Here is a 72089-nt window from a genome sequence, read left to right on the forward strand (position 1 = left end):
AAGGATGTCAGTCACATGTTCGTTAACATAAGACAGCACGAAAATGTCATGGAAAGACAATTAAAAGCACAATGCACGTGCAAGTTGTGACAATTGTCTGCGCACTGACAATGACTGTAATGGTCAAACGTCAGTCAACATTTTGACATAAGGTTGTCGATTTATTGGAAGTGGGAAGGTGCGGAGATTGAATACTGCCAATCGCAACATCGCATTAGGACGTCTTGAAGATGGAGAGTCTGCAGTTGCTCGTCATTTCAACGTACACCAGAGCTACACACCTCGTTACTGGTACCGGTGTACCCACCACAATCCAAACCCAAGATCGTCCTAGAAGTGGTAGACCAAGAGTCACCACCCCTTCACAAGATCGCTACATGCGGTCTTTTACTACGTCATCGACATGCTACTGCCACCGAGACTGCAGGAAATGTGCCTGGTTTGAGGAGGGTACCTATCCAAACAATCAGGAATCGTGTGCTAGAGGTAGAAATGAGACCCAGAAGACCGGTGTTTGTTCCTGCATTGAGACGTTTGCATCGACGACAGGATGCGATGGAGCAACACCGTACCCCCATGGTCTCTGAGAAACCGGCGGCGGGTTTGGTTCAGTGATGAATCACGATTCTTTTCTCCTACCGACGTCGAGATGTCCACCGACGTCGAAATAAACGTTTTTGCACCGTCGACAGATTCGATGGCGGGCGGAAGTGTAAAGGCGAAGGGGACCATATCCTACGTGCGGTGTTCTGATTTGGTGGTGGTTCAGGGGTATCTCACAGCAAATCCGTACATCGACCAAATTCTTCAACGTCACCTTCTTCCGATTATCAGCCGATGGAGGGAGTTGTTTCAACATGACAAAGCTGCACCATACACAGCTCGTGTCACTATTGACCTCCTTCATAATTCAAACGTCGATGTCTTAAATTGTTTGATAGGCATTACTTAGAAGTTGACGGATGACAAGGGAGACACAATTATATGGATAACAACTTCTTTAATACTGTAAAAAGCGACGTTTCGGTATAGATCAATTGAGGGACATAGTACAGAATATATATAGTCGGGGATTAACAGTAACAACAATTGCATACATGAGTGGGATAACATAGGTAGGTGTTGACAACAAAGGGATAATACTGTCACAACACGGTGGACAGAGAACACATAGGTTGAAGCCAATTAAACAGGATAAGTGATTATTGCTTGATGAGTTCATGGTAGGCGAATGGGATGAAATAACCTTGATCTCTGTTGATTGATGGCTTGTGGAGGTGAATGTGGACAGCTTCAGTTAGTTTTCTTTTAGTGAAATCATGGAGGTTGTTGGAGAGGATTTGGAAGTCGTCAAAGTTGATGTTGTGATAAGGACATTTGCTTATATGGTCCGAGATGGCTGATTTACTGTCGGGTTTAATGGTGGAGGTTGTGTGCTCTTTCATTCTGGTATTGATTGGGCGGGATGTTTCACCTGTGTAAGATTGTTCACAGTTGCAGTCAATTTTGTAAACTACACCTTTAGGCTCTTGGGGTTAGATTGTGTTCCTGCCGTTGGCTCTCGGCAGGGTCTTGAGGGAGTTGGAGCTGGTGAAGTGGGTGTCGATGTTGGCATGCTGTTAGAGGAGACGGATGATGATGTGGGAGGCTTTTCCTATGAACGGGAGGGCGATGCGGAAGGGCGCTGATTCGTGTTTAAGGGTTTGGGTGTGGGATGGGGTACAGAGGTGATGACTTTGTCGACGAGATTAGGTGGATAATTGTTGAGGTGTGTGAAGATTTGGCGGAGGTGTTCGATCTCAGGTTTCAGGGTTAGCAGAAGAAAAGTTGATGGCTCGTTTGGTTAGGGGGGACATATGCCAGTCTTGGTTCTAAGGGGATGGTTGGAGTTGAAGTGGATATACTGGTCGGTGTGGGTGGGCTTCCGGTAGACACTGGTTTGGATTCTGTTTGTTGGGCTTCTGGAGACGAGGACATCTAGGAAGGGTAGTTGGTTGTCCTTTTCTATTTCGATGGTGAACTGTACTCGGGGGTGTTGTTGGTTAAGATGTTGTAGTAGCAGGGTTGGGATTTTGTCTTGTTTTAGGGGGACAAAAGTGTCGTCAACTTTCCTGTACCAGCAAATAGGTTGGATGGGTGATGTGGTGAGGGCTTGCTGTTCGAAGTAGGTCATGTATATTTCAGTAAGGAAAGGAGAGAGTGGGGATCCCATGGGTAGGCCGTGTATTTGTTGGTAGTACTCGTCGCCCCAGGTGGAGTAGGTAGAGGAGATACAGGCGGTAAAGTGAGGGCGATGATAGATTCAGTGAATAGGCTGGTTTCAAGAGGAGTTTCAGTGATGCGACGGCGGAGAATTTGCAGAGTGTCTTCTAAGGGTACGTTGGTGAAGAGGTCTACTACATCGTAACTGATGATTTGATCTGGATCGGTGATGTTCTTGAGTTTGGAGCAGAAGTCTGTGGAGTAAGAGATGAAGGAGTCGGCTGTTTTTCCTAAGGGGGCAAGGATTCTGGTTAGGTGTTAGGCCGTTTTGAAGAAGACAGTATCTCGGGAACACACAAGTAGACGGTAGAGGGTTCTTGTGGATTTTGATGGTGGCTCTGGTGGTTGGGGGTGATTGACGGAGAGTTGGTGGTGAAGAACTTGCCTGATTTCAAAGTTGTCTTTTAGTTGTTTGAGGAGGGTTTTATGTAGGTGAAGGAGTTTGGCGGTTGGGTCCTTCTTGATCTTGGAGTAGGTGATGGGGTCTTGGAGGATGTTGTTCAGTAGCTCATGGAAGTGGTCAGTGTCCATGATGAGTGTGGCTTTGCGCTTGTCAGCAGGGGCAATGTTGATGGTATTGTCATCTCGGAGTTTAATGGCTTTAGATACAGCTCTGGTGAGTTTAGGGGTTTGCGATTTGGTTTTAGCAAGAATGTCACAGATCTGGTGACGCAGATAGTCAACCTTACCTCTTGGTGCAAGTTGCTGAAGCCCTTTCTCGATGTTGGAGATGAAGTCATCGTGGTTCCATAGTGGTCTGGTGGGGATGTACTTCAGGCCTCTGGACAAGACGTTGGTCTGTTCTGTGGTGAGTTGCTTTTTGCTGAGGTCGACAACGGTCTTACAGTGGTGCTGTTTTATGTTAAGGCGACTTGTGGTGCTGAAACTTGTTGATGTGGTTGGCCTTTGTCTTCGTGTGCAGTTTGTTGTTGGCCTTGGTCTGGGCAGTACGCAGTGAGGAGAAGGTGTCGGGTTGGAGCGTAGTGTTGAGCTGGTTGATGTGGTCAGAGATGTCTTTGAGGGAGATGGCCTTAATTTTGTGATGATGGCGGATTCGTTCAACGATGAGGCATTGGGAGGCGGTGCGAAGGATGGCTCTGGCAGCAGGGGAGTTGATGGGGGATCTGATCCTGAGGCCTTTTGGGAAATATACCTGTGCTATGTTTTCAAAGTAATACATAGTGTCTGTATATAATGTAAACTAATTACATTAAAATGTTGGAGATTTTAGTGTCGAATCAAACAACAATGAACTGTAGACCTATATGCACCTGATACAATTTACTCTCCTACCAATGAGTCTAAATATACAGTTAGAATTAAGATAAGCGCCGCTCCTTCTATATTATCATATATTCCGAACTTCCATGCACCTTTTGTTAATAGCTACTCACGAAATTGACCTCAATTTGACAAATGTCTAAGATACCACCGATATGTGATGAAGACATAGGAATGTACGACTCCAGGTGGTCATGATCATGTGTTTATTAATCACCATCATATAATGATGATAGCAGTATGCGTATCCTACCACACTAGTGGCACCCGTCACAAAGTCAATTTCTCACCTGAACAAGGTGAGGTGAGGTGAAATGGGGTTTAACGCCGCGTCCAAGATTATTGCACATATATAGCGACGTGTATGCATGCATGCGTGTGTGTGTGTGTGTGTGTGTGTGCGTGTGTGTGTGCGTGGCTGCTTGTACTAGTCCGGACTGATGCCGATTTATAGTGCTAGCCCACTGAGATACCATGCCGCAGTTTAACATGAATACCACACTCAGACACAGTATACTGACTCTTAGCCAACCAGTCTTTGTTTAAGCCCTTAATGCTGATTTATAGGGAGAGCTAACTGAGATACAATGCTGCAGTTTAACATGAATACCCCATTCAGACAAAGTATACCGACACCGAGCCGACCAGTCCTTGTTTTAGCCCCTTAATGCCGAGCGCCAGACAGGGTAACAACAAGTGGGTAACAACAAGTACCATCTTTTAACGTCTTTTGGTATGACGCGGCCGGGAATCGAACCCCGAACCTTCCGCTCTCCGGGCGGACGCTCTACCACTAGACCACGGAGGCGGTATTCACCTGAACAAACACGGGAACATATGATGTTCCCAAATAGGGAATGGCATCAGACATCATTTATGTCACACACACATTTATCGCCATGCATATGTCTAGTATGAAATGGTTTGAAAACGTTACAGTGAGTGAGTGTGAGTGAGTTGGGTTTAACACCGCTTTTAACAGTATTACAGTTGTATCACGGATTGTCAGCTTAATGTGGGAGGAACGCCCGAAGTGATGCAGGTCTCAGACGTTTACCATTTCGGTGAAATCCACGAGCACATAATCGGGGCGAACCGGGATTCGAACCCACAATCAATGGCACCCAAGGGACGCAACTCTACACAGCAAATTGCGGCGCCTTAGACGACTTGGCCACCCGTGCCCCCGAAAACGTTACAGAGACCTTTAATGTTATAGCAGTGACTTTTCAGTCTTTGAGAGTCAAGAGATGCTCCATGAAATTGTTTTTCAGAAATATCATGCTTGCTTGTACCTCAGACCGCCTCCGTGATTAAGTGGTAGAGCGTCCGCCTGGAGAGCGGAAGGTCCGGGGTTCGATCCCCAGACGAGTCATACCAAAGGACGTTAAAAGATGGTACTTGTTGTTACCCTGTCTGGCGCTCTGCCTTAAGGGGCTAAAACAAGGACTGGTCGGCTCGGAGTCAGTATACTGTGTCTGAGTGGGGTATTCATGTTAAACTGCGGCATTGTATCTCAGTGAGCTTGCACTTTTAATCGACACACACTCACACCCCATTTCACCGCACGGCACCCGATTGTACCTCAAAAGTTGTGCAATGTAGACACCAAAGGCTGGAGCTTCTAGAAAATTGCTCCACATAAAGGGGAAATTAATTATTGGAAGCTTTATGCATAGATCTAACCATGTAACAGATATTGCGGTTTAACTGGTCTCTTTTATTTCTTGTTCAGTTGGAAGGCAATTGACAATTCGATCGTTAAACATTGATAAACCTGAAACGTCAGTTAACCGTCTTGGCCAAACTTCCTTATTTTGATTTTGCCATTTCGAGAAACAATTCTGACTCGGATGACTATAGCAAAGGATTTGCAAGGAGGGGGGTACAGTTGGTGCCCATTGAGATGACTTCCTGTATGTCCTGCCCCAAAATGTCACTTGAGTGCTATCAGTGAGAAAGTGTAGCATTTCACATTTTGCTTTCTAACTAAACTTCAGATGACATTTGCTTTGATGTTTGTCAAATGGCCCTGGGCCCCGTTCCTCAAAGCGATCTTAGCGCTAAAGTGATCGTGAGTCCCATACTTCAACATAGGGTTACGATCATTGTAGCGCTAAGATCGCTTTGAGGAACGGGGCCCTGAGTCTTTGAATATAGAGATGTAACTATATCTTTGGTCACAGTGCTCAGTGACAAATACCCCATGGATCAAGGAATGAAGTTTTCCCTTAAGTTTGTTGTGTGGGATAGTGGTGTACAAAGTTGAAAGATCAAATGTTTTGACCGTGTTTGTTTCTGAGGTTGCAAAACTTGAAGGTTTCGAGAATAGTTGTTCCCTTGTTTGCTCAGGTGAATAAGTGACTTGCCTTTGCGTGTGTTTATGATGGGTACGCCTGGTGGGGCAGAATAGGCTCACCTTTTCCATAACATCTGGTTTAATCTCTATTTGATACTCTATTTGATGGTCATGATGTAGTCGGAATCGTACAATCGACTTTGCTTTTAGCAGAGATTTCTTATGAATTTGGAAAGTATCTAGTCGCTTATATTTCCATTTGTCTCAAATATTTTCTGTGAATAGAGAGAAAGTCCTTCCTCCATTGTTTTATCGGGAGTAAAAGGATCATGGTTAATCTTTGAGACAGGGATTTGGTGGTACACTTGCTTGATACAGCAATGTTTCTATCTTTATGGAGCTTTGGAATCCAGTACAGGAAAGGAATGGACATGTCTTCAGTTTTTAGAGTCAAGCCCAAAGTTGATAGTTTCAATGCTTTCTCCAAATGGTCTCATATCACAAGACGCAAAGAAACAGAGGGAGCAATTAATGTCGTAGTCAAATATGTATTGCCATGGAATAGTTAAATGTAAATGTACACTTAAATTAGATAATCAATTCCAGTTTTTGTATTTCAGTATATGTATATGCCACTCTGTAAACAAAGGCAATTGTGTTTCGTCAGAGAATGAATACAGGGTGCGATGTTACTTTACGGTATAAGGTCTCCGATAGTGTGAAATGGCGTCTTAAACATTGGTTATATTAAGAATGATGAAGAGAAAGGTTAGCGCTGTGTGCTTCCGTACAGTGTAATATATTTGGAATAAAAAAAAATACTATTATTCTAGCCAAACCACACTCGGCTCATACTCTCCCAAAACATGTGGCATTTACTTAAGACACATTAGGATATGCTGTAAAATTGCCGACACGGCATATCCCACTTGTTAAGTAGTAAAGGTCAGGAAGCGACTTCGCCTGTGGGTTAATCAGCCCAATACAACATCAGACCAGTCTGGTTTGGATGAGATAGGTTCCTGCAAGCAGCACGCCGACACCACGCTGTTCCCATGACAAGCAATCTATGTGTCCTTAATACCGCCCTTGTCTCCGGATTTTGACCCGGCACTTTTGATTAAGTTGCATAAAATTTATCGCACAAGTTTGTAAGCCAGATTTCGAAAGTTTTTTTTGCCTCTGAGGTCTAGTGGATAGAGCGTCTGCCGGGAGAGTGGAAGTTCTGAGGTTAGATCCCTGGCCGCGTCATAGTTGGCGCTCCGAATTAAGGGGATAAAACATGGCTTGGTACGCTCGGTGTCAAGTCCAATGTGTCTTCAGCGGGGCATTCATGTTAAAACTGCGGCATGGTAACTAGCACTATAAAACCGGCTTTAGTCCACACACACACACACACACACACACACACACACACACACTACACTATCGTAGCGTTGCATCTGAATCATCTAATCACAATGAAATTTCAAATCATGCATGAACAGCACATGTTGAACGTGCACACAGAAGCCAACGTGTGCGGCGATAGGGAAACTCACAATCACCGATGCATTTGAGTGAGTGAGTGAGTATGGTTTTACGCCGCTTTTAGCAATATTCCAGCAATATCACGGCGGGGTACACCAGAAATGGGCTTCACACAATGTACCCATGTCGGGATTCGAACCCGGGTCTTCGGCGTGACAAGCGAACGCTTGAACCACTAGGCTACCCGACCGCCCCCCGATGCATTTGAGCTTAGAAAACGTGCCTCCCAGACAGTCTCAATGAAAAGACAAAATGGCGAAATGGGGACGGCATTATCCCAAGCTGCCAGAATGTTTGGGAAATCAGAAAAATTCGGTAAAGTACGGTAAAATCGGTGGGGATGCAATGAGACCTTGCCTCGGCAATCCTAAAAAACGACACCTAGAAAAGATTGTAATTAATTGCACAACGCAATAAATTCAAATTTACTCCTGTTATCAACAGAGAATTCCGTATATGCATCCCGCCTGAAAGTAAGGCGTTCTGTGAACGGTGCTCGTGAAGATCCGGGTTATTTTAGGTCTTCAAAAACCCATGCTTGTCGTTAGAGGCGACTGACGGGATCGGGTGTTCAGGCTCGCTGACTTGGTTGATGAATGTCATCGTATCCCAGTTGCGTCGTTGTCAATCCTGGGATGTTGGGTTTGTCTGGTCCAGACTCGATTATTAGCTCACCGGGTCCGAAGGACCAACGAGAGCTTATGCCATACCGTGGCGTCCGCCGTCCGTCCGTCCGTCGTCCGTACGTCCACAATTTATACAAACGACTTCTTCTTCTGAACTACTAATTAGAAATTAACCTATTTGGTTGGAAGCATCCCTAGGTGGTGGGGATTCAAAATTGTACAAATGGTGGGGCTGACCCCCCAAGGGGCTGAGGGGCGGGGTCAAATAGGGGTAATTTGGCTATCTTGCTTCGAACGACTTCTTCTCTGGAACTAAGAGATAGATATCGACCATATTTGGTTGGCAGCATTCTCCAGTGGAGAGGATTCTAACCAAGGGGCTGAGGGGCGGGGCCAAATAGTGGTGATTTGACTATAGTACTTTAAACGACTTCTTCTCTGGAACTAAGAGATAGATATCGACCATATTTGGTTGGAAGCATTCTCCAATGGTTGGGATTCAAATTGGATAAAATGGAGCGGCTGAACCCAATCCCCAACCCCGGGGACTGAGGGACGGGGCTAAAAGGGTAATTTGGCAATATTGCTTTAAACAACTTTTTCTCTGGAACTAAGAGATGGACATCAACCATATTTGGTTGGAAGTATTCTCAGGTGGTGGGAATTCACAATTGCACAAATGGATGGGCTGACCTCCCCAGGAGCTGAGGGGCGGAGCCAAAAAGAGTTTATAACTTGGACAGTGGACACAGTTAAGATCCCCACCGTATAACCATATGTACAATTGCTGAGTATAATGAGAGGAATGCATATATGCTACCAGGACTGGCACTTCTGTTCATCTGGCACTCCCAAAGGAGTTAGAGCCTTGACTATAACACGCAAACTGATATTATCCCCACCCTATTATTAACAGATACATTGTATACATTTGTTTGTTATGAAGAGAATAATACATTTATGCCAATAGGTATCGCCCTGGGAACCAGCATTGCCTCTGGATCATAACATGGAAACGGTTCAGATCTTTATGCTACATTTGTATGTAGAGAAATACACGTTCGTGCTGTCAGATTTGCCATCCACCTATTTTAAATGCTGACAGAGTCAAAATTACGAAATATTTGCAGTATTATATACATGTACAATGCAAATGTATATTTTGTCATGATTGCGTAAATATCCAGGTGAGCAATACAGGCCCTATGGGCCTCTTGTTTACAGACTGCTTGTCTATTGCTGTGTGCGGCGTTAAACAACAAATAAACAAACTGTTTACGACCAAAATTACTTCACTTACACACCAACCCAACCTCATTTCCTCAATATTGTATGACTATTATATAATTTAAAAGCACATACAAAAATTTGCCTGTCTCTTCGAAGCCGTACGCCGAGGGGCCTCACACCACAAAACAATGTTACGAATACCGTATCCCATCCCTAAAACTAAATTCTTAGTACGGTGTATGGTTTGAGGCCCATTTGAAGAACAGATAGAATAGGTCTTCCGTTACCCATGCTTGTCGTAAGAGGCGACGAAAGGGATCGGGTGGTCAGGCTCGATGACTTGGTTGATGTCATCGTTTCCCATTCGCGTAGATCGATGCTCATGATGTCAATCGCTGGACTGTCTGGTCCAGACTTGACTATTTACAGACAGCTGTCATGCAGCTGGAATATTGCTGAGTGCAGCGTCAAACAACAAACAAACATGTAAAGTGTATGAAAAGGGTGCATGAAATGTTGCATATGGTTCCGATTGTCGAGATTATTGTGATAGTTATAAACCACTGAAAATAAGTTAAAGAACACACGATTCTTTCACATTACCACAGTTAATCTGTAATGGTAGGACAGCATTAACTCAAAAGCCGTTCAAAACCGACTTTAAATTGACTGAAATATCTTAACATGGCCTACATATAGCCCTGCGTCTCTACTAGGCATCTTTTGTTATATGTCCATGGACGTGTTGTTCACGAAAGTCCGACATGTTGTGTGTCCTACCTCGACCTTGACCTTCACGTCCATCTCAACGAAACATGCTTATGTCAAACACAGCATGTGCAATTTAACATGTTTAAATGTTTTGGCAGTGACACCGCTGGAAAGGTTATCATTGCGACCTGAAGACAGATAACACACCTGCGTGTATTCCCACAGTCGACATTCTGGTGACGTAGAGGTACCAATCCTTGTCCAGTCAGTGTTCCCACAAGGTATCTGCCATGTTGAAGTTAGCCGTGCTCTCTGTTCTCACTGCTTATGCTGCCGCCCAACTCCTTCCAGGTAATCAACAAGGGTTCTTAGAAACATTAATAATATACATAATTGCATCCAAGAGTTTATATGTTGCCCAAGGAGTATTTATACGTTCGAACTTAAAGGGAGACTCATGCAAATTAGCCGTCCTAGCAAGTGTGTTTATTTTGAAAACATCGCTTTGTTTGACTACGCACTCAAGTCTCATGATGAATATCAACATAATAGTGATGGCGACTGTCCTCATCACATAGAGAGAGACCCGTGAAGATCCGGGTAAGAACAGGTCTTCAGCAGCCCATGCGTGCTGTAAAAGGCAACTGTGCTTGTCGGAAGAGGCGGCTAACGGGATCGGGTGGTCAGGCTCGCTTACTTGGTTGATGCATGTCATCGTATCTTAATTGCGTGAATCGATGCTCATGATGTCAATCACTGGATTGTCTGGTCCTCACTAGATTATTTACAGACCGCCGTCATATAGCTGGAATATTGCTGAGTGAGGCGTGAAACCACAAACAAACTAATAACGGTGAGTTGATGTGTAAACAAAAGTACAGCGTGTTGGGGTATTCAGGTAGCCGAGTCGTCTAAAATGGTGTATATATGATACACATTCTCGCGATCTCGACCTTTTGACCTTTCTCGACCAAAGGTCGAGATGGCGAGAATGTCCCTCAAAGTATTCCATACATAAAACAGTACTTGTTAGATTCTCATCTGTGTCCCCTATACCATACATCACCCCGCCTCATGCTGGGCTCAAGTACCTTCAGACCAAAACAGATCGCCATGCGTTTTCATTTTTTTTCTTCTATACATCCATCTTCCCGAGGCAAGAGAGTTAACTGACTACAAAAGTCCAGTTTCCACCCTTGCCGAACAAGGCTGGAATAACTGGGCTCGATCGTAGCGCCACCAGTGGCTATTACCAATTATGTCCCTTCTAAGCCTCTCCTATGGACCAATCAGATTCCACCTCTCGTATCACTTGCAATTGTGTCACACAAAATGGTGGCGCCCAGTCAGGACGATCTGATCGATAATCGAGATCTAAATTGTGATAAAACGGGTCTTACATCGCGAAATGCATCAAATCACGTCAGCACCTTGATTAAAAACATGAAAAGATTGTACATGTTTTGCAAATCCTTCAATTGACCGAAATCTGCACGACAGTTTACGAACCGGATTTCGATTTCGGTGCGCGATTTTAATTGGACTATGCATAGACTCGTTAGTCCAGCCAAAATGTAACTCCATAATACCAGCCTAGTTCGGGAAGGGTGGAAACTGGACTTTTATATCCAGTTAACTCTCTTGCCTCGGGAAGATGCTATACATCATGATTCATGTGAATCACATCCGTCGACATTTAATATACACAGATGTCTTGAATCGTTTGTTTAAAATGATGGCCACTGTATATCTATCGTCAACATAGGCGGCGGCTGCCCGGCGTCGGAGTTCAAGTGCGACAACCACGACTGTATTGAGGTAGACTGGGTCTGTGACTCGGAGAAGGATTGCCGGGACGGCTCTGACGAGAAGAACTGCGGTATGGTTATGTTTCTATTCAATTATTTTTAAAACAAACAAAAATAAAATGAATTTCTTTTCGTCCTTACATTAAATTTTGCTTCTTTGATGTTTAACGCCACACCCAGCAATATTGCAGCTGTATTAAGGCGGCCTGTTAAGTCTGGAGTCTGGACCAGACAATCAAGTGACTGACAGGAGCAACGGTCCACGCCGATGGGTACCATGTACCAATCAACCAAGTCACTAATCCCGACGGGAACTAATATTTATACTAATAATAACAGTGGAACCTTGCCTGGACTCAAACCTAGCAAAAAATGGTTAATTATATTTCCAGGTGGGTGAGGCCGGTTCTAATGCACGAAAAAGACTGACTCCGTTTCATAAAGTCGTTTTAGCGTTAAGACTGGCATACATTTTTATAATAGTATGGGCAATAAAACTGAAATGTGCCCACGGGTCCTGATGTACTTAGTTATGGTAGCGCAACTATCCCTGAGTTACGTCAGTCGAAGAGTTACCCACAATGCACCAAGTGTCGGAGTGAAGACAGAAACGAGTGAGTGAGGGAGTGAGATCGGTTTAACACCGTTTTGATCAATATTTCAGTTGATCACGGCGTGCCAGCTTGATTTTTAAGAAAGGCCGGAAGTGATGCAGGTCTTATACGTTTACCACTTTGGTGAAACCCATGAACACGGGTATTGTGTTGACACCTAAAACTGATTGTGAGGAACCGGGATTCGAACCAACAATCATAGGTTTCAATAGAAAAGGAGGGTTCACAGTCCAAATTTTTCAGATAAGGTCACATCCTATGGAACCGTTACCACAGTTTTAGCAAACGTCGAACGGCCAATGAGCCATGTCTTTTGAAAATCGGCCTCCCACTCCTGCCTCGGGGCTCGGAGCACACATGAATCTTTATACTACCATACATTGACTAAGGCCAATCGAAAGGATAAGTTACCTCTATGCATCTGAGCCTAGGGCATCGTTTCACTTACTATTTAATGAAATAAGATCTTAGTGCTCGCTAACGCTGAACAAAGATCTCAGGACATCACATTTCCGGTCAGAACGACCTTTCATCCGACCAATCGGGAATGTGTTTTCTAATCATGCAACCTCGAAATGGTTAACACGGGGTATTCCGAACGATAGTTACGGTCTGTACGTATAATTCCGTCAAAAATCATCATATATATCTCTCTTCAATGGGATAAACATTTGAGTGAGTTAAAATTTAACGTCGCATCGGCATTATTTCAGCCATATAGCGACGATAAACATTTGAAACGGAGAAAGACTTTCCATAGACCGTGGAAGAACTGTTATGCAATATCAGCTATCTGTTAGACATTCCAAAATTTTCCTGTGTTCAGCTTACATAATTTGAATCGATTTTGTTTCAAACGCACTTTGAAATGGCAGTTGTCAGTTTGAAACCAGTGCCGTAAAGCTCGAGAAAGCTGCTTTCTGATTGGGTAATGTCGATTTCTTGTCAGTTATTTTATTGGTCGGTCAAAGTTCGCGAATGGTCGCTCTGACGTGATCCATAATGGCATGTCCTCAGATCTTAGTTAAGCGATACTGAGAACTAAGACCTGATTTTAGCGAGAACTAAGATCTGATTTTATTAGATTGTTTCATTAAGTGATGTTAGCGCTACGAGTAGCCTACATTGAAAAGGACACATTCCCCACCAATTCCACTTTCACCCCCCTCTTAAACCGACCAGCCTATACTCATCCCTCAGCTGTTAAAGTAATAGACTGGAAGCTGCCTTTAATACTAGCGGGTTCCCTTGCAGAATGGGTGCATGTTAACACAAACATAACTTTATTTTAGGGACTACATGTTAATCTAGAAGTGGGGCTAAAATTTTCTTTTAATCGGCGTGTTAAGTTGAAAGCGTTTTTGGCACCTCCTGCACACCGTACCTATGACTGCATGGCGCTGTCTGTTCATCATGAAATTGAGGTCCCATAGGGATACCCAATCATGGAGTACCGATATACTTCAATCTTTAATTGTTGGATCATTTTTTTATTTCATCTATACTTTATCCTTAGCAAACTTTCAGTTGATGCAAATATGTATATGTGCAAACAGTGTGAAATATATCCGAGTCCTTATCAAAGATTTGGTCGAAAAGAGTATTTTCTACTATTAGTATAAACTTTGTAACACATTTCAGTTCCACATAAAGACCACGTGATCAAAAGTATAAATGGCTAACAAAGTAGCTTCCTGTGTTGAAGCACTGTCATACAATCGCAGCCATATATTAGACATTCCGGAATGTTCGTTTGTTCAGTTTTCAAAATTTTAATCGAGAACTTTGTCGACATATTTTTCAAGCGTAGCCTGGAATGGAAGTCGCCAGGTTGAAACGAGTGCCGTAAAGCTCGAGAAAGCTGCTTTCTCATTGGCTGATATCGACTTCTTGTTATTCGTTTCAGTGGTCGGTCAAAGTTCGCGAAAGGTCGTTCTGACGTGACCCGTAAGGGGATGTCCTCAGATCTTGTTTTGCGGCAGAGAGAACTCAGATCTGATTTTAATGAGATTGGTATAACCTTGAAGAAAAATAGATGAAGCTTTGAGTTTATCATGCCAAGACAGAGCAAACATCTAAAAGTTTACATAAACATCCTCGTATTCCCCACAACCTTGGAGGGGCACGGGTGGCCAAGTCGTCAAAAGCGCCGCGATTCGCTGTGCAGAGTTGCGTCCCTTGGGCACGCCAGAAACCTCTGATCGTTGGTTCGAATCCCGGTTCGCCCCGATTATGTTTCCAGGTTTGTCAGCACCATACCCGTGCTCGTGGGTTTCGCCGAAGTAGTAAAGGTCTGAGACCTGCATCACTTCGGTCTTTCCTCCCACATTAAGCTGACACGCCGTGATATAACTGGAACAATGTTAAAAGCGGCGTTAAACCAAAACTCACTCAAACACTCACTCACAACCTTGGATATACAAACAAACGAAGAACTGATAAATTCTTTAAATTTAAAAAACCCAAACATCCCTGATATTTGAAGCCCATTTGATTTCACCCATATTATCTTAACCTTATAATAATAAACAACACTGTTGTGGGTAACGATGAAGACTAATTTTACAAACAATGAACAAATGTCTCACCTGTCTCTCCAATTACATAAAATGTCAAAATCATTTACACCCAACATTCAGAACTATACAAAGGAATACGAGATATGTGACCATCAAACAATGTAGATGCGGTCTTATATATACAGTAAACTAAGTTAAAGGGACCGCTAATTATAGTTCGTTAACCGTTGTTCGTTATGAGCATATATGCAACGTATATACAGGAAATGGCGGGGACCAAAATGTTTGTTGTATCCTTCAGTTCGTTATAAGCGTGTTCGTTATGAACGTAGTTTACTGTATATCTATTTGTCCTAAACAAATTATTTATTTGCTTGAAATACACGTGTCTAAAATGCCACTGACCAATTTAACCGTGAAAAAAAATATTCGAAGATATTTATAGTGAGTGAATGAGTTGGGTTTAACGCCGCTTTTAACAGTATTCCAGTTATATCGCGGTGCGTCAATATTATGTGGGAGCAAAGCCCGAAGTGATGCAGGTCTCAGACGTTTACCACTTCGGTGAACCCCACGAGCACGGGTATGGTACTGACAAACCTAGAAACATAATTGGGGCGAACACAATCATAGATTTCTGGCGTGCCCAAGGGACGCACCTCTGCAAAGCGAATCGCGGAGCCTAAGACGACTGGGCCCCCCGTGCCCCCCAAAGATATTTATAATATGTAGGGAATTCTATCATTCTTTTACAACTAAACATTTTTCATTATGACGAATACTAACCTCCCATTTAGAAAACAATAAGTCTGGTCTATCTAAATTATATGAATACCCCTCTTGTCACAAAATGTTTCCTAGACATAAAGCTGTTTCTGTAGAAGGGAAACAGTATCAGAGAACATAACAACATCATCAGCAAACAGCAATAACATGATATTCTTAAAATGTTGGCTTACCATGATTTTACCACCTTACAACCAATTTACTGTTGGTAAATCAGTATAAGTTGAAAAAAACTCACAAAAAGCGTTTGAGACAAGTAGGAAAACTCTACTGGCTTACCAGTTGTACATTCATTATTATGAATTGACTGTTGCAGGCAACGATTGCTCCGGAAAGAACCAGTTCAAGTGCGCCAACGGGAAATGCATCCCCCGTGTCTACCACTGCGACAAGGACGACGACTGCGGCGACAACAGTGACGAGAATGAGTGTGGTATGGGAAGTCGTGTTTGTTTATTTGCTTGTTTGTTGTTTAACACCTCACTCAGCAATATTCCAGTTAGATGACGGCGGTCTGTAAATGATCGAGTCTGGGCCAGACAATCCAGTGATTGACATCATGAGCATCGATCTGCGCAATTGGGATCGATGACATGCATCAACCAAGTCAGCGAGCCTGACCACCCGATCCCGTTATTCGTCTCTTACGACCAGCATGGGTTGCTTAAGAACAATTCGATCCCGGATCTTCATTGTTTAAGACAGTTTCACACGGGCAACATTAGCTTGTAAGTACGGGTGGGAAAACTAAATGTTGTCAACTTTTCAGCAGACGTAAATATTATACAAATCACGCATTGTCTGTTCTGGTCGGAGATACGTTTGATACTCGTCAAAGTGGAGTTATATAACACTCAAGTGTGCCCCAAATATTGCAGATGTGTGCGCGGCTGATCAGTTCCGTTGCTCCAACGGCAAATGCATCAACGCAGTTTGGAGATGCGACTGGGACGACGACTGCAGTGACCACTCCGATGAGAACATGTGTGGAAGTGAGTGTCGTGGTTAATGCGTTAATGTTTATATTGCTTATGAGAGAGAGAGAGAGAGAGAGAGAGAGAGAGAGAGAGAGAGAGAGAGAGAGAGACTTTTACGAAGGTGATGGGATGAGTTCTATACACGCAGCAGTGTCACAATCAGTACCTGCATTATTTATCACCCATCATTGAAGCCTCAAGGTGCAAGGTCTCATCATCATACTTATTGTTATTAATATCAACGTGGTGATGAATATCAATACCATTGTGCTAATATTATGTAATGTTATATTATATACTGAGCCAAATTAAAAACTTAATAATTCAGCGTTAATTCAGTAATAACATCAACAGTTTAAATCATAAGTCCCAAGCACGAGAATCTGATGGCACACAAGTTCAGTAGCGTGTATGGCCACCATGTGCGTTGACAACTGCCACACAACGCCCCCTCATGGACCTTGTGATGCTTGTGAACACATGATTGGGAAGACGATGCCATTGTTGCTGCAAAATGGTGCCAAGATCTTGCAAATTCTGTGGTTGGTTCTGGAGAGTGTGCAGACTTCCGCCAAGAGCATCCCAGACGTGTTCGATGGGATTGAGGTCGGGAGACCTTGACAGCCAGTCCATGACGTTGACTCCCGCATTCTGAAGGAAATTCCTTGTCAAAATTGCTGTGTAGGGTCTGGCATTGTCGTGTTGGAAGATCAAACCGGGTCCATGTGCTGCCATAAAAGGCAGAAGTTCTGGTGCCAGTACCTGGTCGCGGTAAGCAGCAGCGTTGAGGTTGCCACGAATGACAAGAAGCCTGGAACGTGCATTGCCACAGAAAGCAGCCCACACCATGACACTTCCGCCTCGAAATCTGTCAACTTCCTGTACACAACACTGGGCGTAACGTTCATGACGGCGCCTCCACATCCTCGCCCTACTATCAGCAAATCGAAGAATAATTCGGGATTCATCACTGAAGACGTCTTGATTCCAATTCCTCTGAGTCCATCGTAAGTGTCGCTGTGCCCACAATTGACGTTGACGTATGTGTAATTGAGTCAGAATCGGTCCGCAGTATGGCCGTCGTGCTTGAAGGTGAGCAGTTCTCAGACGGTTTCGAACAGTTTGCGCACTCAGTCTACCCCTAAACAGTTCATTTCTAAGTTGTTTTAGTCGTCAAAAATCGGTTACGGAGGTGACGTAAGACAATCTGACGATCCTCTGCATGCGACGTCACACGTGGTCGACCTGGCCGAGGGCGATCAGCGGTGGTAGACGCGTCTGTAAATCATAAACAGTCCATCGACTTCAACCCATCGTCCTTGCGACTTCAGCTACGGACGTTCCCGTCTGCAACATGCCGATGGCACGTTCACGTTGCACATTTGAGAGGCGTGGCATGACAAATGGCCGCAAAGACTTTTGTTTTCTTGTGTTTTTGTTTTTTTTAATGACTGCTAACAACACGTGCTGAAAACACGTGCGGTATTATGGCCACGTGACCAGTTGCACGTGAAAAACCACTTTTGCCACTATAGTGCTGTGCACATGGTTTTGATCAATTCACCTGCACAAAAACGGGTGTTATCTGAAAACAATACGTGGCCATTACTGTTTAAATACACAATAATGGCCCACAATGATAACTGGTCAAAATGTTAAAATTTTAGGATTGTGAAGTTTTTAATTTGGTTCAGTATATATTGAGCTTTGAAGTGAGAAATGAGGTTTAAATATTATCTTACACTTTTCAAAAAAAGAAACGCACTGGTAGTATGTTGATCATTGAACCTGACTACACAAAAAAAAAGGTATATACATTGAATATATGTTATTGGAAAATGTTGGTGGCCTGATATTCGACAAACGGTGCGTCAAAACGTAGCCATTGTCAAGACAATGAGAGAGAGAGAGAGCACTTGTTCAAAAATGCCATGGAGGAAAACAGTAAAGCAAAATGCACGTGCAAGTTATAGCATTCGTAACTCATGGTAGTGGGTATGAAAGGGCATAAGCCAATAATTTGTCATTCAATTGTCAACATTTTTCATGTTCGAATATGCCGAGACTTAGCGCTGCCGATCGGGACATCGCAATAAGACGTATCCAAAGAGGGGAATCTTAGTCGTCTGTTGCATGCCACTTCAACGTCCACCACAGCACCATTTGCCGCCTTTGTGACCGATGCACACAGTCACTTCCATGCCACAGCTACGGAGACTGCAGGAGATCCCTGGTTTGAGGAGGACATCGGACCAGACTGTCAGGAACCATCTTCGCGAGGCTGGAATCCGACCCAGAAGACCAGTTATTGTCCCTGTTTTGCTACAGATCCATCGACAGCGACGCTTGCGCTGGTGCCGTACCTTACAGCCTTGGAATTTGAAAAACAGGAGACGATGAATCACGATTTCTTTTCACCGGCAAGATGGAAGACAGCGTGTTTATCGTCGTCGAAATGAGCGTTTCGCCCCACATTGTGTACATGAATTCGACAAATTCGGTGGCGGTAGTATCATAGTGTGGGGGGCCATATCTTACACCACGAGATCTGACTTGGTTGCGGTTCAGGGACATTTGACAGCAAATCGCTACATGAATCAAATTCTCCAACCTCACCTTCTTCCAATCCTTGACCGCCAGAGGGAGCTGTTTCAACAGGACAACGCTCCACCGTACACAGTTCGTGTAACGGTAGACTATCTTCATAATGCCAACATCAACGCTTTGCCCTGGCCGTCGATATCTCCAGATCTCAACCCAATCGAAGACCTCTTGGATGAACTCGATCAACGTGTACGTCAACGTCAGAACACGCCGCAGACACTCCCACAACTGGCAAACGCGTTACAAGCAGAATGGCGCAGAATTCCGCAGGACAGAATTCGTACACTTATCCAGTCAGTGCCGAAGAGATGCAGAGTCATGATTGCTACCCGCGGTGTTCACACGAGAAACTGAGTTCAGCGAAACCTTGTGACCTTATGTGACACGACAATGAACATTTTGCAATGCCTTTGTACAACGACAATATGTGACTATCGAGCTCCAAAATTTCATATTTGTATCTATGATATCAAATTAAATATATCGACTTTATTAGGTACAATAACTTTACTAAAAATCTACCTGTGCGTTTCTTTTTTTGAAGAGTGTACTTATTGATATCAATATCAACGTGGTGATGAGTATGTATTGTATTGTATTGTATTGTATTGTATTGTATTCAGCCACCTGCCTTGCCGCTCAATTCCGTTGTAACAACACACAGTGTATAGATGCCCGATGGATTTGCGATGGTTCCAAGGATTGCAAAGATGGTTCTGACGAGGTCGGCTGTGTCGGTAAGAGTGACAGGGGTACTTCGAGGATACCTCATGTTTAACCTGGAGATAGCAACAGGTGTAAAGCATTGCTTACATACTGAAATGCTTACGATGGTTACATTGGTTTGGCTAGGCCATTATTTTCTTGTCTTAAAGATGTGCCTGGCTTATATATAAGCTGTTTAAATGGAAATATGGTTGTCGTTTCGTTCGTGTTTTTATGATAATTGTTTCTTTCACGTCAAATTAACTATGACAACGCTTTACAAGTGCGGATCCAGCATTTTTACGAGGGATGGGTAAAAAAAATCAAAATCCCCTCCCAGTACGTTTTACAGCCAACAACATACTATATTTAGTATAAAACAATGTGGGGGTGGTGGTGTCTGGACGCCCTGGATCACCTCTGGATCCGCCTTTGCCTTTTCTTTTAATTTTGACTTCTATTTTGTCCGCCCAACTCGGCGTTAAATCAACTCACGTGCTCGCATACCCAGGTCACTGCACGTCCACACAGATCCAGTGCAAGAACAACCTGTGCGTCCCAAGGAAGTGGATGTGTGACGGCGACGATGACTGCGGTGACATCACCGACGAAACACACTGTCGTAAGTTGTCTCCTTGTATTTGTTTCTCGTTTTGGGGGCATCCTTTGAACATTCCTTGGTAAACTGGCTTATCGAAACTGTTCACATTTGAAGTAAACACATTTCAATTTCAAAACTGACAGCTCGGTCAAACATAAGTTCCTTCAGGGATATGCACACGGGTATAAACGTTACGGGGCACAAAATATACTAGCCACATTAAGAAACTGTGCATGGAGAAAATATAGATATAAGGGCACGCCGTCCATATATGAAATATAGTTTTGAACACAGCAATTATTGGATACATTCAAACGTTCATGCACGTGCCATGCGATATGACGTCATTGATGGGGGCCTATGGACGTGCAATGTGTTACTGCACGTGCATCCTGTGCAGCTGTACACAGCATGTGCAACTCAAAATTCGCTGTCACTTTGGAAAGCATGATCTGTGGTCATTCAAAAATTCAAAACTTCTCAGGCGCAGACACAAGCATATCACAAGCAAATCATGCCAAGATTGACAGCTGCACAGCGTCATGAAGCCATTGGAATGATCCGAGCGGGAATAAGGCAACAACAGGTGGCAACACATTTCCAATGCCATCGTAACACGATATCGGCATTGGTGAGGCGTTATCAGAACACAAATGACGTTGCCGACCACCCACGTTCAGGACGTCCCCGAGTAACGACGGGATTCGACCACGACGCCCTGCCATACGTCCCATCCTGACACACCGTCATCGAGTCATCCGTCTAAGATGGTGTCGAAATCATGTTCGCCAACCTCGAATATGGTGGAGAAATGTTGTCTTTACAGATGATTCGAGGTTCAACATTTCCCACAGTGACGGGCGCCAACGTATCTACCGGCGTTTGGGAGAACGTTATGCACGCAACTGTATTGTGGAGAGGAATCGTTTTGGAGGTGGCTCTGTGATGATTTGGGGTGGGATAACAGCACGGCACCAAACCCCTTTGGTGGTTGTTCAGGGCAATCTCACCGGTGTTGGCTACAGAGATCAGATTCTGAGGCCTGTGGTCATACCTTTCCTGCAACGTCATGGCCCGGGATTGACAATTCAACAGGACAACGCTTGTCCTCACACGGCTAGGGTCGCAATGGATTTCCTTCACCATAACAATGTCATGTTACTGCCATGGCCTCCAATTTCTCCAGATCTCTCCCCAATAGAGCATGTGTGGGATGAAATGGAACGCCGTCTGCGTCGTCTTCCGCATCCTCCAGATAACGTCCGTGACTTGGCACAGGATTTGAGGAGGATATGGCAGGCCATTCCCCAGGCGTTCCATGCCCATTTGGTGGACTCCATGCGTCGCCGATGCACTGCTGTGATTCACGCACAGGGTGGTCATACCCGTTATTGACTTTGTGACTCTGTCGTATGACCCCCTACTCCATTTTGATCTTCTGACGTCATCGTAACAGATGTTGTTCAGGTCCCGTTGACATTTTCTTATGGTCCGATCATTCAGCTGCTACAGCGTCTGCATCATTTTGTTCTTGCTGTGTTATATTTCAATCCAGAATATATTTTCTCCGTGCACAGTTTCTTTATGTGGCTAGTATACTTTTTTTAACTTTACAAATGAATGTCGGATTCTGAAAGGCTAAGCCCCACTCTATTATTTTCAATGTACCCCGCTAACAATTAAAGGTACATCTTCCCGAGGCAAGGGAGTTAACTGAGTATAAAAGTCAAGTTTTCACCCTTGCCGAACTTGTCTGGAATGTCAGGGCTCGATTGTAGCGCCACCAGTGGCTATTACGAGTTATTTCTCATTACTCGTGCGTACTCTGAAACACTTTTTTCTTGTGTTCGTTCTGCGTCGGACTCCATTAACACGAGATCAGTGGATCGAAGCGTGTCTGCACGATATTCTTGACTGCTCGTGTCTCAGCCAATATGTCCGGAAATGAATTTCACTGAACACAAGAACTAAGAACTGAAACACGCCTCTAGTCCCCCAGAAAAGCACAGTCCTAGAGCAAGTGTGAGTCAGGTGGTGCGAACAACGCTTTACATGTCTGCGCACTGAAGTGGAATGATTGAATTCTATCTTGAAATAACTTGTTAGCTAAATTACATCCTCTCACTGCATGAGTTCCTCACAGGGCACGTCTAGACCTTAACTGGACAGGGGCACTTGGCTATGGAGCCGCCAATCTCTCAGAACTCAACACATCACGATGATATACGGAGAATAAATGTATACATCTGTAGTTAGGAAGAACATTTTGTCACGGAGAAGTGAGGTGAAACTGGGTTTACCGGCGCTTTCATTATGTAGCGACATGTATGCATGTGTGTGTTAAGGTGCTTGTTCTATTCCGGGCTTATGCCAGTTTTATAGTGCTGCTAGCCCATGCCGCAGTTCAACATGGACACTTCGCTGAAACACCATCGTCCTAAGGAAAGGGTTGGTTTGGTTGGTTTGTTGTTTAACGCCGCACTCTTCATTATTCCAGCTATATGACGGCAGTCTGTAAATAATCGAGGCTGGACTAGACAATCCAGTGATTAATATCATGAGCATCAATCCACGCGATTGGGATTGATGACATGCATCAACCAAGTCAGCGAGCCTGACCACCCGATCCCGCTAGTCGCCTTTTACGACAAGCCTAGTCACCTTTTACGGCAAGCATGGGTTGCTGAAGACCTATTCTACCCCGGAATCTTCACGGGTCCTAAGACAAGGGAGTTAACTGACCATAAAAGTCCTGTTTCCACCCTTGCCAACCTGGACTGGAGTTATATTTTGGCAGAACTAACGAGTCTATGCAAAGTCCAATCAAAATCGCGTAAAGAAGTAGACATCCGGTTCGCCAACTACCGTACAGATTTCGGTCGATTGCAGGATTTGTAAAGCATGTGTACCGCCCAACTCGGCCTCAACAGATATTTTCCAAATCCTTTCCTGTTTTGAGTCGAGATGCTCACGAATTTGACGTCCCGTTTTATAACAATATAGTGAGTGAGTGAGTGAGTACGGTTTTACGCCGCTTTTAGCAATATTCCAGCAATATCACGGCGGGGGACACCAGAAATGGGCTTCACACATTGTACCCATGTCGAGAATCGAACTCGGGTCTTCGGCGTGACGAACGAACGCTTTAACCACTAGGCTACCCGACCGCCCCTATAACAATATAGATCTTGGTTATCGATTTGATAGTCTTGACTGAGGATATGAGAGGCGGAATCTGATTGGTCAATAGGAGGGACATTGAAGGGACATAACCCGTAATAGCCACTGGTGGCGCTACGATCGAGCCCAGAAATTCAAGCCGAATGTGGCAAGTGTGGAAATTTGACTTTTACGGTAAGTTAACTCCCTTGCCTCGGGAAGATGGTCAGACATATTATATTGACCCCGATCCGACCGGTCGTTGCATTTCATACCCTTATGTTGAGCGCCATGCAGGGTAACAGCAAGTAACGTCTTGTGTTATGACGCTAAAGAAATCGAACCACCGACCTTCCGCTGTTTGCGCAGATGCTCCTTCCACTATAACTCCATTTTGTTACGAAGTACTTCAGCTAGTTTCAACGTTGCATCAATCAACATTTGATCAGGGTTTCGTGATGACCTCATGATCAAGCTCATGCACGCTCTCGTGATCTTTACAACAACAAAACAATGTACAATTTGTCTCGGGACAAAATAAGCATTAAGATATCAAAGCAACGGTGATTTAAGTTTACCGAGATGTCTGATGTGTTTGTTTCTAGTGAATCAGTGAAATCTGTGTTTCTTTTTATACCTTTAAAAACAGCGGCGTAAAACCCAATTCAATCACGAGCTACAATATGTTATACCTATAATACGTATGTGTTAATGAAATAGGTATGTCTTATCTAATAACCGTCGTTGCCACAGTTACTGGCACATTTGCCTTTTGGCACAATATGTACGTTTTGTCTAATAGCCTTTGTTGCCATAGCAACCGGTAGATAACGCCCCTGGCACAATTTGTACGTTTTGTCTAATAGCCTTTATTGCCATAGCTAACAGAACACTTGCCCCTGACACTGTACGTATGTCTTATATAATGACCTTTGTTACCATAGCAACCGGTAGATAACGCCCCTGGCACAATTTGTACGTTTTGTCTAATAGCCTTTGTTGCCATAGCTAACAGAACACTTGCCCCTGACACTGTATGTATGTCTTATATAATGACCTTTGTTACCATAGCAACCGGAAGATAACGCCCCTGGCACAATATGTACGTTTTGTCTAATAACCTTTGTTGCCATAGCTAACAGAACACTTGCCCCTGATACTATATGTATGTCTTATATAATAACCTTTGTTTCCATAGCAACCGGAAGATAACGCCCCTGGCACAAAATGTACGTTTTGTCCAATAACCTTTGTTGCCATAGCTAACAGAACACTTGCCCCTGATACTATATGTATGTCTTATCTGATAACCTTTGTTACCATAGCTACCGGTACAATTCCACCTGGCACCTGTATTGACATGTTGGTTGGGCGTGGCTGCGACCTGATGAACACTACCCACAGTCCCATCTGCCTCGACCAGGAGGACGGACAGAAGTTCTGCAGGAAGTACTGTGGCATGTGTACCTAAACGCGGAATAAACAAACATTAATGATGATTTTGTCTTGTTAATTAAAGTTGGTTGGTTGCTTGGTTGATTTATTGTTTTACGCCGCACTCAACAATATTCCAGCTATAGGATGGAGGTCTGAAAATAATCGAGTCGGGACCAGGAAACCCAGTAACTGACGCCATGAGCTCCTCCACGCTGTCGATATACGAGTGAGTGAGTGAGTATGGTTTTACGCCGCTTTTAGCAATATTCCAGCAATATTACGGCGGGGGACACCGGAAATGGGCTTCACACATTGTACCCATGTCGGGAATCGAACCCGGGTCTTCGGCGTGACGAGCTAACGCTTTAACCACAAGGCTACCCGACCGCCCCTTCGATAACTTGAAATGAACAAAGTCATCAAGCCTGATCATCTTTCCAATTAGACGCCTTTGTGATAAGCACAGGCTTGTTAGGGACCAATATTCTTACCCAGACGGGTGCGGCGGGGTAGCCTAGTGGTTATAGCGTTCGCTCGTCACGTCGAAGACCCGGGTTCGATTCTCCACATGGGTACAATGTGTGAAGCCCATTTCGGCTTACCCCGCCGTGGCAATGCTGGAATATTGCTAAAAGCGGCGAAAAACCACACACTCACTCAATCACTCTTATCCGGACTCTGCATGGCTGGTTATTGAAGAATACATATTCTCCTGGTAGTTCTTGTGTGGTTGTGCTTTGTATATTTTGTTGTTTGATATTGTTTAACGCCGCACTCAGCAATATTCCAGCTGTATGACGGCGGTCTGTAAATAATCGGGTCTGAACCAGACAATCCAGTGAGTGACATCATGAGCATCGCTCCACGCAATTAGGATCGATGACATGCATCAACCAAGTCAGCGAGCCTGACCACCCGATTCCGTTTGTCGCCTCTTACAAGCATACTCGCCTTTTACGGCAAGCATGGGTTGCTGACGACCTATTAGTTATGCAGTATTCTCATCTTAATATATATCGCATGCGGTGTACCCGTCTTCATCTTCTTAAATCATAATCCAGTACACCGCTCTATATTCAATGGTGAAATACTACAGCTGTCTCCAAATATAAAATCGAAATTTCGAAAAAAAAAAAAACTGCTTTCAGTATAACCAACCACACCATGGTTTTCAGGTGAAGGTCATGACAATCGTGCAACAGCTACGTGATAAATAGAATGCTTGTTTTTTTCTTCTTCTAAAATAACATTTATTCGTCATCTCGTGAGCTGCAACGTTGACTTTGTAGATCGCTCAATTGCTCCACTGACATTTTAACGAATCTCGTCATCTTTTTCCAACAATGCGCCCCATTTGTAATTTTTCCACAGAAAACAGGGGCCTTTTTTATTGTCCCCAACCCCTACCATCTGAAAATCAAATGCTTGTTCCCTAAGAGCTTAGGATTGTCGGGTGGACGAATATGCATTCACACTTCCGTAAGTTCTTTTCCCGAGATTATGGAATACAATAAAAAGAGAGAAAAGGACTGGGAAGATTGTCTGATATTTTTCACTCGAGATTGATTGAGAAAAGAAACAAGGACACTGTCTGCTGTTATCTTTTAATGAGGTTAAAGTCGGAGTTGTTACGCAAACAGCACAAGAGCACGGCGTGCACGTGCAATTTGTATCTATGTCAGACAGCGGTCCGTACATGTGACGTGTGCATTTCAGAACAGCGGAGCTCGAGCGTTATAAGTTCCCCACGTTCAGGTGAGCTTTTTAATCAATCGTTTACACAACACTGTTATACATAGTGACATGTTCTTAAGTACACACACAACTAGATGATAATGCATATAAACTATATGCAACACATATCACTAGTACTGTCAGTGTCAGTGAATGTACACCAACACGTGCAGATCCGGGGCAGAATAGGTCACGCTGGCCGTAAAACGCGACTAACGGGATCGGGTTGCCAGGCTCGCTGGCGTCGTTGATGCATGTCATCGTATCCCAATTGTGTGTATCCATGTTGATTATGTCAGTCACTGTATCGTCAGGTCCTCACTCGATTATTTTACAGACCGCCGTCATATAGCTGGAATATTGCTGAGTGCGTCGTTAAACATGTTGTTAAACAACAAACAAACAAACAAACAACAGAATGTCCACTAAAAATACTTTAGTCATTGCAGATTGTTAATTTTAAACAGGTTACAAAATAGTAAACTGCCATACAGGAGGGTGCCACACCCACCTCTCATGGCATTCCGCAAACCACTTAAATTAGCTTGGCAGTCTGGGCCAGACAATCTAATATGAAACGCAATTGGGATAGTGCATCAACCAGGTCATCAAACCTGACCACCAGATCCCGTTAGTCCTCTTATGACAAATAATGGTTGCTGGAGACCAATTCTAAACCGTATCGTCAATTTAATAACTCTTAGTTGTAGGATATGCAAGTAAATGTTTATTGATTTGGCACTCTTTGCATGTTTTGGGTTGAAAAATAAATTTCAACATTGAAATATTGACACCCACTTACAAGATAAACATTTCTTGGCATCCAGCCTACTGCACTGCAGCATCCGGAATACCGCTAAACAGGGCTCTATCCCCTGTACCAAAAGGGGGTTGGCACCCTCATCTATAGCTGGAATATTGCTGTGTGCAGCGTTAAACAACAAACAAACAAACAATCAATCAAACAAAACACGCCCTGATCTAGACCTGGTTCTAGTTACTACCCCAGGTCCCAATGTACCTCCGTGGTATTGCAGGTCAGAATGGGTCCCCTGTACAAGACTAGTTTGATGTCAACGCCGGCTTGTGAGCATCGATTGTGTGACCTGGGGAGTGCCAAGACCCCCCCGCTCCCTGAGTGCTGAATATCACCTATTTTTTCATTTGCTCTTCTCTGAATCTCAACACTACTTCAAAACACATGTCAGAATTCATTCTACAAAGGCAAAATGTTGACCACAGATGAAAACTGATTGATCACGTTACTAGCTCATAGAAGAGTGCAATTTGAAGTAAGATTACTGAAAAAAAAATATGTAAAGGAATCTTTTTTCATGCATCATTATTTTTGTAAATGTTGAATCTGCATACCAAATAAAAAATTTTTTGAGTCCCGTGTACAAGTCCCAAAACACTCCCGAATCCTGTGTACCAAAAGAGGTTATGCAAACTCACCAGGATCGGGTGTTCAGGCTCTCTGACTTGGTTGGTGCATGTCATCGTTTCACAATTGAGATCGATGCTCATGATGTCTGTTATTGGATTGTCTACTCCATACTCTGTTATTTACAGACCACCATTGTATAGCTGGAATATAGCTGAGTGTGGTGTTAGACAACAAACAAACACAAAAACACTTGCTCGCAATGTGACCAAAAAACAGCCCGTCACCTGACAAAACTCAAGATTTTAAGTACTGATATATTTTAGGAGTGCTTCACTCACTAGGCTCTGGGATTTCTTTCCCTTTGATTAGATATGAGACACAACCTCAACCTCGGAGACAGCTTCATCCACTTTTTTTATCAGTGTTAAAAATACATATTTCCTTATTGATGTTGTGAAAGAATGATCAAGATTAATCATCAATTATAATCAAAGTATAAAATTCATATTTTAGCTTTTACAAAAAGAAAATCAAATAAGATCTATTTATAAAAAGAAAGATATTTTACTCAAGAGAACGGGGCTTCATGCAACGGATGTGATTTATTTCCTTGATGTTGGGGATGATCCTGCCTATTGACAGCTTGTTTTGAATCTCTACTTTTTGAAAGTTTGGTCAATTGAAAATATTTTTCAGGAAAGTTAAACAATCAAAATGAATGAATATGTTACTGAAGGAATAGAAATATGAGACTCGCCAGGTGACCTTATGGGTGCTAGAAATCAATTGTGCTGTGATGTCACAAACAAAGATGTTGGGATATCAACTTCCTTATGTAAAAATGACCATGTTCATTCGTAATGTAATAAAAACGTTATTTTAATACATTTCAGCATACATGTCTTGTGTTTCTGATTATTCAGACATCATTTCTAAAAACTGCAATTATTCAAAGATAGTCTGTATCTCTGTAATAAATATGAACAATATTTTTGTGTTCCTAAGATACTCTAGTCAAATGAGAAGTCAAAATGTGATTTTTCACCCATTAGGGCCCTTACCTCATGTGGTTTTTTGATGGATCCTCTTAATAAAGTGAATTTTTATTTTGCTGTGTGCATCATTTGGCATAGTAAACCTAGAATAATCTGTGCAAAGAAGAGAGAAGTATTCTTTTCTAGGTAAGAGGAAGATACTCACTGATACCAAATGCACAAGCAAAGGACGGCCAGCACGTTATCAGTTCCAGGGCAATCATGGCTGTAAACTTTTACATCAGAACGAGGCTCCGTCGTCTGTGGACCTCATGGGGTTAATATAAATGTAGTAAAAATAACAACCTCACAACACCAAAATGTGAATTTTCATCACATAAAACTCAACCTTATCATCAGTATCAATAACAATTATGGAACGGACACCCCTGTGGGATTCTGGGTTAATTTTCTTCTCTGGTGAATAAGATCACTGGTAGGAAGGTGTCCGTGAGGTGAGATGAAATGAGGTTCAGCGTAACGTTCATGATTACTGCACTTGTAGGGCGAAGTGTGTGCACGTGTGTGTGTGACTGCTTGTACAAGTCCGAACTAATGCTGACTTCATAGTGCTAGACAACTGAGATACCCTGCGGCAGTTTATCATGGATACCCCACTCGGACACAGTATTCTGACACGTCCTTGTTTTATCCCCTTAGTCCTGAGCACCAGGCAGGGTAACAAGATCATCTTTTAATGTTTTGGTATGACCTGGCTGGGGATTGAAGCACCAACCTTCTGCTCTCCGGGCAGCGCTCTATCCTCTAGACCACGGAGGCAATCAGATGGGGAAGAAGATACCCTGAAGCCAAAATTCCCACCCCAAAAGATGAGTTCCCCGCATCCTTTTCTAATGGATCGGGTGGACTGACTTGATGATTTGGTAGATTGTGTGTTATCGTATCACGATGATGAGGATGATGCTCATGATATCAATCACATGTTTTCTGTGTCTTGGAAATCAGGGAGTTCAGGGTGCCGTTGTACAAAGCGATCTTAGCACTAAGGTAACTCCCATGCCTTAACATAGACTTATGACAGTCGTAGAGCTAAGGTTGTTTTGTACAACGGCACCAAAATGCCAAAAATTACTCCATACTGTTCTATTGTTGTGGATATTTATACATCCTGTTGTTTCTGAGCACAGTGGAAATTTCAAACTTTTTGATTCGAGGTTTTAAGGGAACGAAACTGAATCATTTTAGAAAGCTCACATCTGATTGGCTCAAAAACCAATGCATTCTTCATTTAGATTGGGCAGACAAAGTTTGCTCACATGAATTCGTATGCAGGTATCGTTCATGCAGAGGTAATGCATCAGAATGAAAGATTGTATTTTAATAAGATTGCGCTGCCATAATGTTTCTGGAATAACGCTCCGGTCAGCCTCAAATCCCACAAACTAATAATCCAATAAATTGAGAGGTCACAATCGTTGTTGAATATGAAAGTATTCCAATGGCGGAGATGGGAACATTCTTGATATGTAATTAGGCTTATCATTAACTGCTAGTATGTAATACATCATACAAGTTTGATTTATAGGCACAAATTAGCCTTTTAATAACTTGAATCAAACATGCCAGGGATGTCAGTTTGCCCCAAACTTGACACATCCCAGGATGCACTCAAGCCCAGTTTCAAAGCAAAGGCTGGTTCATTTCATCTTTTTAAAAAATAAAATTGAATAAGTATTTTCATCAGTAGAAATGGCACTAAATGGTGTTTTGGCAGCAAGGATTAAAAGATTCAGAAAAGTAAAAAAAATTTTTTTTTAAATTTGAAAACATCAAATGTGATAACTTTGTCACCTGCATGACAGCTGTATACATTTAAAACACTCCTTGCGCTTTAGCCGTCATGGATTGTCCAGGCTGGTGTTTTGTTTTGACTTGACTTGACATGCAATGAGGTTTTCCTAATTGATCTAAAAGCTTTTGTGAAATAAAATGTGCGAGTTTGAATTCATTCTTGACTGGATTGTTTGATCTTTTTCAAACTTGACACAAAATTTAAAAAATAATCCACTTTGAGAAAAAGAAAGTATTTTGAAAATCAAAGATTTTGGACATGAAAATACATTGATTACTGTCAAAACAAAATGAAAGCCGCTCTTGTTCCATCTTTGTTACTTTAAACTGTTCGGGGTAATTAGATTTTCCATTGCCCGTAGGGGAACAGATATTAACCAACAGTTTCAGGTAGTTTAATTAATGTCATGTTTCCATCAGGTTTTTTTACATTTGAATTTGCCCGAACCAAATGACTTGTGACAAAAATTAAAAAAAGAAATTTTAGTATATATAACCATGGGTTTTTTGTTTTTAAAAAGTTGTTGGTTATATATAGATAGAGAAACAAATATAAAGTGTCGTAGATTTCTTTCACGATCAACTTGGAAATTCTTTTTCATTTTTTGAAATACGCTTACAGACTCTCCGTGAAGAAAATGATTTTTATGTAACATTTGTGATGGGCAGATTTGTAAAGCAAGTACAGGTACTTAAGTAGACCTGCCTAATTTCACATTTGAATTTTTGTTTTTGTCTGCAGCCTCCTGATCTGTTGATATGTTAAAGAAGAATAGTTTCCCCAGTTCTTGTAAGGGAATTCTTTGATTGGTAAAATAGGAAGGCCTTAACTTTCTTGATACATTTTTTATTTTTTTTATTTTTCATGATATTTCAGGGCTTCTTGCTGCCCCTATATATACCACTTGGTAAAGAGTTGTGTACCTTGGGCATGGGTTCGAGTCCTATTTCATCCTGATTATGTTTCTAGGTTTGTCAGCACCATACCCATGATGGTTGGTTTGACCAAAGTGGTATTTAAATGCGTGAGACCTGCATCACTACAGGCTTTCCTCTCAATATGTGAAGCCCATTTCTGGTGTCCCCCGCTGTGATAATGCTGGAATATTACTATAAGCGTGCAGAGTTGCGTCCCTTGGGCACGCCAGAAACCTATGATTGTGGGTTCGAATCCCGGTTTGCCCCAATTATATTTCTAGGCTTGTCAGCACTTTTTCATGCTCGTGGGTTTCACCAAAGTGGTAAACGTCTGAGACCTGCATCACTTTGAGCTTTCCTCCCATATTAAGATGACACATCGCAATATAACTGGAATATTGTTAAAAGCGGCGTTAAACCCAACTCATTCACGCACTCATGTGATAAGTCATCACTCTGTCCTTGCAACCATCTGGAGAATCATACAGTGTCCTTATGACCCATGAAGATCTTGGTTAGAATTGATATTTAGCAATTTTACCTATGCATGTTGTAAAAGGGACTAACAGGATCGGGTTGTCAGACTCAGTGACTCGGTTGATGCATGTCATCGTTTCCCAATAGCGTAGATCGATGCTCATGATGGCAATCCCTGGATTGTCTGGTCCATACTCAATTACTTACCGACTGCTGTCCTATAGCTGGAATGTTGTTGAGTGTGGTGTTATACAAGAAAGAAACGAACAAAACAATGTTCATGTACAAACTTTACAGCAGGTATCCGTGCTATCTTAGATGTGTCAATATTATATCAATCTCACAGTAACTATTACCGGAAGATAGTTGGAAGTTTGGAAAGCATGAAAAACAACAACAGATGGTGTCTAACATTTTTCCAGGTGTATACTTTAGAAGAAAGGATTTCACAAAACTGTAAAAAAACTGTTTGTAACTCCTTGTTTCTGGAGGCTTCGGGTGATCCTGTGTGACACAGAATAAAGAAGTCTGTGGCAGTTATTTTAAAAAATCAGCACAACATGTTAATTTTATTTTTTAGAACGATGCATTCACATTACAATGAAATTCATTATTACAAAACACAAAGAACAGTTGCCAGACTTTCAACAATTGGTTTAAAATTTCAAAACAAAAGTGATGAACCTCTAAATCTTAATTTTTCATCAGCAATTTGTGAAAGATTCAGGTGCAGAAACATATCATTCATTCATTAATCTAATTCCACTTTTTTAATTTTCCGAAACATACACTTTTAACTGAATTTATTGCATTCGAAGTGTCAATACAAATTGATGCATTCATTACCGAGCAGGTGTCATTGGGACAAATCCGGTTTTACGGCCTTTGTGTGTGTAGGGAAATTTGGAGCCTTTTGCAAAAAGTTGACAAGATTGCCCCAAATTGTGTTAACTCTTCTTTGTTAATCACTCGTTACAAAAAAGTCAGCTGCTGTTTCCCCCGTCAATGCAATCTGTTTGACAGGAAATTCATTTTCCCTCTCCTTTCTGCTGTTAGACTCTAGGAATGTGACTGGTTTGTTAATGAAAGAATTTTCACCACTTGAATGGTTGGCTTTGTATGTAGGCTACACTGATGTGTAAGTCAAGTAATGTGATCGGGCTGTTCCTCAAAGAGTTCTGAGGCTTCCTTCTGTGTCCCCCTCCTTGTCGGTAGGATAATTGGTTTACGCGGTTCACACATACTTTATCAATCTTTATTTGATCTCATCCAGTACCGATGTTTTCTTGAAATGTTTTTTTCTTATGACAATGATAAGAAGAACTTTACATGGAAGCAGCGGTGATTTTTTTTGCACAACTTTGAATGCCCTTTCCGCTATTAGGGGTGTGGGAGTAGAATTGAGTGAGTGAGTATGATTTTACAGCACTTTTAGCAATATTCCAGCAATATCACAGCGGGGGACACCAGAAATAGGCTTCACACATTGTACCTGGGCCTTCGGCGAGCTGAACATACCTCACTACCTCGAGTAGAATGGAAATGGAAGGACCAGATTTGTTAAGTACAGTGGATTTCAGTGAAAACTGGACGTTTTCTCGTCCCCTCAGTTACTTGATAAATTATCATTACTCAAACTGACCTACATCTCTCTAATTCAGACTTTTATACACTTCAGACTTTGGACTAAAATTACGGTCCCAACAACCAATCTACCATTAAAAAGAAGCTGTCTAAATCGGACAAGACTGGACCAGTCCGGACTGGACGTTCCCTCGCATTGTCCGCTAATACAATGCTAATCCTGGATGTAATTCTGCATGTAATCCTATTGATCTTAACACTTTGTTGTCCACTTAGTTAATTAGAATTTACTCACCTGTTAATGAGAAACTCAGCTTCAGTAGGTCTACTCAGTGTCATGAGCATGTCAGTAAATAACGGTAAACACAGCTTGTCATTATCGAATTGCTTTTCGGTACTTCACCTTGAAATTGTGACTGAGGACACGACTTTGAATACAAGTTTTAGAAACATAAGTCAAGCAGTCCGTTCTCAATGACTTTTTCAAGAAAAGAATGTTTTAATATGTATTTAATACCAGCCCATGGCAATGTTTGATGTACAATGTATGAACAAAGATGTATGATCTTTGCTTTTCATTTTGTCTTCAGTCCAACTTTTTGTACTCTGTGTATTCCAGACCTCACCGTAAACCAGACTTTTTTACAGGTCCAAACCGAGTCCGAATTGACAGAATCAGCTGTATTGATTATATTGATACACATGGTATTCATTATTTATTTCCCAGTGGGGATTCCAGTGTAGAACAGGTTTCAAGTACCCCATGCTTGTCTCACTGTGGGGATTCCAGAGAAGAACAGGTTTCCAGTACCCACGCTTGTCTCCCTGTGGGGATTCCAGAGAAGAACAGGTTTCCAGTACCCACGCTTGTCTCCCTGTGGGGATTCCAGGGAAAAACAGGTTTCCAGTACCCCATGTTTGTCTCCCTGTGGGTTTTCCAGTACCCAATGTTTGTCTCCCTATGGGGTTTCCAAGGTAGAAAAGGTTTCCAGTACCCAGGCTTGCCTCACTGTGGGGATTCCAGGGTAGAACAGGTTTCCAGTACCCCATGCATGTCTCCCTGGGGGGTTTCCAAGGTAGAACAGGTTTCCAGTACCCCATGCTTGTCTCCCTGTGGAGATCCCAGACCCTCCAGAACCCCACGGTTGTGTCCCTCTGGAGATTCCATGCCCCCAGTACCCCAACCTTGTCTTTCTGTGGAGATTCCAGGCTCCCAGTACCCCAACCTTGTCTCCCTCTGGAGATTCCAGGCCCCAGTACCCCAACCTTGTCTCCCTCTGGAGATTCCAGGCCTCCAGTACCCCAACCTTGTCTCCCTCTGGAGATTCCAGGCCCCAGTACCCCAACCTTGTCTCCCTCTGGAGATTCAAGGCCTCCAGTACCCCAACCTTGTCTCCCTCTGGAGATTCCAGGCCCCAGTACCCCACGCTTGTCTCCCTCTGGAGATTCCAGGCCCCAGTACCCCAACCTTGTCTCCCTCTGGAGATTCAAGGCCTCCAGTACCCCATGCTTGTCTCCCTCTGGAGATTCCAGGCCCCAGTACCCCATGCTTGTCTCCCTCTGGAGATTCCAGGCCCCAGTACCCCACGCTTGTCTCCCTGTGGAGATTCCATGCTCCCAGTACCCCACGCTTGTCTCCCTCTAGAAATTCCAGGCTTGTACTGTTTAAATTAGCTTTGGTACATAGTCGAAGCATATCATTGCTTCATCCTGCTGGGATGTGGTTGTTGTGATAACAGCTGCACCTATGCCTTTCTCAAACAACAAAAATGGCCAATCCCAACCACACACTCACTCCAAATTTCATATCACATTATTCATTAAAAAAGCACAATCTACAACAAAAATAGAATTTTTCCGTAACCTTTATTCCTCCCCTTTGTGATATGAAACTGAATTATTACACCTGACAGTGAATTATTAAGTCCTACAGTTTTCTGTTGACAGTGTTTCATCAGGATTTTACCAACAGCATTTTTTATCTGGGAGATCTCAATTACACTGACATTGATTTTAGTTACATTTGTCAGGTGTTGTTGCAGGGAATCAGCATCTTCACCGATTCCCCCAGTAGCCCAATACCAGAACATGGCCAGAGCATCATCCTTGTGTTTGTTATGTGACATTCTGCCATCATGGTTACACTATTTAATTCATGTCAAGGCTGTGTTTGTTATCTTCTGTTGATCCATTCCTCCTCAAGGATTGTGCTGATAATTGAGGCATTCTGTGTTCACTTTGGGTTTGTTTGTTTGTTTGTTGTTTAATGCCACACTCAGCAATATTCCAGCTATATGACAGCGGTCAGAAGATAACCAAGTCTGGACCAAACATTCCAATGATTGACATCATGAGCATCAATCCAAACGGTAAACGATGACACACTTCAAACAAGTCAGCAAGCCTGACCACCCAATCCCATTAGTCGCCTCTTACGACAAGCATAGTCACCTTTTATGACTATTCTATTCTAACCTGTTCACATTGGGCATATATTGAAACATGGCAAAGGAGAATGGTGTTTTGTACTACCGTATCCCTTTGATTTGTGGTACTTATATATATTTTTTAAAATAAATTACAGTGAAACTTATCATTGAACATAGTGGGGCACAGGTGGAGCATGGGTGGTCCAGTCATCTGAGGCACTGCAATCAGCTGTGCAGAGTTGCTTCCCTTAGATATGCCAGAAAGCTGTGATCGTGTGCTCAAATCCGTGTTTGCCTTGTTTACTGTTTCTAGGTTTACTGAACACATTCTTGAGGGTTTCACCGAAGTGAGAAATGTCTAAAACCTGCATCGCCCTGGGCCTTCCTCCCAAATCAAACTGAAATACTGATCAAAGCCGTATTCAATACTACTCACTGTTGATCATAGTGCTGATAAATTTACATGGTGGTTTTGTACCTTTCAGTTTCGCTAACCCAAAGTTTTACAAATGTGGAATTAAGTTTAATGTTTGAGTCATTTTTTATTATTATTATTTTTTATAGTTGGCAGGTAATAGTTGTTTCTGTTACTTGTTCCATGTGTTTTTGCCGTAATATAGTTGTTGTGCAGTGGAAGGCGACGTTCACGTGTCTACCTTTCGTCTTTATTGACTCCACTTGAAATTATACAATTAAAGGGGAACTAAACATGATTCTCATCCTATGACATATGGGGAACTAAACGTGATTCTCATCCTATGACATATGGGGAACTAAACATGTTTCTCATCCTATGACATATGGGGAACTAAACGTGATTCTCTTTTTATGACAAGTATGGGGAAACAAACGTGATTCTTTTTTCATGACATGTATGGGGAACTAAACGTGATTCTCTTTCTATGACATATGGGGAACTAAACGTGATTCTCGTTCTATGACATATGGGGAACTAAACGTGATTCTCTTTCTATGACATGGGGAACAAAACGTGATTCTCATCCTATGACATATGGGGAACTAAACGTGATTCTCTTTTTATGACAAGTTTGGGGAAATAAACGTCATTCTCTTTTCATGACATGTATGGGGAACTAAACATGATTCTCTTCTTATGAAAATAAAGAAACTATGGAAGGTCCATGACCACGAATGTAGGAATGAATGAATAACTATAGGAGCAAGTACGTTTCTAAGGACCACGAACATAGGTCCATCCAGTTTCTATAAAGACCATGAATATTGGCCCAACGACAACTAGTTTAAGAAAGACCACGATTGTGAAGATCAATTCTCATGATATCAATCGCTAGATTGTCTGGTCGAGACTCGATTATTTACAGACCTCCGTCATATAGCTGGAATATTGCTGAGTGTGGTGTTAAAAAACAAAACAAACAAACAAACAATACTCCCAGGACGCAGGGTTGAAGGATAGCCCAGTTGTTAAGCATTTGTTTGTAATGCCGAATGCCTGGTTTGGATTCCTCACATAGGTAATATGGGATATTAGTTTACCTTTGGCCTGGTCCTATGGTCATGTCTGATCTAGATCTAAACATCGTAATTAATGTCATGTGTCCAACTAAGGTATTGTCTCCATGTCAGTATACCCGTGAAGATCCGGGGTAGAATAGGTCTTCAGCAACCTAACTTGCCTTAAAAGGCGACTATGCTTGTTGTTAGAGGCGACTAACGGGATCGAGTGGTCAGGCCTGCTGACTTGGTTGATGTATGTCATCGATCCCAATTGCGTGGGTCGATGCTCATGATGTCAATCACTGGATTGTCTGGTCCAGACTCGATTATTTACAGACCGCTGTCATATAGCAGGAATATTGCTGAGTGCGGTGTTAAACAACAAACCAACCAACCATGTCAGTAGTGTAATAATTGACTGCTATATTGATGTACATCCTAAAGTAAAGGGCATATTTGATATACTTGAATAAAACATGTTAAGACTACCACTCACTCACTCACTTACTGAGGCCATAATAATAACATCCCTGCTTCTTCTTTGTCATCTCATGACAGCCAATTGTCATCACTTGCATCTTGCCAAATAGCAGTTGTGGAATGAAAGGTAATTTAGAGAAATTCACAATTAAAACCATGAAATGCCATATGCCTTTGTGTTAGAACAGTGGGATGTTTGATTTTTTTCATGTTTTTTTCACCTGTATACTCTGGTGAATCAGCATATGAAAACCTCACATTTCTTTTTCGTCATGTGTCATTGTGACAATTGTTATCAATAAGAAGGCCAAAATGTTGTTTTGTTTGTAAAAACTGTGTGCCACAAGCCTTTGATGTTAATATTTTACCATGTAATGGACATGTCCATTGGAGCTGTAACACAACGTGAGTCAAGCCACATGCCACATGGCAATCCAAATATTGAACACTCTGCTACATATATGTCTCTGTTGCATTGTTATCAAAGAAAATAAGACAATAAAAACCATCTTTTCAGGAAATCTATTAAAAAAACCACACAGGCATCCTTTGTAGATACTAGAAGAGGAATTACTTCCCCTTTTGTAACGATTTTCGCCTGTTTTTGACAGTCTATCTGTATGCATGGGCGTGTGCACAGACACACAAATTAAATCCCAACCTCTTCTGACAGCAATTGATGTGAGGTTTGACAGCTTTGATGATCTATCCCTACGATTGGAATTCATTTTCCCACCCTAGATGCGGAGTTGTAACAGTGTTCGGAGAAAATGTTCTGCATACAATGACCATTCTTACCTCCTCAACGAAGACTTGAACCGAGCCTTTGCTTCTTCAAGGAGGAGAATTAATCTGCACTGGAACATTCAGGTGTTTGTTAGGTGTGTGATTGGAATGGGAAAATGTCACTTTTTGAGTAAATTTAATTCTGAATTTTGACATTCATTTGAAAGGAAAATTGATGGAAGAAATCTGGAAATTTTGTATGATGGTGTTGATGAGACATCTGCATGGGCCAGAACCTGTCAGTTTTCATCAGATGTTTTTGAGTGACGGCTGTCGTATGTAGTTGTACATTTTATTCAGTAGGTGCAGGAGACACTGAATGTTACCACTAATTAGACTGATGGTTTCAGTTTGCAGACAGAAGAAACTGATTGTAGCAGACTCCCATGGACAAATTGTAGTTATTGCTGAAAGACATTGACATTTTGTCAGTAAATTATTACATTTATTTCGTAGTACAAGCATGCTTGACCTTATTGTGACAATCTAACATTTGATAAGACCAATAAAACTGGCAAATGTTGTTACATCGAAACTGTGTGGGAAGATGCCAGGTTATGGTGATGAAAAAGATGTTTTATGAAGTTGAAGATTATTTACAATGTAGCTGTTTCATGTGACTTAACTAAAGGCATTTAAATGAACGTTTAGGTTGACAGAACACCCCAAACTCTCTCACTCAATGACACAGCCATAATAAAATAGCCACTCTCTCACCCTCTCCTTAACTCACCAACCCCTGACTCACCTACCCATCCACTCACTCATGCATGCACAAGGCTTCTCAATCACCCACCCCTGACTCACCAACCCTCTCACTCACCCACTCCTTCACTCACCAACCCCCCACACTCACCCACAGCTTCACCCACCTACCCCTTCACTAATCTACTGCCTCTCTCACCCACTGCCTAACTCACCGACCCCTCACTCACCCTCTCCTTCACCCTCTCCTTCACTCACCAAACCCCTCACTCACCAACTCACCCACTCACCCACTCCTTCACCACCAACCCTCTCACTCACCAAACCCCTCACTCACCCACTCCCTCACTCACCCACTCCCTCACTCACCCACTCCTTCACCACCAACCCCCTCACTCACCAAACCCCTCACTCACCCACTCCCTCACTCATCCACTCCTTCACCACCAACCCCCTCACTCACCAAACCCCTCACTCACCCTCTCCCTCACTCACCCACTCCTTCACCACCAAACCCCTCACTCACCCACTCCTTTACCACCAACCTCCTCACTCATCAACCTCCTCACTCACCACCCCCTCACTCACCCATCCCATCACTCACCAACTTCTTCACCACCAACCTCCTCACTCACCAACCTCCTCACTCACCACCCCTCCACTCACCTATCCCCTCACTCACCAACTCCTTCACCACCAAACCCCTCACTCACCCACCCCCTCACTCACCCACTCCTTCACCACCAACCCCCTCACTCACCAACCTCCTCACTCACCACCCCCTCACTCACCCACCCCCTCACTCACCAACTCCTTCACCACCAACCTCCTCACTCACCAAACCCCTCACTCACCCACCCCCTCACTCACCCACCCTTCACCACCAACTCCTCACTCACCCACCCCCTCACTTACCCACTCCTTCACCACCAATCTCCTCATTCACCACCCCCTCACTCACCCATCCCCTCACTCACCAACTCCTTCACCACCCACCTCCTCACTCACCAAACCCCTCACTCACCCACTCCCTCACTCACCCACCCTTCACCACCAAACCCCTCACTCACCCACCCCCTCACTCACCCACCCCCTCACTCACCCACTCCTTCACCACCAACCTCCTCACTCACCACCCCCTCACTCACCCATCCCCTCACTCACCAACTCCTTCACCATCAACCCCCTCACTCACCCATCCCCTCACTCACCCATCCTCTCACTCACCAACTCCTTCACCACCAACCTCCTCACTCACCAACCTCCTTACTCACCACCCCCTCACTCACCCATCCCCTCACTCACCAACTCCTTCACCACCAACCTCCTCACTCACCAACCTCCTCACTAACCACCCCCTCACTCACCATCCCCTCACTATCCATCCCCTCACTCACCAACCTCCTCACTCACCAACCTCCTCACTTACCCACTCCCTCACTCACCCACCCTTCACCACCAAACCCCTCACTCACCCACCCCCTCACTCACCCACCCCCTCACTCACCCACTCCTTCACCACCAACCTCCTCACTCACCACCCCCTCACTCACCCATCCCCTCACTCACCAACTCCTTCACCATCAACCCCCTCACTCACCCATCCCCTCACTCACCCATCCTCTCACTCACCAACTCCTTCACCACCAACCTCCTCACTCACCAACCTCCTTACTCACCACCCCCTCACTCACCCATCCCCTCACTCACCAACTCCTTCACCACCAACCTCCTCACTCACCAACCTCCTCACTAACCACCCCCTCACTCACCATCCCCTCACTATCCATCCCCTCACTCACCAACCTCCTCACTCACCAACCTCCTCACTTACCCACCCCCTCACTCACCAACCTCCTCACTCAACCACTCCTTCACCACCAACCCCCTCACCCACCTAAACCCTCACTCACCCATCCCCTCACTCACCCACTCCTTCACTCACCCACCCCCTCACTCACCCACTCCTTCACCACCAAACTCCTCACTCACCAACCCCTCACTCACCAACTCCCTCACTCACCAACTCCTTAACTTACCCACTCCCTCACTTACCAACCCCCTCAACCACCCCCTCAACCACCCACTACCCTCCTCACTCACCCACCCCCTCACTAACCAACCTCCTCACTCAACCACTCCTTCACCACCCACCCCCCTACCCACCAAAACCCTCACTCACCCATCCCCTCACTCACCCACTCCTTCACTCACCCATCCCCTCACTCACCCACTCCTTCACCACCAAACTCCTCACTCACCAACCCCTCACTCACCAACTCCCTCACTCACCAACTCCTTAACTTACCCACTCCCTCACTTACCAACCCCCTCAACCACCCACTACCCTCCTCACTCACCCACCCCCTCACCCACCAACCCCCTCACTCACCCACTCCCTCACGCACCCACTCCCTCACGCACCCACTCCCTCACTCAACCACTCCCTCACTCACCCTCTCCCTCACTCACCAACCCCCTCAACCACCCCCTCACCCACCAACCTCCCCAGTCACCCATCCCCTCACCCACCAACCCCCTCAACAACCCCCTCACCCACCCACTCCTTCACCACCAACCTCCTCTCACTAACCACCTCACTCACCACCCCCTCACTCACCCACTCCTTCACCATCAACCTCCTCACCCACCAACCTCCTCACTCACCCACTCCTTCACCACCCACCCCCTCACTCACCCACTCCTTCACCAAACTCCTCACTCGCCAACCTCCTCACTCACCACCCCCTCACTCACCCACCCCATCACTCACCAACTCCCTCACTCACCATTTCCTTCATTCACAAAAACCCCTCACTCACCGACTCCCTCACTCACCAACCCCTCAATCACCCCCTCACTCACCCACTCCTTCACTCATCCACCCCCTCAACCTCCCCCTCACTCACCCACTCCTTCACCACCAACCCCCTCACTCACCAACCTCCTCACTCACCACCCCCTCACTCACCCATCCCCTCACTCACCCACTCCTTCACCACCAACCTCCTCACTCACCAACCTCCTCACTCACCAGCCTCCTCACTCACCACCCACTCAGTCACCCATCCCCTCACTCACCCACTCCTTCACCACCAACCCCCTCACTCACCAACCTCCTCACTCACCAACCTCCTCACTCACCCACTCCTTCACCAACCACCCCCTCACTCACCCACTCCTCACTCACCTACCCCCTCACTCACCCACTCCTTCACCACCAACCTCCTCACTCCCCAACCTCCTCACTCACCCACTGCTTCACTCACAACCCCCTCAATCACTCTCTCCTTCACTCACCAACCCCTTTACTCACCCACCTCCTCACTCACCAACCTCCTCACTCACCACCCCCTCACTCACCAACTCCTTCACCAACCACCCCCTCACTCTCCCACTCCTTCACCACCAACCTCCTCACTCACCCACTGCTTCACTCACAACCCCCTCAATCACTCTCTCCTTCACTCACCAACCCCTTTACTCATCCCCCCCCCCCCCCCATCACCCACCCACTCCTTCACTCACCACCAACCCAACTCACAGACCCTTCACTCACTCTCCTTCGCTCACAACCCCTTTACTCACCCACTTCCTCACCAAGCTCCTCACTCACCAAACCTCTCACTCACCCACTCCCTCACTCACCAACCCCCTCAACCACCTCCTCACTCACCCACCCCCTCACCCACCAACCCCCTCACCCACCCCCTCACTCACCCACTCCTTCACCACCAACCCCCTTACCCACCAAACCCCTCCCTCACCATCACCCACTCACCCACTCCTTCAACACCAACCTCCTCACCCTCTCCCTCACTCACCAACCCCCTCAACCACCCCCTCACCCACCAACCTCCTCACTCACCAACCCCCTCACCCACCAACCCCCTCACTCACCCACCCTATCACTCACCAACTCCCTCACTCACCATTTCCTTCACTCACAAAAACCCCTCACTCACCCACTCCCTCACTCACCAACCCCCTAAACCACCCCCTCACTCACACACTCCTTCACTCACCCACCCCCTCAACCACCCCCTCACTCACCAACCTCCTCACTCACCTACCCCCTAACTCACCCACTGCTTCACTCACAACCCCCTCACTCATTCTCTCCTTCACTCACCCACTGCTTCACTCACAACCCCCTCACCCACCCAACTCACAGACCCCTCACTCACTCTCTCCTTCACTCACCAACCCCTTCACTCACCCACCTCCTCACCCACCCCCTCACCCACCCGCTCACCACCCACTCCTTCACTCGCCACCAACCCAACTCACAGACCCCTCACTCACTCTCTCCTTCACTCACCCACCTCCTCACCCATCTCCTCACTCACCCACTCCTTCACCACCAACCTCCTCACTCACCAACCTCCTCACTCACCAAACCCCTCACTCACCAACTCCTTCACTCACCAACCCCCTCACTCACCCACCCCCTCACTGACCCCCTCACCCACCCACTCCTTCACTCACCACCAACCCCACTCACAACCCCCTCACTCACCCACTCCCTCACTCACAACCCCCTCACTCACCCACTCCCTCACTCACCAACCAGCTCACTCACAACCCCCTCACTCACCCACCCCTCACTCACCCACCCCTCACTCACCAACTCCTTCACTCACAACCCCCTCACTCACCCACCCCTCACTCACCAACTCCTTCACTCACCTACCCCCTCACTCACCCACCATTTCACTCACCCACCATTTCACTCACCCACCATTTCACTCACCTACCCCATCACTCATCACAACATACAAACATGTTTGCCATGTTATTAGCGATTCCACATGAACTGTAGTGACACATTGATTAAGTTTACTTGTACAAGTTTGATTACTGGACATATTGAACATCTGTGATTACTTCTTGGTCGATCCGTTAATTCATCCCAGCAAAACGAATTCATAATCCATAATGAAATCCTCTGTCCCGAACCCGCAAGAGTCTCCCAATAGGGGGTCTCACAGTTTCTCCCACATCATTTGATTATCGGAAATACTGCATGAAAAACATTTTTCGATCCCCTATATGAATCTCATTTTCAGGTTTTAAGACAAGCGAAAAGCTTGAAATTGTTGCCGTGGGTTATTTTGACACTCAGATTGCCTCTCGAGAAATTTCAGTATTTCGTTCCAAGCTTTCGGCATCTAGTGATTGATTAATTCTAGGTAATGTTTCAATTTAGGCCTAATCAAATATATCCTTTTCATAATATGTGAAGGATGGAAAATTGCATATTTACCTAAAGGATATTTCAGGATGATAAACATATCAGAAGAGAAAGGAACACAGACTATCAGAGGTTTGAGAGTGAATTGGATTCGTGAAAAAGTGCATAGCATTCATTGTGTGGTACGAGCAGAGTAAACAGTTGTAGCTCTTTGAATTTGTGTCTGCTGTCTGTCAGTTTCTTGGATGAGGAATTGTGGAAAACAGTCCAGACAGCCACTAATCAGGGAATATGCCATCTTTGTTGATGGAGGATGTACTTCCCTACCAACTAATAATCTTGTGGTTTGTTGTACGTAGTTTATTAACCTATATTTAGGTTGGTTAGAAGCCGTGTGCCAGTCTCTTGAATCTAGTTAGATATTTTTGTGTGTGAATGGTTACTGTAATGTGAATGTGGAACCCGAGCAATATATCATCATTTGAATAGGACTGCCCTATGTAGTCTAGTGGATAGAGTGTCTGCCAGGCAAAGCTGGTTGTTCTCTCCCTGTCAGCATACATTTTGTACTTGTTGTTACCCTGCCTCATTCTGGGCATAAAGGGGATAAAACAAGGACATGTCAGCTCGGGGGTCAGTATTCTGTTTTTGAGTGTTAAACGAAGCGTAGTGTCTCAGTCTATTGGCACTGTGAAATCGGCATTAGTCCAACACGCATGCACGCACACATTCACACAGTGCTGATGGGACATTGAACAATATTCACTTACTTGTTTATAAAGAATGTTCAACAAAAATAATCACTTCTGTAATCTTGATGTTTGAGTGTTATCAGTTATAAAATAAAAAGAAGAGTCTTTTTTTCTTCTGCCCTAAAATATATTTCAAAGTACAGTATCATGAATAATAACATTTGGATGATGCAATTAGATTATTATAGGAAATTTTCAATCTGATTTGCAGTAATTGTGGGTTAACTGTCACTAGGAAATCTCATTTTGGAAAACATTCATGAAGAAAGGTTTTACATTCATCTATTGCTGATTTGCTTACAAATTTATTCATGATATATTTGGCCACATATCATCTTTGTAGGGACAAGAAGTCTGTTTCTAATAATGTCTTCCTTCTTCAAAGTTACAATTTCCATTTTTGTACAAAATCGCTGAATCAAATCCAAAATGTAATTAGCTTTCAAGAATGTGGCACCGCAGAAGCTTGGTCCCGGGACACAAACATTTGAATATTTACCTAACAACAACCTAGGTCATTATTGTTGGAGCTTCAGCCAGTGTATATCTACCAGGATGAGTCCTCGAGAAAATTGTTTGGGGAATTACCTATTCGGGATGAACATTGTGTTTCAATATGGCAGATATTCAATGAATTATAATCAGAATATATAGACAGTGCAGTCAGACTGGCTCCAGCTTAATACCATGTCTCAAATGTATGTTTACTTTTTGTCGAATAGCCTGCATGTAATTTGTCGTGAGGGAAGTATTATTCACGGTCAGGAAGAAATCCCTGTCTTGTTTCCAAAGAAAATAGCGTTTTGGTCATTATATTGGGGATTATATTCCAGTCATGAATATTGCCTTATCTGGTGCTTTTTATTTCATGAATGAATTGGCCTCATGAATGTATGTTTCGCACTAATAGAATCGGTTTTGCCATATGAAGCAGTTTCATGAAAAGGAGAAATATGTTCGCACTTTTTGAAATTATAATAAAGTGCTGATCAGCAGATTGCATTTTAGGAATGAGATTAGATTTAATTCCTTTGGGAAAAAATGTGATACCTTCTTACTTGGTATCATACTTGTAGCGATTATATCCATATGAGACCCATTTAGTGAACACTGAATTATGATTGGTCTTCTTAAGAGGTTGTGGAACAAAGAAAATGGGTCGGGATATATTTTCTCGTTAAGTACAATTATCTGAGCTACGACAACACTCTGGGGGAATGGTGGACTCAAGAGGCGCCGACACTTGTTGCTGAGAGCAGTTCCATTCCTCAGTGCAAAAAATATAATGTAGTTCCAGAAGAGATTGGAAAATATGTTTTTTCCTCTCACAAATAATTGTACTGAAAAAATCTGTGCTCTGAAAGTTTTTGTTTGTTTTCTGCTTTCTGGAGAAAACATTCTATGTCTTAATGAGTGTATTCCGGCGGTGCCATAGATTACTTGGCCACCCGAGCCCCCATAAGTCTTTGCAAAGTAACAGAATACATATTCTCTATCAAAAAACGACCGCCTCTGTGGTCTAGTGGTAGAGCGTCTGCCCGGAGAGCAGAAGGTCCGGGTTTGATCCCCGGCTGCATCATACCAAAAGACGTTAAAAGATGGTACTTGTTGTTACCCTGTCTGGCGCTCGGCATAAGGGGCTACAACAAGGTCTGGTCAGCTGGGAGTCGGTATGCTGTGTCTGAGTGGAGTATTCATGTTAAACTGCGGCATGGTATCTCAGTAGGGTAGCTCTATAAATCGGCATCAGTCTGGACTAGTACAAGCAGCCACGCACATACATGCATGCAAGTCGCTATATAAGTGCAATAATCTTGGACGTGACATTAAACCCCATTTATCATCCAAAACCGGCTCCCACAGGAGATATGCTTGGATTAGATCAAGCGATATCTACACTGTAGATATCGCTGCAATGAAATTACATCACAATGCTTTGCAGACCATTGTGACGTCACTGGTTACCATGACGTCACAATCAAATGACATCACTAATGGCTCTGCTACTGAAGTTGTTGGCAGTACTTTTTACACTGAAGACACTGCTAATTACAGTCTACAAATTGAAAAAGTTGGAAGAATGATGTTGGATAATAAATAAAATCTCACCCTCGTGTCTTTTGATATCAAATATATCAACACTCGTTGATAAAAGTGGCAAAAGTCCTCGGCAAGCCTCGGAATTTTTCCACTTTTATCAACTCGTGTTGATATATTTGATATCAAAAGACACTCGGGTGAGATTCTCTATTTAACCTCACCTCTAACTAAAAGCCTTAACACAAAAAGTGTCATGATATCTACAATAGTATCCACAATGGTACCCCTGTTTGCACTGATCATGGAGACTCTGATTACATTGATAATACTACTGTCAGTGACATCATGAGTGACACCAACAATTTCACCCACAATGAATCCAAAGTGAAACACCCAATTTACACAAACAATGACACTCACAATAGCCCAAATATTGACATCAGGGCCAACGACATTGACATGCACATTTTGTACTCATGACACCCACAACACCCACTTTGACACCAACAATGACACCCACATTGAGGCTGCTTTGACCTACAATGCATCTTCAATGATTCCCACAATGCATCTACAATGATTCCCACAATGCACCAACAATGATTCCCTAAGTGCATCTGCAATGATTCACACAGTGCATCTGCAATGATTTCCACAATGCATCTACAATGATTCCCACAGTGCATCTACAATGATTCCCACAATGCATCTACAATGATTCCCACAGTGCATCTACAATGATTCCCACAATGCATCAACAATGATTCCCACAATGCATCTACAATGATTCCCACAGTGCATCTACCATATTCCAGATTCACCCTGATTGTTTCTAGGTTTGTCAGCACCATACCCCCACACGTTGGTTTTACCAAAGTGGTAAACATTGAAAGACCTGCAAACTTGTACCTCCGAGGATTCAGATCTCTATTTATAACTGAAATAATTGAACCATGGAGGTCACAATAATTCCAACATGACTTGCTTGTAAGTGGCATTTCACTCACCATATTCCCTTCCAAAGAAACCAAGCTGTGTGGAGAGAAGTGCACATAATACACCCACAATACACCCACAATGAGGTTTTGATGTTTTTTTCCAAATGCAAAGACATTTCTGTGCACACTTAACACTGGAAATACCATGTCAGTACATCTGTACTGAAGTACGCAAAAGTGATCATTTTATATCTGGACATGTGTTGGTAATTTTTGTTATTAAATTCATTCAAGATTTCATTTAATATTGTTTACATTAATATCGACAAAATCGTCTGTAAAGTGATTGGCAGATCGCCCAAATCGCTGTTATTTACAGAAACCACCGTCAGATTACCACTATTGACACCTTGAAATAAAATTAAGTTGACACAGAATGCATACACATATCATAAATGCAAAAAATCTTTGACTCATTAAATGTCATATTTGTTGGAGTTTCCACAATAATATGCCAACATTATTGTGTTTCCATAATCAAGGAATTCCGGTTCGCCCCGATTAATGTTTCTAGGTTTGTCAGCACCAAACCCGTGCTCGTGGGTTTCACCGATGTGGTAAACCCCTGAGACCTGCATCACTTCGGGCTTTCCTCCCACATTAAGCTGACACGCCATGATATAACTGGAATACTGTTAAAAGCGGTGTTAAACCCAACTCACTCACTCACTCCATAATCAAGACTATGGGAAGACTCCGTAGTAACTGGTCTATAAACTTTAAAAAAAAATAATACCAAGTTAAAAAAAACATAGTTAAAGCGGCATTTAAAATAAGATGATATTGGAGTATATAATTCCAGATAAAACAATAGTTTCAGATACATTTTTTCCAATCTTTGCATCAAAATTCTTAGAAGTTATATAATTGGGTATTTTTTAACCACATCACTTGTAGATTGGGAAAAATGGTGTACAGCTGATTGCTATATGCGGCTTAGTTTCTGAGAAAATGTACACTGTAATCTTAATAAAACAAGACAATGCCTAGCAGAACAGGAAATACAATACAAATGATGGTTAATCATCATGGCTAGTGATGGTTCATCCCAAATTACAAATTTTTATTGACCAAGTTTGTTATCACTTGTTTGTTTACTGAATTCGCTGAAAGGATATCATGTAGTTTTTACTGCACATGAGACTCAAATTTGTTTTAAGGATTAACAGAAATAGCAGAACAATATACAGTCAAGTCAAATTTGATTTCAACATTTGGATTTTCAGAAAAAATACAGCTTTTTTTCTTCTTTGATTTTCTGAGAAGATATTGCTTGTTCATGTTTTGAAAAACAAATTATAATGTAGAAAAGTCACAATAATTCCAACTTTTCAAGGGCCTTGAAGATGTCAAACTTTTGTGAATAACAAGTTATTAATAATGTTTCAGAGGTAATTCTGGTCCACCTCCTATAGGGTAAAGGGCAAGAAGTCACCCTTAAATGGTACAAGTAATGAAGAAATTGGTATCCATAATAGGTGCATCTTCCTGAGGCAAGGGAGTTAACTGATTATGAAAGTCCAGTTTCCACCCTTGCCGAACTAGGCTGGAATTGTGGAGTTATATTTTGGCTGAACTAATGAATCTATGTATAGTCCAATCAAAATCGGTTTACAAAATTGACATCTGGTTCGTAAACAACATGGATTTCAACATACAGATTTCGGTCGATTGCAGGATTTGGAAAGGGTGTGTACCGTCAACTGGGGATCGACAGATATTTTTCAAATCTTTTCATGTTTTTAATCAATTTGCTCACGTGATTTGATGCACTTTGCGAGGTAAGACCTGTTATATACTGAACAACAAAAGTTCCTGTGACATTGAATAAGATTTAATGCAAAGTTATGTTTTTTACCAAATCTGATACAATTTCGGTTTGCAACAGATAAAAGACTCCTGTAAGTGTTCAAATGGTTTAATTTGCAATACTGACTTCAGAAAATGTGTGATTTCATAAAAAACATGAACATGCCAAAATGTCAATTTACAAATCAATAGCATGTGTGTCCACCTCTGGTTGCGATGCAAGCAACACATCTTCGTCTCATGGAATGGACCAGGTGTTGCACAAAGTCCTGTGGGATATCTGTCCATATCTGCTGGAGCATGTTTCGAAGTTCCTGGATTGTCTGTGGAACATGTGGTTGACGTCGAAGGCGCGATCCATCTCTACCCACATGTGCTCGATTGGTGAGAGATCAGGGGAGCGAGCCGGCCAGGGGATGACATTCACATTGTTTTCTTGAAGAGAATCCTGAACAAGTCAAGCAATATGAGGCCGGGCGTTGTCATGTTGAAAGGCAGTGCCTGGGCCATGACGATGCAAAAACGGTAGAACAACAGGGCTGATGAACTCGTTGCGGTAGCGCTGTCCATTGAGATTTCCCTCTACCACTATCAAACGGGTCTTCTGTCTTGCTGTAATCCCAACCCATACCATAACGCTGCCGCCCCCAAACCGATCTTCTTCCTTGACACAATGATTGACGTAACGTTCACCTTGACGTCGGTACACTTGAATCTGTCCATCGCTGTGGCTGAGGTGAAAACGAGACTTGTCAGTGAATAGAACTTGTCCCCACTGCATGACCGTCCAGCGTAGACGCTGTCTGCACCACTGAAGACATGCTTGAAGGTGGTTTCCTGTCAAAATGGGATGTCTGGTGGGTCTCCTGGCGACAATCCCTGCACATCTGAGGTTACTACGTACGTTTTGTGAAGATATTCGTCGAAGGCCAGGGATGCTTCTTGCAGTCACTGTTGCTGGCTGGAATCGATTTCGTAGTGTGTTGTTCGAATCCAGCTGTCTTGTCGATTACTGGTTACGCGTGGCCTGCCACTCCGAGGATGGTCTCTGACTGCATTTGTCTGTTGCCAACGTTGCCATAAACACCAAATGGTGTTTCTGTGGACGTTAAATTGTTTTGCAACATCATGTTGACTTGATCCTGCTTAAAGCATACCAATGGCTCGCAGATGCTCATTTTCGCAATGTTGAATAATTGCATAATTTTGTTGTTTTTCTGAGTGGCTGTCAGCACGATGCTAAACAATGCATATGGAATCCCGTTAATGCACGTGTTTTTATACCCATTCTTGGGTAGTGAAATGCATGGGGCTTGCATAAAAGTCAACTTTTGCATGGAATGCATGCTTTTCTGTAGCAGTTGCGTTTATGTGACTTGATTCCATACATGTCCTACAATATTGAAAACCAAACTTTACTTGTTTGAAAAATACACTAAAATATTGGTGTCACAGGAACTTTTGTTGTTGAGTATATTACAATATAGATCTTGATCATCGATCAGATTGTCTTGACTGGGCTACACACCATTTTGTTTGAAGCAAATGCAAGTGATATGAGAGGTGGAATCTGATTGGTCAATAGGAGGGGCATAGAAGGGGCATAACTCATAATAGCCACTGGTGGCTCTACGATCAATCCCAGAAATTCCAGCCTAGTTCGGCAAGGGTAGAAACTGGACTTTTAGAGTCTGTTAACTGTTAACTCCCTTGCCTCAGGAAGATGTGAAATGTATAATGTCTTCCTGTTCCTCAAACTTCTAAATGCCTGTCAAAGACTTGTGTAGGGAGCTGGTGTCTAACTGACTCATGTTAAATCTTTAAACTTGTTATAGCTCAGAGGGTTATGATCTTCAGAGCTCCAGATAAGCTGCGTATCTGCGTAAAATACGCATCAGAAATGCAGAAATATGCAGTAAAATAAAATCCAAGCGTATCAAATACGCAACGAACATTACAGATACGCTACAAAAATAAAACTTGTGCCTATCATCAAAATATTGTGAAGTCACCCTGCATATTCGATGAGCAAATCAGCAACTTATTTTGAAATTATAAACAGGCATTTCGTCAACCTTGCCAAACTCCAAGATGACAGTTACATCATGATCATTTGCCATCACACTTTCTTGTGGAAGTATTGTGGTATTAGTTAATCCCATAAAGCTCTCGAACCCACACGACACCAGTTTGCAGAGACTAGATGAATAGTGTTTTTAAATATTTAACTTAAATACCCACATGTGTAAAAACTGGTGGGTAACAGAAATTTGAATACCCAGATAGAATTACTGATACCCAATGATTATAAAATGCACTGGTAAAATACCCACAACACCAAAAGCTTATCTGGAGCTCTGGATCTTTATTTCAAACTGAAACTTTGACCTTGAAAAGTCAGATTTATACCAACATAACTGCTTGACTGTACAAGTGGCACTAAACTTACTCACTAAAATCTTCAAACTTATTGGGTTAATCCGCAGATGGTAAAGATCTATATTTCAATCTGAAATTTGACCTACCCCGAAAAGTCAATGCCAATATTAGCTGCTGGATTGAAAGCCTTATTTAATTTTCAAGATTTCCTCTCTGTGGTTTATCGAGTCCAGCTAGGGAATGTGGAAAATCTGTCTCCATTTCCCCTGAGAATATTTCTTCTGGTTTACCATTATTACAATCTTCTGTCTCTCTGCCACCTGCAATCTCATATCTACTGCAGCGCTGACAGACACTCGTAACAAAAGTACCTTTCTTGAAACCCTCCTAAATGTCAAAATATGGCAGCTGTAAAGTGTTGACTAGTGATGGAATTACATTTATTTTGTCTTGGGAATTTCACAAAAGAATTCTTAAATGGCTGTAATTAAGTCCTTGTCTTCTATATGTAGACTCCAAACACTATATACTTACAACTTTAAAAAAAATTGACTTTACCAGTCAACAAGTAATATACCTTTTGTAATCGTGACATTGTCAACAATCCACTAAAAAATATTTTCAGTTTAACAAAAATGGCATATTTGTCAATTGTGAAACCTATAATTTCTGATTTACTGCCATACAATAACATTGGTTCCATCGAAGGCTGTCCCGTGAGACCTTCTCTGACTGGTACAGTATATTCAGGTCATGCGATAATTAGGCAGTAGCGGTTCTTGAGTATGTCTGGAATAATCTCTTGCAGGAAATTAACCTTCATGTCTGTTTTGATATAACACAAGAAAAGCCTCTCCTTGTCAAACACCTAGGGAACTGAAATATAATGGTCTTGATGTATTTGTTAATAGAGGTCTAGCCAGCATCAGATGTGATGAATATAGCTCCTCAATGCGGCAGTACTCAAGGAGGAGCACTTGGATCTACATCATTTGGGGGAGAGGTTGTGGTGCATTTAATTTGTGATGCTTATGAACTTTACAGATAGAAAGGCAGTTTAGGCGACACTTTTTTATTTCTTCGTTTACGGATGCGACACTCTTTCAAAGTCCAAATGTTAAAAAAATAAATAAATGAAAATTACCCTTTTTATACCCCTGTTTACGAAGTAAATTAGGGGTATATGGCGTTCCGTCCGTCCTTCTGTCCGAGCTTTTGTACAGCCCATATCTTTTTAACCATGCACCCTAGCTTCACCAAACTTGCTACACAATTTACCACAATGAGTACTTGTGCCTTTTGCTAGTTTGAAGATTCTGAATTTTTAACTTTTTGTCGTTTCCATGGAGACATTAAGAAACTTAAACTTTTAGGGTAGGTGTTTTGTACGGCCCATATCTTTTTAACCATGCACCCTAGCTTCACCAAACGTGCTACATCCATTTACCACAATGAGTACTTGTGCCTTTTGCTAGTTTGAAGATTCTGAATTTTTAACTTTTTGTCGTTTCCATGGAAACATTAAGAAACTTAAACTTTTAGGGTGGGTGTTTTGTACGATCCATGTTTACAATATTATGTATCCTAGCTTCAGCAAACTTGCAACATTAACCACTATGATTGTTTTTTTATCTTTTATAAGATTCTGAAAGTTTTCTCTTTTGCAGTTTTCATGGAAACATGATGGAATTTAGAAATTTTGATGACTGGTTTTGTATAGCTAATATATTTTCCAAAATTGTTGCCACACATGTAGATCATCGTAAGTATCTGTGCTTTGTGTTAGTTTGAATTTATGAATTCTTTACCATATTTGTTAAGGCTAGATGGAAATTATTAATTTATTGATTTTTTTATGTGATATTGTTCCATTTTGTAAGTCATAAATCTCCAAATATGTGTTTTTATATCAACAAATTCTTCTTATGGAACTCCTCAATCAAATTTTTATTCAAAGGTGTTCATGGTGATCTACTTCCTCGTAGTGAACACTGGTAACATGGGAGATTTGGGGGGTGGTCAATTGTCACTGGAACTCAATCTTAGTTTTTAAAACATTGAAGTTAAAATCAGTTAGAAATGTGTAATATTTCATTAATTAACAAACTATTTACTATTTGTTGTTGACCAGCGGGGATAACGGGGGTATGTGAGCTTTGCTCACTTCTTTCTTGTTTTATTACTGCCAAACAAAAAAAGCAAAGGGGAGTCACTCTGATATTTCTTGCTTGGATCCTTCTCTAATACCATCAAAGCTTACCAATGCAAAGTGCATTGGTGACCAGTTTAACTCTTTTGTCACTGTTGGCCAGTCAAGAAGCCATGAGTCACACCACAGGGTAGACCGACCAAGTCACGTCAAAATAGTTTATTTTATTAACCTACTTGTCATATCATTCATTTATTAAATCTGTCACATTTCACAATGTCTGAAATACGTATTCCATTTGATTTTATAATTTTTTATCTATAGATTAAAAATTTATTCACTAGACACTATTTCCTTGTAGCAGATTATGTCGGTGAAACATTATAAGTTGTTTTTGGATGGATACTGACATGGCGCATCCTTCGACGTCTGTGTTATTCATATGAAGCTTTGAAAACGAAGGTATTTCCTCATGTTAGTGAGCGGACAGCCACTATCATCGGGAAATAGGTGATGACAAATATTATTTGTAGTTATTTTAAAAATAATGTTTCAACTATGTAAACAAATGAAAATATAAAAGCAATAGGTAAGTGGATTTTATGAAATCTTATATTTGCCGAAAATCAGTAAATTTTCGCTTCATTGGTCTGGATGTTATGAATGTTTTAGCTTACATTATTTTTATTTTAAACAAACTTTATTAAGTTGTTAGTTATCTAAATAATGTAATGGACATAACTTTCATATTTATGAACAATAGAATTAATTAGATTTTTCAAATAGTGTATGGCCAAACATGTAGTAGCAAATATGTTTTACAAGCAGATAATTTCCTTGATAAATATATCACACAAGAGTCTCTGGGAACTTGGTGTCACAGCAGTAATCTTCTGGTGTGCCTATGCTGCCAAAATCGCAGTGTCTTTCATGCATTTCCACCCATGATATGAATATTGTTATATTACCATTTGTGCACAAGCTGAGTGCCAGGGATATAATAAAATGTTCTTTCAAATATTTTCATACCTACCTAACTTTTAAGGACAAAATTAAAGTAAAAAAATGTGAGATGCTTTTTTTTTTAAATTGGCCACTTTTGAAATGAGTTTGAAATCTGTAAACCAAGAAATAAAAAAAGTTGCCTTATAGAGATCTGGGTCTATGATGTACTGGGCCATGAGTAGGTAAATGAAGTTTATACAGAAATAAAAAATGTACTGCTCAGGTTTTGGAAGGGGTGTGATTCCATGATATATACTTATAGTGTGGCAGAGCTGTTTGTTGTGTTGTTTCCCTTGGTTGCACCAGGATCTGTTGATTGGTTGGATTCCTGATTTGTCCTAACATGCTATGTCATGCATACCCATGCCTGTGAGATGCACCTAATGGAGAAACAGCAGTAACCTGCATGCTGTTATATAACCTAAATACTTTCACTCACTCACTCACTCACTCACTCACTCACTCACTCACTCACTCACTCACTCACTCACTCACTCACTCACTCACTCACTCACTCACTCACTCACTCACTCACTCACTCACTCACTCACTCGTGAGTGAGTGAGTGAGGGGGCCCAGGTGGCCCAGTTGTCTAAGGCGCCACGATTCGCTGTGCAGAGTTGCGGCACTTGGGCACGCCAGAAACCTATGATTGTGGGTTCGAATCCCGGTTCGCTCCGATTATGTTTCTAGGTTTGTCAGCACCATACCCGTGCTCATGGGTTTCACCAAAGTGGTAAACATCTGAGACCTGCATCACTTCGGGCTTTCCTCCCACAAAAAGCTGACACGCTGTAATATAACTGGATTACTGTTAAAAGCGGCTTTAAACCCAACTCACTCACTCACTCACTAGTGAGTGAGTGTGGTTTTACGCCGCTTTTAGCAATATTCCAGCAAAATCACAGCAGGGGACACCAGAAATGGGATTCACACATTGTACCCATGTCGGGAATCGGCGTGTCGAGCGAACGATTAAACCACTAGGTTACCCGACCACCCCTCATAGACTCACTATCATTCACTAGCTCACTCTTACTCGCTCACTCTTACTCGCTCACCACTCACTCACTCACTCGGGGGCATGGGTAGCCCTATCTTCCATGCCGCTGCAATACATTGTGCAGAGTTGTGTCCCTTGGGCATACCAGAAACCTGTAATCCTTGGTTGTAATCCGGTTTCGCCCTGATTATCTGGATTTGTCTGCATACCCATGCTCGTGGGTTTCATCAAGGTAGTAAAAGTCTTTTGTCTTCAAAGCGGCGTTAAACCCAACTCACTCACTCACTCGGTGTCATGATTATTGCTCCATGCTATCAGTCGCTTGTTTGTCTGGTTTTCTATACATAGGACTTGTGAAGATCTTGGGTAGAACAGGTCTTCAGCAACCCATCCTTGTCGTAAGAGGTGACTAAGGGGATTGGGTGGTCAGGCTCGCTTACTTGGTGGTTGCCTGTCATCATATCCCAATTGTGTGGATCAATGCTCATGATGTCAATCACTGGACTGTCTGGTCCAGACTGGATTATTTACCGACCGCCGTCATATAGCTGGAATATTGCTGAGTGTGGTGTTAGACAACAAACAAACAAACAAAACAAAATTACTGCCCTGACCAATTAAAATAGATCAAACACCAAACAGAGGCTGACTGGAATATTGCTGACTACAGCATTAAAATTGCTCACTCCGTCAAAACACATAGGAATTCAAAGTAAAAACAAATCTTTTGAGATAGTTGGTTATGAATAGACCATTTTCTTAAAACCCTAATAACAGTGTGAATGAATTTACGCCATTTTTAATCAGATTTCTTGTCCTCTTGACATTTCTTGATCTGACTGTTTGTTGAAGTTTGTTTGTCGTTTCTGTTTTTCTCCTATTGCAAGGAAGGGCAGATTGGAAAACCACACAACTGTAGACCAGCAAGTTGACATTTATTGTGGGGCTGGCTGAAGACAATTTTGTCTGAATTTCTTTTGAGAAAAACGCCAAATTTATGTACTTCACAATAGCACTGGTCCGAGCGTAATTTACTGATGAACGGCACATTTTCCGCCAAGCTCTTGAATTTTCCAGTAGACCCAAAGTTTAATTACATTTTGCTGGACGATGTCTAATCCTTTAAACCAAGCCTCTTATTATGACATTATTTTGGCTTCTACCAGTTAAATCTACAGCATTCGGCACTGATCCCATTTTGTGTAGTAGTGCCTTGTATGCAAGGTGAAAGCATTCACAGTAACACTGAATGGGAAGGGCTTCCGAATAAGATAAAAACAGTCCAGCTGTTCGGCCATGCAACGCAAAACCAGGCTCTGACCCACAGTACCATTTATTTACCAGGTTCTTTTTGAGAAATTACAAAATGTGCGTGTCTGCATGGCTTGGGAAGCCCCACAACCCTTCCAGTAATCCATCTGGTAGGACTATTTGTATTTTCCACATGGTGGACGTTAATGTAATTGAAATGTCCACAGCCCAACATGATGTTATCCTGATGTTAGTTTCCACTGAGGAAATCGCAGACATGTGAAATGCTTCTTCACCCAGTTGTCCCAGGAAACCCCTTGCCGCCTGCAATCAATTTAGACCAGATTGTGATTAATTCTGAAGGTGGTTGTGTGAGTGAGCATGTGGCTAGGTAATAATAATAATAATAATAATAATAATAATAATAATAATAATAATACACTTTATTTCCACACCACACAGGCATGTTCAAAGCCCTACATATAAGTGCTATTACAATGGATCGGTGTGCACTTGAATTTTTGTTCTCAGCTCCCTGGGATGTATACAACACATGCTCCCTTTTAGGTGCTAGAAGGTTAACAGTCACATGATCATCTCTTCCTCCCAGGTACCCATTCACTGCTGGGTGATCAGAGCCATATTTTAGACAAAGTCACTTGCCCAAGGAGACGCTACATGTTCTACAGGAGCCCTAGAAGTCAAGCTGACGAACACGGACACCTATCCAACTCTCTCCATGACCTACGTTGGTGACCTTCACCTGATTTGTGACCTGTGCTGTGTACACGGGACCACATCCCACCAACAGCACCTAGATCAAGGTAATCAATACAGTGTAGGACTCCAGACAGCAATGTGTTATGATATGATAATCCCCAGGCTCGAACCATTCAATCTCTTTGTGGGGGCACGGGTGGCCCAGTCCTCTAAGGCGCCGTGATTCGCTGCGCAGAGTTGCGTCCCTTGGGCACGCCAGAAACCTATGATTGTGGATTCGAATCCCGGTTCGCCCCGATTATGTTTCTAGGTTTGTCAGCACCATACCCGTGCTCGTGGGTTTCACCAAAGTGATAAACGTCTGAGACCTGCATCATTTCGGGTTTTCCTCCCACATTAAGCTGACAGGCCGTGATATAACTGGAATACTGTTAAAAGCGGCGTTAAACCCAACTCACTCACTCACTCATTATAGCTGTAGCTATGTGACTCTTGTCAAGTAATGTCCCCTCTCAGCACTGGCACGGCTAGTGGTGATACTTCTAATTGTGTTCAACAGGTAAGATTGGCTATTGTTCCTGCAGTGTACAGCATTGTTAGGAAATAATTGATGATCAATTGAGAATCAATTGATTTCTTTCTTGATTATCTTAACACAGGAAGATCTGAAATTTCTCCCACTTGTCCGACACATCCATCGCAAGCAATTACCAGACGCCTATTTGTGCTGATTTGAGAATCAATCAATCATTATTTTTATCTGTTATTTCATCTTGCCGAATCTGTAAACTTGAAATATTGAAGATGCTGAGAAACAGATTGGTGTGATTCATGTAGAAACCAGTTCTTAACATGAACCGCTTTTGGCGGTGTGTTGAATGCTTGTTTCAAAGTGCGACTGTGTCACCGTCATGATATTGCTGAAGCAGGGCTTGTGAGAGATCGCCTTATGTGGTACATGTGTAGGATGTCCTTGGCTACAATCCGGGACTCCGTGTACTAAATGTCAACAAGGCACGGTGCCATACCGTCTGTCATTTCCATGTGTCAGATCTGTCAGGCTGTAAGCTGACCTGCTGTAGTTTCTTGGGCCAGATGCATTTTTTAGCATTTTTTTTCTGGATTTATGTGGAGCCATATTGAGTGGCGGAGAGGGAGGTGATTGGTTTGGGTTCTAGTGAAGAGATTTGAAAGTCAGGAAGGAAGCAACATCTAATCCATGTATGAACTGAAGGTTTTTAAAAAAAGTCTTTTTAAGTGTACTTTGCATTGTTTATGCATGTCATGCTCGCTCGCTCACTCGCACACTTAACTTCACCACTTACCCTCACTAGCCACCTCACTCACAGTCTCTCTCACTCATTTGTCAGTCTCAATTTCACTCTCACTGAATCACACACGCTCCACTTTAATCAATAGTGATGTACTTTACATACCTTGCACCCACAAGGACCCTGTTCCTCAAAGCGATCGTAGTGCTGAGACGATAATAACTCCCATACTTTAACATAGACTTAAGATATTAGCGCTGAGACGATAATAACTCCCATACTTTAACATAGACTTAAGATATTAGCGCTGAGACGATCGTAGCTCCCATACTTTAACATAGACTTACGACAGTAGCGCTGAGACGATAATAACCCCCATACTTTAACATAGACTTAAGATATTAGCGCTGAGACGATAATAACTCCCATACTTTAACATAGACTTAAGATATTAGCGCTGAGACGATCGTAGCTCCCATACTTTAACATAGACTTACGACAGTAGCGCAGAGATGATCGTAACTCCCATACTTTAACATAGACTTAAGATATTAGCGCTGAGACGATCGTAACTCCCATACTTTAACATAGACTTGCGATATTAGTGCTGAGACGATCATAGCTCCCATACTTTAACATAGACTTATGACAGTAGCGCTGAGACGATCGTAACTCCCATACTTTAACATAGACTTACGACAGTAGTGCTGAGACGATCGTAACTCCCATACTTTAACATAGACTTACGACAGTAGTGCTGAGACGATCGTAACTCCCATACTTTAACATAGACTTACGACAGTAGTGCTGAGACGATCGTAACTCCCATACTTTAACATAGACTTACGACAGTCGTAACGCAATGATCGCTTTGTGGAATGGGGCCCAGCTTGGTGAAGGTGTTAAACCAAGGCACAGCACATTGCCATTCACATGGAGAGTGTCTGGTAGCCATGTTCAACCCCTCCCTTTATTGGATACAGCTATTTTGAAAAAGTGGGGTGCATTTTCAGAGTATGCTTTTCAAGTGTGATATATCACTTATCTCAGTCATAAAAGAACAGGGTAATAGGGATGGCTATTATAATGTTGTGTCATTTGAACCAGAATGATGGTGAATGGCTCCAGAGGATTTATCAAATAGGATGGTGAGATGAGAATGATCCATCCAGTTCATATGATATGTTACACATATTACGCTGACAAGACTGATAACAATTCGGGGTGATTCGGGATATTCCTGGTCGTAGTGAAAGGGGGGCAATAGATAGATATAGATATTTCGGAACTTTCGGAATAAAAGTGCATCCCCATCCGTGAAGATCCGGGGTAGAATAGGTCTTCAGCAACCCGTTCCTGACGTAACAGGTGATTATGTATTGGAGAAAACACGCTCAAAGCCCCCGCGGTTTTTCCCGACCCCCAGGGCATGCTCTGTCTACCAAAACCGAGGGAAAGTGTTTTTCCATGCTTATAAACCGAAAAAAGAAACTTAAAACAACATTTATCAACATTTTTATGTTTCGAACATAATTTCCATGAACCTTAGGAAACGCACGTAAAATATCTGTTGCTGGCGTACGGATCTTGAAAAGGACATTCTAAAAACCAGTGAGGCTTAGTAACACCTCTGTAGCCTCGTGGTACACTCACTTGGCTACAGATATGAGGGTTGCGAGTTCGATCCTCGGGAATTGAAGAAAACATTTGTCATTTGATTTTACATTTCATTACATGTTACAATCTGAACGGAAGTTATATTAATAAAATACCCAGGACATTATATAAAATCCCAGGGACATTACAACGTTCCTGTTTATGAGATTTAACCCGACTGGAAAGTAAAACCTCACAATAGGTCTTAATGCCTATAGAAAGAAGTCTCTTACTTAATAGCGATCCCAATGAATAGGTTTATAAGCTTGTCGTAAGAGACGACTAACAGGATCGGGTTTGTAAGGCTCGCTGACTTGGTTGATGTATGTCATTGTATCCCATGATTGTTTGGTCCAGACATGATTATGAACAGACCGTGTCTTATAGCTGTAATATTGGTGAGTGCAACGTTACGCAGCAAACAAGCAAGCCAATATGCATCCCACTTTTTCAAAAGGCTCCATCCCTTAGAGTTGTGAGAGTAATTTCATGTTGCTTTCAGCAATTTCACTGTGGAGGAAGCCATGTGTGGACTTCACAAATACTACCCACATGTCAAGTGTACCCTTTTACCACAAGGCTACCCCCCTGTAGAAAGTGGGGTGCATGTCATGGACTGATGCTGTTCCCCAGAAGGAACCGTCGATGAAGTCTTCAATGCAAAGAGAGGCATCATCAGACCTGTCAACCCCTCATCATGACAATGTGGGAGATTTGACTTCAAAATGGGGGAGATTTGACACCAAAGGGGGAGATTTTTAAGATAGTGAAGATAAGATAATTTCCAACTTTTATTTTTAATAATGTTACAAAGAAAACCAAATATTTTGAAACAATAAATAATCAATAAGTTTCTTATACGTACAGCTTGCTTAATTTCCGTTTCCATTTTCCTCCTCCAAAATCAAACCCAGCACAATCTACCCATATAACTTTCGTTCAAAGATCATCTCAGATAAACGCGAACAGGTATTGAAATTTCACAATCGGTAGCTTGACCAGTTGACGACGTGTTCAATCTGACCAGTTGTCAGGCTTCGTTACGATGCAGGTTTTCTGAGTATTTGGCGCGATGATGGTTACAAAATTCGCCAAAGAAATATCAAATGCATTTATCCTGACGCAACATCATCGCCCTTAATTTCAATAAGATATACTGGGTTTTTTTTGTCTGCGGTAGTCTGTTGACAGTCCCATTACTTCGCTCCTTAAATTTCCTAGAAATGTTCACGTTATTCCATTCCAAGAAATGTATGCCATATTTGGAAGTACTATTACGTTTTACTACAATTTATGAATGAAATGAGTCTCGTTGTCGTTGTTGACCTTTCTGACCTTGATGTGTATTAATCTCATTGGTTGACTAGTACTGTTGTATGCAAATTAGATTGAAGATTTGGGACGCAAGCAAACTATTAGCCAATCAAATCGTGTAAAATAATCACATGATACATTCTCGCGAAATTTGATAAAGTTCTGTTTTGATATTTTCTGTGCACACAAGTCACGATGACAGTCAAAAGGAAATTTATAAGTTTCACTTTAAACTTTGACTTTGAAATCCTAGCTGTGAGGAAGCCTGATCGTGTAACTCATTGTTATTTCGACTACCGAATCAACCAATCACGCATAGTGTTGTTTCTGAAGACGGCGCTTGCAGGACCTATTTTGTTTTCATTTCCAAGAGTTCAATGACGTAACTTTGAGGTATGTTGATGTTTTAACAAAGTTTCTGACAAATCTGATAACCAATAACGTTATGTATAACTGGACTGGCCATATGTATCTACGTTCTTAAATTATGGAAGAATAAACACGCTAAGAACATGAAGACAACAGTTCATTTCATGAAGTGATGAATACTTGGCTGATTTTTCATTTCAAGTTCAACCCTTCAGTCACCTGTTAGGACTATCCGAGTTTTCTTAACAGTTTACATTGTTCAATCGTTCACCATATGAATTTAATTACCAGTTGATTACTTGACAAAGGCCCATCTGGGTCCCCCTGCGGGTGGCTGTGATAAGGGTCGCTAATCCGGGAGCCTACCGGACAGATCTGGACGCAAACTTCCCGTTCATTGTTTTTACTCACGGGACAATGGAGGCGAATTTTTTAAATAATGAAAAATTCTGTTTTGTGGGAGAAATAGTCCATCCTGCGGGAGACTGGGAGATTTCATCAAATTGCGGGAGTCTCCCGCAAAATGCGGGAGGGTTGACAGGTCTGCATCATTCTGTTCATGCAGAAATTCTGCAGAGTCTGCTCATGTTTATTGCAAGAGACAAAAAATTCTACAAATGTTCTTCAAATAATCATATGCATTCTGAGTCTTGCACATGCATGATTTAAGCTCTCAGTGTGAACACGGGCTATGTAGCATGCCAGCTATTGGGTGTAGACTTCTCCAGCAAATAACATGTGTTATACTCAGTGCATATTGATATGTTGAATCAAGGTTGTTACACAAACATTGTAGATGTATGTAGAACAGGGTTGCCAAAACACAAAAAAACTGAGCTGATAACATGACAGCTCCAATAACAAGACTATGTTCATACAACAAACAAATATAGATGAAAAAACAACTAAACCAGATGAAAAAACGACAAAGCTGATTTGAACAGAGAATAAATTGTAGGGGCGCGGCTTGAACCTGGAGACATTATCATCCCCGCCATGATATCCCCGGGAAATATAGGAACGGAGTTGTCTGTCCATCCATCCGCTTCGCAATGTGGAATTTTTTTTCTCAAAAACTATTCAAGTTAGAGAAATATAATTTTACTGATGTTACTGGTCATGATCTCAAATGAGTTAGAAATTTACAATTTTACTATTTACTGTTTATTATTTACTATTTACTATTTACTATTTTAGAGAGTTATGGCCCTTGCTCTGTGCTTTTCACCTTAGTGCATACTATGTGCAATGGGGACACGTTTTCTCAGAAACAACTGAAGTACTCAAATGAAAGTTTGCCTGCTTATCTAAGAGATACTTGTCAAGACTGAGTTAGGAAATAGGTCCTGTGATTTATTTTGTAAGTGAGTTATGGCCACTGCTCCGTGCTTTTCAACTTAGTGCATAGTGTGTGCAATGGGGACAGGTTCTTTAGAAAGTTAGCCTATCTAAGAGATACTTATCAAGACGGAGTTATTTCTTCCAGAGAAGGGGCCTTTTGTGTGTATTTAATCAGTTTTTCTGATGACATCAAGCAGCCCCAGTGGCTATCTCTTTTTAAAGGCTTTATAGGACTTGTTTTTACAGTTTGTATTCACTACTATATGAACAAGCAAAATTTTAATGTGCCCCATGATGGGTGATAGTGACAATGCTGTTTTTTGTTAGGTTTGGATGTGGTTTCAGTGGGTTTGGTTTGTTGGGTTATTCTGGGTTTGATTGGAATTTCATTGGGATTTGTCGATTGGCTTTCACAGGATTTGGTTGGTTGGCTTTGATTGAATTTGGTTGGTTGGCTTTCACAGGATTTGGTTGGTTCTAATTAAGTTTGGTTGGTTTGCTTTAATTGGATTTGGTTGGTTGTCTTTCTCTGGATTTTGTTTGTTTTTACATTGGGATTAGTTGCTTGGTGTCCACTAGATTTGGTTGGTTTGTTTTCATTTGGTTTGGTGCTTTTTGTTTTTTCATTTGTCTGAATCTCCACATTGAAGCAGTAGGTTGATCCTTGAAACAACCCCCAAAATGGTTAAAATACTACACAACTTATCCAACTGTGTAACAGACAAGACTCAAGACCCTCCTCATCATGGCTGTCGGTACATGATTCATTGTGTTATGACATGTTTTGGCATCACAACAAATTTGTTGGCCGATGACCAAGAAATATTTAAAGACTCGTCGTTTAACAATCCTAAACTATCAATTCAGTTATATAACTTGATAAATGGCATGATTATTTCAATGAGAAGAGGATCAAGAGAATTGTTTGCTCAAAAAAGATGTTGCATTTTCACCTTAGGCAGTGCTGGCTGGAGCCGAAGTCAACACTTGGTGCTTCTCTTGTTCTCTTGGACTCTGGTTCCCAGTTTTTAAATGGAAGTGCTTCAGGCTCATTGTTTAAAGCTGACATTTACTGTTTTCCATTGTGCGTACTGCCAATGTGGGGCAGCGTTTGAGTTCAAAAACGACCAAGTTTACAAAGTTGTTATGGCAGATGTATTCCTTTGTTGGGAATATCAAAGCTCCCTCTGATCATGTGCTAATGACAGGGTGGGCTTAGGGACATATCTTATTGATACGGTCTGATTTCAGTAACAAAGTGTCTAGCCAAGGACTTTACTATTTCGGTGCCTTATGTGATCAAGGTTGCAGTAATTGCTCTTATTTTCCCACAGAAGGAGTTTGTTTGATAATGTACCAGTTGCAATATTCATCTGGTGTTACTTTTATGCTGTGAATGTTTTGATTAATTAACAGACATGGTCTTAAATCTGAACAAATATTTTCATAAAGCAACGCATATTCATTCTTATTCACAAGTTTATACAGCTAGAGGAGGTCTAAATTCTAAAGTTTGTCGTAGTCCGTTTCGATCTCATGTCCACCTAGTTTAAATTTTAAAAACGGGAATTAAAAACGTTGAATTTTGCTTTTTTGTTTCTTCTGATCCCATAGCTATTTTTTTAATGTAATGGCTGTGTAATTGTGTGACAGATTTATTTGCAACTCTCACCAACATTTATAAGCAAATAATAGATAAGAAGCAAATATCCGGAAAATACTATGTTGGTTGCTTGTATTTCATATATAAAATAACAATTACTGTAACTGTTGCCGTTGTCCCTGTTTCATCTTTTGACACTTTATCCTTTACTTTAAAAGGCCCCTCATCCATGTAATGTAAAATGATTGGCCTGTCTGAAGACTAAATGGCTTTTGAAATATGGGTGTAAGTAGTACAGGAAATGATATGGGAGATTACGTCCACCTCGGGCTCAGGGAAGAACAGGCAGAGTCAAGGGCCCACTTGCTCAAAGCGACTTTAGCGCTGAGATGATCCCATACTTTAACATAGGCTTACAATAGTCGTAGCGCTAAGATCGCTTGTGGAAGTGAGCTTTGATTGTCTTAAGTGATGGTTTTGTCTGATCAAAGCCCAGTCTGCCTAACTGGGTCATTTTACGCATAATTGTAAGACAAATGGGAGGGTGAACTGCAGTCTGATTGGTTGAAAATGTTACATATGACTCGAAGCAAAGCCTGGAAATCTCCTGGGCTCGTCACTGCGCATGAAAACATGTCCTGATAACTATGATATCCGAAATCTGAAAAACGCGGCACTGTAGGCATGGCAACAAGATTATTGAGATATATTTTGAGAATGTACTGATGTGAAATTGACCCAGTGTATGTTTTGTATACACAAAAGTTACACCGTCATGTAGCTGGAGTATTTCGGAATGTAACACTAAACAAACACTAAACAAAAAATATCAAGCTGGTTGGAAAATTGTTCAGCTTTTTTTGAAATTAGACATTGGTTTCCATTAGAATAATTTATATTGCAATTTCCATACGGTTTGTCTCAAGGGGCAATGTAACAAGAACCTATGTTTGAATGCACAAGACAAAGTACAATCCGAGTATGAAAAAATAAATGGAAAAATGTGGATAGATATAGGCAAAAAAGTTGAGAAGTAATCTTCTCCGGTTTGGATGTTGAGGGCACAAAGATTGTGGTCTCTTACACAACAACAAAAAAGGTTGACGTATGTCTAAATGCATTTAGATATCAGACTTCGGGAATGGCTGAACGTTAGCATGGACACGTGAATAATTCCAAAGTCTGCAAGAAGCACAAAAACTGATATTTACATGGTGAATGAATGAAAGAAATTCCCATCCCACGCTGTGTTGAAGATTACTGTAATTTCATCGGCAGTCATTGTTGTTATTTTGATTGTCGGACTCCAATATCACATCTGAACAAGAGGCCTGCTTAAGGAAATGGCTGTTTATTTTATCATTTCTCCTGTTACCAGTTCTGTTTTTCTTCCAGTCATGTTCAACGTATTATGTTTCAAATGTAGTTTCCTTCATCAATATCTTAAGGAGACACTTTATTTTCTTACTAACTTCTTTTTATTGTGATGTCTAAAAGCTGAGAGTGATCTGGCAGACAGTACAAGTATATAACGAGCAGCTAACTCAGACAGGTGGTTTTCTTCGGTTGATGATCATATATGTGAAAAGGTTATAGGTAGTTTGTTTCCATTAAAGGAGTACAATGAGAAGAGCATCTTGGTGATCTGGAACTTTTGAAACTGTGAAAAAGCTTGTATTACTTCAATTTTGATGATAGGACAAAGGTAGCAATATTTTTGTGTTTGTTATATTTTTTTAATAGTCTCTTTAAAAAATTTTTTTTTGTAGTAAATAAAGTTAATAAACTTTAAATCTTTTGACCGGCCCTTCAATAGTGACTATGTTTGTCGTAAGAGGCGACTGATGGCATTGTGTGGGCCAGGCTCTGTTATTTACAGATGCTGTCATATAGAGGGAATATTGCTGAGTGCGGTGTTAAACAACACACAAACTCACTTTCACTCACTCCTACACTCATCTACTCCTTTACTCCTTTACTTCTTCACTCCTTCACTCTTTCACTCACTCACAATTTTCCTTCACTCCCCTTCATTCCTTCTCTCTCCTTCATCCACTCCTTCATCCACTCACTCACTCCTTCACTCACTCCTTCACTCACTCCTACTCTTTTATTCCTTCACTCCTTCACTCACTCCTTCACTCCTTCACTCACTCACTCCTACACTCTTTTATTCCTTCACTCACCCCTTCACTCCTTCACCCATTCCTTCACTCACTCCTTCACTCACTCCTACACTCTTTTATTCCTTCACTCACTCCTTCACTCACTCACTCCTGCACTCTTTTATTCCTTCACCCACTCCTTCACTCACTCACTCCTTCACTCACTCCTACACTCCTTTATTCCTTCACTCATTCCTTCACTCACTCCTTCACTCACTCCCTCCTACACTCCTTTATTCCTTCATCCAATCCTTCACTCCTATATTCCTACACTCACCCCTTCAATCACATATTCCTTCACTCACTCACTTCTACACTCCTTTATTCCTTCACCCACTCCTTCACTCAGTCCTTCACTCACTCACTCCTACACTCCTTTATTCACTCACCCACTCCTTCACTCACTCACTCCTACACACATTTATTCCTTCATCCACTCCTTCACTCCCTCACTCCTACATGCCTTTATTCCTTCACCCGCACCTTTACTCACTCACTCCTTCACTCTCCTTCTTTCCTTCACTCACTCACTCCTACTCTCCTTTATTCCTTCACCCACTCCTTCACTCACTCCTACACTCCTTTATTCCTTCACCCAATTCTTCACTCACTCACTCCTACACACCTTTATTCCTTTGCCCACTCCTTGACTCACTCACTCTTACTCTCCTTTATTCCTTCATCCGCTCCTTCACTCACTCCTTCACACTCCTCCTTTCCTTCACTCACTCCTTCACTCACTCCTACTCTCCTTTATTCCTTCACACGCTCCTTCACTCACTCCTACACTCCTTTATTCCTTCACCCACTCCTTCACTCACTCCACACCTTAATCCTTCGCTTACTCCTTCACTCACTCACTCCTACTCTCCTTTATTCCTTCACCCACTCCTTCACTCACTCACTCCTACACACCTTAATTCCTTCACCCACTCCTTCACTCTCCTTCTTTACTTCACTCACTCCTTCACTCACTCCTACTCTCCTTTATTCCTTCAATCGCTCCTTCACTCACTCCTACACTCCTTTATTCCTTCACCCACTCCTTCACTCACTCCACACCTTTATTCCTTCGCTTACTCCTTCACTCACTCCTTCACTCACTCACTCCTCTCCTTTATTCCTTCACCCGCTCCTTCACTCACTCCTACACACCTATATTCCTACGCTCCTTCACTCCTTTATTCCTACACTCCTTCATTCCTTTACACACTCCTTCACTCATTCCTTCACCCGCTCCTTCATTCCTTCACTCACTCACCCACTTCTTCACTCACCCACTCCTACACTCCTTTATTCCTACACTCCTTCATTCCTTCACCCACTCCTTCACTCATTCCTTCATCCGCTCCTTCATTCCTTCACTCACTCACCCACTCCTTCACTCACCCACTCCTACACTCCTTTATTCCTTCACCCACTCCTTCTCTCTCACTCCTACTCCTTTATTCCTACACTCCTTCATTCCTTCACCCACTCCTTCACTCATTTCTTCACCAGCTCCTTCATTCCTTCATTCACTCACCCACTCCTTCACTCACTCACTCCTACACGTTTTTTTCCTTCACTCCTTTACTCGCTCACTCCTACACGTTTTCATTCCTTTACTCCTTCACTCACTCACTCCTACACTCCTTTATTCCTTCACCAACCCCTTCACTCACCAACTCCTACACGTTTTTATTCCTTCACCAACCCATTCACTCACTCCTACACCTTTATTCCTTCACCCACTCCTTCACTCTCACTCCTTCACTCACCCACTCACTCACTCACTCATTCCTTTACTCACTCCTTCACTCTCCTTCATTCCTTCACTCACTCCTTCACTCACTCATTCCTTCACCACTCCTTCACTCATTCACTCCTACATTCCTTTTCCTTCACTCTCATTCCTTCACCCATTACTTCATTCCTTCACCCACTCTTTCATTCACTCCTTCACTCACTCCTTCACCCACTCCCTTCACTCACTCCTTCACTCTCCTTCACTCCTTTATTCCTTCACTCACTCATTCCTTCATCCATTTCTCCATATCTTCACCCACTCCTTCACTCACCCCTTCACCCACTCCTTCACTCACTCCTTCACTCACTCCTTTACCCACTCCTTCACTCACCCCTTCACCCACTCCTTCACTCACTCCTTCACTCACTCCTTTACCCACTCCTTCACTCACTCCTTCACCCACTCCTTTACCCACTCCTTCACTCAGTCATTCCTTCATCCATTTCTTTATTCCTTCACCCACTCCTTCACTCAGTCCTTCACTCACTCACTCCTACACTCCTTTATTCACTCACCCACTCCTTCACTCACTCACTCCTACACACATTTATTCCTTCATCCACTCCTTCACTCCCTCACTCCTACATGCCTTTATTCCTTCACCCGCACCTTTACTCACTCACTCCTTCACTCTCCTTCTTTCCTTCACTCACTCACTCCTACTCTCCTTTATTCCTTCACCCACTCCTTCACTCACTCCTACACTCCTTTATTCCTTCACCCAATTCTTCACTCACTCACTCCTACACACCTTTATTCCTTTGCCCACTCCTTGACTCACTCACTCTTACTCTCCTTTATTCCTTCATCCGCTCCTTCACTCACTCCTTCACACTCCTCCTTTCCTTCACTCACTCCTTCACTCACTCCTACTCTCCTTTATTCCTTCACACGCTCCTTCACTCACTCCTACACTCCTTTATTCCTTCACCCACTCCTTCACTCACTCCACACCTTAATCCTTCGCTTACTCCTTCACTCACTCACTCCTACTCTCCTTTATTCCTTCACCCACTCCTTCACTCACTCACTCCTACACACCTTAATTCCTTCACCCACTCCTTCACTCTCCTTCTTTACTTCACTCACTCCTTCACTCACTCCTACTCTCCTTTATTCCTTCAATCGCTCCTTCACTCACTCCTACACTCCTTTATTCCTTCACCCACTCCTTCACTCACTCCACACCTTTATTCCTTCGCTTACTCCTTCACTCACTCCTTCACTCACTCACTCCTCTCCTTTATTCCTTCACCCGCTCCTTCACTCACTCCTACACACCTATATTCCTACGCTCCTTCACTCCT

At 42.5% G+C, this 72089-nt stretch overlaps 1 protein-coding gene across 1 annotated transcript; it reads left to right on the forward strand.

Annotated features, from left to right (window-relative positions):
• Positions 1-10133: 10133 nt before the first annotated feature.
• LOC124116013 (low-density lipoprotein receptor-related protein 4-like) lies at positions 10134-25211 on the forward strand. The gene is made up of 7 exons (XM_046477214.2): positions 10134-10290; positions 11705-11818; positions 15983-16099; positions 16545-16658; positions 19871-19984; positions 20464-20574; positions 25038-25211. The coding sequence occupies exons 1-7, from the start codon at positions 10230-10232 to the stop codon at positions 25181-25183; spliced, it is 777 nt and encodes a 258-aa protein (XP_046333170.1). The 5' UTR covers positions 10134-10229; the 3' UTR covers positions 25184-25211.
• Positions 25212-72089: the final 46878 nt, after the last annotated feature.

This window comes from Haliotis rufescens, unplaced genomic scaffold (assembly GCF_023055435.1).
Source record: "Haliotis rufescens isolate VD_foot unplaced genomic scaffold, xgHalRufe1.0.p SCAF_68, whole genome shotgun sequence".
NCBI lineage: Eukaryota > Metazoa > Mollusca > Gastropoda > Lepetellida > Haliotidae > Haliotis > Haliotis rufescens.

Coding starts and splice junctions, on each gene's coding strand:
- LOC124116013 (XM_046477214.2), top strand. CDS start 10,230: ATGTTGAAGTTAGCCGTGCTCTCTGTTCTCACTGCTTATGCTGCCGCC. Junction 11,819..15,982: donor CTCTGACGAGAAGAACTGCG/GTATGGTTATGT, acceptor TGACTGTTGCAG/GCAACGATTGCTCCGGAAAG. Junction 16,659..19,870: donor CGATGAGAACATGTGTGGAA/GTGAGTGTCGTG, acceptor TATTGTATTCAG/CCACCTGCCTTGCCGCTCAA.